The sequence below is a fragment of the Passer domesticus genome, chromosome 28, assembly GCF_036417665.1.
Source record: "Passer domesticus isolate bPasDom1 chromosome 28, bPasDom1.hap1, whole genome shotgun sequence".
NCBI classification, from domain to species: domain Eukaryota; kingdom Metazoa; phylum Chordata; class Aves; order Passeriformes; family Passeridae; genus Passer; species Passer domesticus.
In genome coordinates this window covers 415916-486701 of record NC_087501.1, presented here as the reverse complement: position 1 = coordinate 486701, position 70786 = coordinate 415916, and the positions used below count along the sequence as shown (strand labels likewise).

Here is a 70786-nt window from a genome sequence, read left to right as displayed (position 1 = left end):
TTACAAGGAGAGGTTAAACCATGCACAACGCTGGATTTCAAGACCACGGTGCTCCTTGGCACACAATTTACAAAACTACAAAGTCCTATTTTGCAACAGGAAAGCCCCGCAAAAGGAGGAAAGGAATGGGAAAGGAGGCTGCAGGTATGGAACAACAGGACCCCACTGAAATAATCACAAAGCTGAGATGGTGCCACCCCAACTGCTCCTTCAGGCATGACCAAGGAGGAGTTTATCAGAACACATTTGAAAGAAAACACAGCAAACTTGGTTTATTCTTTTTTTTTTTTTTTTGTAACTCCCTACCCAGCATTTGAAAAATTACAGAGAAGATGAGGAGCCCACAACCTTCACACCAAATTTTGCCTGATGAAAAGAGCAGGTTTTTATCCTCATTAACAACACCCAACTCATTTGTATGTGTGCAGGTGCAGTCCTTGCACACAGATGCAGGACATCCTGTTCATGGCGAAGGCACATCATCAAATTATTTATTCAACTCTTCACAAAATAAAATAAAAATTATCCAACATTGTTTGAATTCCTTGAGTGACAACTTCAGGCCATCCTGTGATGTCATGAACTGACTTCTCCAAGATTTATTAACCCAGCTTTGTCATTAATTAATTGCCAGTGGAAAGTTTGCTCTTGTTGGGGTTTATACTTTTAATATCTCTCTCTCTCATCTCAGCTGTTTATTGGATCCAATTTATGAAGGGTGAGAGGAACACAAGTCATTAAATCACCTGGAGGTGCTTCCTGTTTATGAGGCAATAACCATTTTCCTGTGCTAATAAATCCCAGGCCCGCAGCTGAGCATTTATTAGCCAAGCTACAGTTATTGTTGAGTTAATTGGAAGCACCCTGAAGTTGTTACTATAATGAAAATTCCAATGATTAAAGACTGGGGAGAAATCATCTGTTTTAAATGTGGGGGGGATGGAAATGGGAAATTGAAAATTGAAAATTGAGGGGTTTGGGCAGCACCAGTGGAGGAGTTCCAGCACCAAAGGAAAGTGGGGGAATGTGACTCATTCCAAGACCAATATCTGGTAGTGTTTGACATGGAAGCTCCCTTTTTTTTTTTTTTTTTTTTTTTTCCCTAGCAGACAAAACCACTCATGGGCCAACTCTCCTTCTTTCTTCCTCCCCTGAAGACCACCAAGCCCATCTGATACTGAGAGGTGACTTTGTGGTGAAATGGATGAATCCCTATTTGACCCATCCAACACAGAATCCCAGGATGGCTGGAATTGGAAGGCACCTCTGGAGATCAGGCCCATAAGGTCCTGCAGAGAAGCAGATTGTTTTGAGCTGACTTACTGCAAATATTCACGACGAGTGGGACGATGGGCTCTGACCCAGGTGCTTTTGTGCAGAGGTTTTGGGGAGAAGTCAGTGAAATTCCTGCAGGCCAGCTGGTGGGGCTGCAGCTGGGGGAGCCCCCTCAGCTCTCACAGCTCCTCTGGAGCTCCCCAAGCCAGGCACACGAGGGCTGGGCACTGGACAACACAAGAATTAAGGCTGCATTTGGAAAAATAAATCCCGTAACAACAACAGGATCTGGTTTGTGATGACTTAACACTGCTTGTCAGAGAAGCAGGAAGCTCCATCCACATCTTTAATGCATTTTTTTCTCCTCAAAATATGAAGAAACAGCTTAACCTTGAAAATACCACTTAGCTCATACACACACGTGGTAATTAATTTTCTACAGAGGCTGAAATCACTTTGCCTAAAGCAAAATCCTTCTGACATTATTAAATGCCACAGTGCAGTTAAAGCACAATTATAAACTAATTCACAGAATAAATCTCATTAGTTTCCTGAGGCCTTCTGAATAAACTGAAAGGAAAACGTTGCCACAGTTGACTTTCATCTTTGCCTCCCTGAGCAGATACACAATCAAAAAGCATAACATTTTAATAATTACAGAGGATTAAAATCAGATAGTTTGGGAAAACAGGCATGTAAAGCTGCTGCACACAGAGCAATGGCAAAGTGCTGTCCAGGCAAGAGGGTCCTTGCACTGGCTGTTAAAAGCTTTGCAGAAATCCAGGTATTATTTTAAAAAATCAGAAGATAAGTTATTTGTACAAAGTTCTTTTTCCATGTGAACAATTTAATTATTGTATGCAATTTTATTATTATATGCAAGAGGCACCTGCAGCAGCCACTGGAGCTTTGAGCAGGACCAAGCCCAGAAATCATCAGCCCAGTGCACACACATCAGCACCTATTCCATTTTTCAAGCATGTTTTTGATTAAAAAACACCAGGCTGGCACACAGGCTTCCTCAGCACCTTGAAATGCAGGTCTGCCACCCTTGCCACACACAAATATTATTGTTAACCTGTTTCTCACCAAAGACCTGGCTAGGGGTTGTCCCAGGCAAGCCACAGGCCCTGGCAGCTTTTCCCTGTTGTTGGCAGAAATGGGTCCCCTGTTCTGCACTAACACAATTCCTGCTTGATTGGTGTCTCTGAGATCAGCCCTTGAGCTGCTGAGCATGTCCTTGACTCCCTGAATTTGCTGGGAAACCAGCAGCTACAGAAAGTCAATTATATTTGTGTTTCTCAGGAGGAAAGGTGCTGTCAGTACCAAGGCCTGGGAAGGTGTTAGCTGAAAAGGGTGAATGAATCCAGCATTTCTACATCTTGTTAAATCTGTTCTCATGGAAAACCAAGAACCTGCTGGCTTCAGCACAGCCAATTCAGCACTTTACAAGTGAGGGAAGAAAGAAGCCCAAACAGAAAGTGTTCTGAGCTTTCAAAAAATGATCTTTTGTTCTCCCAGACAGCCTCAGTGGCAGCCAAGGATGTGCATCCCAGCCCAGGCAGCTGTGCATCCCAGCCTGGAGCAGATTGCATGTTTTCGAGCTGCTGCTTTCCATCTGATTGAATATTCAGATTTGTTGGCACACACCAGCAGCTGAAAACGAGGGGCCTTCCAGAAACTCAACATTTCAAGTCATCAGAGGGCTCTTCAAGTGCAGCAAAACAGAAAGAAACATATGGGGGTGGCAGAGCAGAGCTCAGCGACTCCTCTCCCTCTCCTCACAGTCCTGGAGCGCAACTGGAAAACATTTTGAGAGATGGGGTTTGAAAAAGGGAACCACACCAAGGGTTTCTCTGGTTCTGTGTGCTGGGATGGGAGCACATGTCCCACATGTCCCAGGCAAGGGCTGCTCTGAACTTTGTGCAGCTGAGCTGCTTGGAGCAAGGCTGAAACTCCTCATGCTCAAATTCCCCCGATTCCAAAGGCATGACATCAGCCCCAAGCTGGAATTTGGATTTAAAGGTTATCCCAAAAGCAGCCATATGTAAGTCAGAACTCACCATGAGCACGGAGGATGGGATCACTTTGATTCAGGGTGACATTTCTCACCACACTCCAGTAATTAGATTAAGTTTCGGGATACAGCTGTCTCGTGCAATTGGAAATTCTCCCTAAGCTGTCATTTACAGGAGGCACTCTTCCATATTTCCCATGTGGTCCTTCATGCCTGTAATTTGAATAAATAATGCTCCTGAAGTTACTTTCAGCCGTGGAGTGGTTTGGGAATTGTTGCTCTGATCATGTAAAGCCTCTCGTGGTCCTAACGAGCTGTCAAGATTCTGAAGCCAGCAGTGAAAGGAAGGTCAATAGTGGGAGCAAGGAGACACAAAGCTAAGGAACAGCTTTTCATGCTGGCAGAAAGAGGAGAAAAATGAGACATCCTCCCTCCTGTTTTTTTTTGGGTTTTTTTTATCATGCTACAAAATGCTGCTTTGATTGGTTTTGTCAAAACACCAAGGGAAGAGCTAGAAGTGCTTTTGGCCCCAAAAGTGATGATTTTACAATAAAACACTACATCTGTGTTCACAAGGAGAAAAAGGAGTGTCCAGGATGGGAGATGCTCTGTTTGCAAAGTGGAAAGGGCACTGGAAGGAGGCAGGAACTCAGACTTCACCAAATGTTCAGGTAAAGACTTTGCCTGGCAAGCCAAGCTTGGTTGGTTTCACCAAGGTGCCAGAGCCAGGGATAGCACAGAGACCTGAAACCTGAGGGACCACAGTATCTCATTCCTAACACTGCACTTTCGGATGGTGGATATGAGGTGGTGGGCAATCAATCACCAATTCCTTCTGAATTTGTGATTCAATCACAAATTCCTTCTGAATTTAGGCAGAAGTTTTGAGCACCATGAGTTCAGGAATTCTTGAGTGGCTCTAGGGTACATTTTCAAACCACTGACCTTAAAGTCCCAGGTCTGTGACACCAATCCCACCCAGACTCTTGCTGCTGTGGCTGAGGATAACCATTTGGTTTAGGGGATGAAAACCCAAAACTATGAGATAAATCCCACCTCTAATTAAAACACATCTCAAACACAACTAAAACCTTCAAAGACAGCAATGCCTGAGACTGTTACTGCCTTGAATTTGGCTCAGATTCCCCAAATCTTGGCGTTATTTCAGGGCTGGCACTTAATGGGAATTATTTGTCCCTCCAGAGCAATGTGGTCGTGACTCTCCAAGCTTCTGATTTGCATTTAGACTGCAAGGAAAAGAATTTCCTTTGCAGCAGCCATCTCCCAGCCCTTCACCATGTGAATATTTCCACCCTAATTAATGTCACTTAACGTAAAATATTATTCCATGTTCTGCAGAGTGGCTGTAAATAATTTACTTGTAAAACATGTTGACTTTTCATGAGTTGTTTGTACAGTAAGAACTGCACCATCTAAACTGGAGGAGGAGAGAGGAATCAATCATTTGTAATAATACCCAATAGGAGGTTTACCACATGTTATATCAATTTTTATGGCCGACACAAATAGCTGCAGCCATTACTTTGGATTTTTATTTTCTGAAGGGAATTAGAAATTCACTGTTACCTTCTGCTTCTCTCATGCTGCCCTGGAAATCACACAATTTAAAGGTGTTTGGAGTGTTTTTTACCTGCTAATTAAGGAACTGCATTAATAAAACACCAGTTTAGAATATTCATTACACACACAGTCTATACAAGGCAAAAAGCTGATTTGTGTATAAGATAATGAGTCCAGAACCAACCTACCAACACTACAGCAAGTAAATGAAATGGGGTTGGAAAAAAAAAAAATCACATTTAAACTTAGTGCTCATTCACTCTCCTCCATATTCCGTGTTACTTTTTGCATGCAGTGATGTTTTCAGTATTGATTATTTTCAGTGCCTTAACAACTTCCTTTATTTGGTACTACTTAGTTTTGGTATTTAAAGGTGTCTGTGTTAAGCCACCAAAAACCACCCTTGATTCAAAGATATACAAACAGAACCCAGAGGTTTCCTGGCTTGGTGTTTTGCCCTTGGGTGTGTACTTCTGGTCCCCAGATCCCCCTGTGCCTGCTGTAAAGGTTCATCCAAAGCTCTGGTGCCAGGACATCTGGTCCCCTCCTTGGGCACACAGAGATTTGCTGGCATAAGCAAGAATTTCATGCCTGGTGAAGTCAGAGAGCAGGGCAGAGGCGTGGAATGGGCAAGGAGTAAAGCAGAGAGGGACGAGTCTCACCACACTGAGCCCAAAATTTCTGCACAAAAGCACTGTTTGTGAGAGAAGAAGGAATAGAGGAATCAGAATAGCAAAAAGAACGAGGAAACCAGAGAAAGAAACAGTAAAAATACAAAATTTGTGGATTGTCCTCCCCTTGTTCAAGCTTGCCAAAGAAATGAAAGGCTGCCGTTGTGACATGGCTGTCCTCTGAGAGCCACCAGCCACTGAAGGAGAGCTCAGTTTAGCCACTCATCACCCTCCAGAGCTCCTGTTCTCACCCTGCATGTCCTGTTCAAGCCCCAAAATGGGGCAGAGTGAAGTAACTCCGTGAAATCTCTGGCACTTCTAGGGAGAAAGGGCCCTCTGGAGGCTGATCCCGTTGGGGATGTCACAGCTGTGTGTACCAGGCGTGCTTTGATAAATGCAATGCAGAAATGCAAGCCCAGGTTAAAGGACAACCCACTCTGTGTCTTTTCTATTCTGCAGTTAAGGTGGAAACTTCCACAGCAGATTTTCACCTCAATTCCAAGCCTGGAGCAGAACTCACGGGCATCAGGGCATACAAAGCAAGGAGCAATTTGGGCCTCTCGCCCCAAATCCCACTTTCCATCCCATTATTCTGCTGTCCATCAGAGGCCACATTCCTGCAAGTCTAAGGGCAAAGAAAAGAGCAAGTCCAGCAGCAAAGAAACCTTTTCTCTCCCCTCTTTTTGCAGCAAAGGAACAGATAATCAGGGAATTCTGCTGTGCACGGAGTTTATGACATTTAGCATGCAGAGGAGCAAGGTATTTATCAGCCAGCTCATCAGCTCGGTGTCAAAATGTTTGTCATCAAACAAACACAAACCAGAGGCACAAAAGTGCAGCTGGAGATGAATCACCAATACCTTTCTGTGCTCTGATCAATACTTCTGCTGTGGTGAAATACGAGAGCAACAAAGACTGATGTTGAAACTGTAATTGAAACACGAGAACTCCAACAAAACCTTTCCGCTTGGAATAGTTTAGAATGCTCCTCAAATTCTCACTATAGGTAAACCTATTGTAGCCTTGACAATTGGCATAAATTTAAAAGAGATTTTTATCTCTTTCGATGCTTAAGGCATCATTTGATCCAAATTTCCCTGACATTTTCCCCTTTTCCAGCATGATTTTAGAGGCCTTAAAGTGACTGCAGTGTGACCAGCATGGAATCAAGAATGTGCCTGATAAATAATAGCTCTGTTCTCAAAAATTAATGAACAATATCCCTATAAATACACAATCTCTCCAGAATGACACTGGATTGTGATTTTCCCACTCTCACTTCCCTGCATTCTTGCACGAATTTACATAGCATGATAAATTATTTAGAAATCCATTTCAACTACAGAAAATCCAGTTTATCCATTACTTATAAAAAGCCATTACAGCTACTTAAGTTTTCTATTACAGCCAATTTAATTTATTACAAAATAGCAAGTCCATAAGATTTTGATCTATCATAGGTACCAAGAGATAATGGAACACTGGAGGATATTATGACCATGAAACATGAAGAAGAAGGGAAAGAAGTCATTCCATTTATAGTGCAAAGTAAACATCTGAGATAATAAACTGGCCAATGCAACCAGGCTGAGAATTGGAAATGGAACAGAAGGAGAAGAGGGATCCCATTTTTAAAGGCTTATTGGTTATTTATGTAGATGCTACAAGTTATAAAAGGAAGAAAAACGATCTCGTGATAAAAGCTGCTTATTGGAACTAAATCTGAATTCCCATCCTGACTGCTCCAAGATGAGGCTGTGGAAGTTCTGTCAGGTGCCTGTGCTAAAACTCCCTGGCCATAAAATGGGAAGATTATTTCTTTCTCTCTCCAACTTCCCCTCCCCTGCCTATTTCCATTGGCACAAAGGCAACTGATGTCTTCCACAAAGAAAAATAATGGCCCCTGGTCTTTGGAGAAGAATTTTTCATCTTTATTTGCACTTCTATGAATTGCTCTTTAGTTTCTTCTAGAGATTAACACACAGGAGTTTACCTCAGCCTGCCATCACACTTTTTAGAACATTTTCTAAAATTCTTAGATAATTCCAGGAGATTTAGGGATGTGCATTTCTAAACTGGTGCCTGGTGACAGTGTCACCATGGCAAATTGTCCTCCCTTCCAGTGGGATGGGACTTAAATATGGAAAAGGGGTGAGTTTGGGTGAAGGGGTTAAAAAAAGCACAAATCACTGCAGTTTTCTTTCTCCACTGATTTTCCGTGAAGTTTTTCAAGTCCTATATTTGATTTTGCTGCCCTGCTGTATCAGTTTTCTGGGCCTGATGGTGATTTCCTCTTGAGCAGATCCTTGACTCTCCTCAGAAAAAAAAAACAAACCTGAGTTCGTTTGTTTCACCCAACACCAGGCAATTGCCAAGTTAGAGAAATAATGTTATTTTAATCAAACCACCAAACCAGATTGAAGCCAACAGCTGTAACAATGAAAGGAAGCTGAAAACCATTATCCAATTTACCAGGCATCAGTGAGCAGCTACAAATCTGAGCTGCACTCCTGCAGCTTGGCTTTAACTCCTGGTAAAGAATTCCCTGCTTCATTGCTGATGATCCAAAAAGGGCAAATTGCTTCGCTTTGCTTTAAAAATCACATGCTGGAAAAGGAAATGAGGCAAGAAGTCAAAGGCAGCATCTTGCAGTATCACTAAGGAACATCCTGTAACTCTGCTCCTCCTGATGGCTTTTCACTTAAACACAAAGCCCTGCTGATGGTGCCTGATGCTTCGTGTTCCTGATTAGCAGCCGGCTGGAATGAAATAAAACATTTATCTTCATCTTCAGACCTTTATCTTTAGGAGTTAATTCTGTTGCTGTCTAGGTTTTCGGGGGGAACAAAAAATGTTGTTCTTAAATTCAGGCTTTGAATTAGTCGTCCTGGAGGAAAATGGGAATATTCACTCTCTTCAGATTAAAATGTTTACATGACTGGAATATTTCAGTTAATATTTTATGATTTAATAGTGTTGCCTTTCAATTGTTACCTGGACACAGGAGCCTTTTCAGTTGGTGGCTGCATTGCAGCAGGAGCTATAAAAACACAAATAGACCAAAAATACAGACAGAGGAGCAGTTTCTGAAGGCTTTTCCCCCAGGATCATGCAGTTAAAAAATGATGCCAGTGTTTCAACCCCTACTGGTAATCTCAGTCACCTGAGAATCCTTCCTGTACTCCATCAACAGGAACAATATTGTACTCAGTTCCCAGTGAAGGGATGGTGGGATTTCAGTGGATTCCCTTTCACTTCTTCAACCCTCTGCCAGCACCCAAAGCCAAATATCCACTGAACGTGGCACCAACAGCCAGACAAGAACTACCAGAAACAACTCAACCCTAAATACCTGATTTTCAAATACTCCAGAGGAAATATCCACTGGGTGCAAGGACCTTCCTGGAAGGAAAACACACAGCCATGAACCTGGCTCGTGACCCAGTGCAGGTTGTGGTGTGCAAGCTGAAGTATTGATGTGGGTTTCCTCCTCTGATGCCCAGTTTTAATTCAGATAAGGTGATGTGAGCATCTCCTTGACAAGCAATCCACTGGGAATCAATATATTTTTAAAAATTCATTCTTCATACAGTCCAGCTTGGCAGAGGAGATTAATTTTACTTCTCCACCTGCCAAGGAAGTTGCCACCATTCCAGGCTAATGCTGATGCGATTATATGAAATTTGGCCCTTCGGCCCTTTTTCTTATATTATTGAAAATAATTAATCAACATGTTTGCTTACACGTGGCAACTTGCCAGAGCAGGCAGAGAAATTAAAAGCCAAAAGGTCATTCCATAATAGTTTACATACTGTAGAATATCCATTTATTTTATTTGTCTTCGTGGCCCAGCTGATTTTATGATTGCAGTTTACATGGGCAGGTTGAAGGCAAAAATTCAGGATCTGACAAGCTGCAATTTTTCTCTCCAACTGTCCTTAAAATGCCTAACAGGTGTTTTGGTTTTTTAAATTTTTGAAAATATTTTTATTAAAGGCAGCCCAATACAACAGAGCTGTTTTCAATGCTCAGCATGATTTTTGTGATGACACTTTGGGGATGGCCCTTCCCAGAGGGCCCAGCCTTCCCTTGAAGGAATCTGTCCCCCATTTTTCTCCCAGGCAGCCCCAATGACCATTTATCCACCCATTAATTCCCTCCAGAAGAGCTGTGGGACATTAGAAGGGATATTTTTCTGTTGGTTGGTGGTATGGATAGCCCTGGGTCTGCCAGAGTCTCCTGGAGGGCTTAATCCAAATCCCTTTTATGATCCAGGCGAGATGGAACTTCACATGTTGAGTAGTGTCCAGCAGAGCAAGATCTGAAGGACCCAGCCATGAAAATCATGAATATTCCATGAGCAAAGTCTAGGAATTATATATTCTTTATTTAACAATGAGCCTGGGAGTCTGCTGGGAAGCCTCTTAAATTAGTCCTAAACTCTACTGATGCTTCTAGAAAGAATCCTCTTTCCAGATTCCTATTTGTTTAAAGTGAACACAACCATCATCCCCTGACTCTTGGATTTCCAAAGGAGCAGCTTCCCACGTGGAAAACCCCCAACTTCTCCTCTGCAAAAGTCTCAGGACTCACCACAACTCAGAATTCAGAGGTGACATCAAAACCAGGCACCGAACTTTAGGCCTCTGAAACTTATTTTCCATGGCAGTTGCAGGGACAAGGCTCCAGACATCTGAAAAGAAAAGCTGCCAGAGAAAACCCTCTTTTGCAGCTACCCCCTCAGCAGCTGCAAGCAGCAGCTCCATTTCCCACTTCCAGCAGAGGTTGTGTCAGCCACTGATTGTAACTCACACCAGGAAGAACACGTTGGGATGCTGCAACAAAAGCAGCTGATTGTACCTTAGAAAAAACCAAAAACACTTAAAAGGGAGAGAGAAAAGGGTTTGAATGCTCCGAGCCCAGAGTGGGTCTATCATGCATTAACTTAAAAGAGAGAAAAATCAGCTTATTGCAAAGTTGCCCGCTTTAATCTCCCTGAATTGGTTTGAAATATGTCTTTACAGTGAAATACAGGGGGTTTGTGTGCAGTAATTTCTGCACTGGGGGGGATCCTCCTTTCTTTGCCTTTTTTTTTCTTTTTTGTCAGTTGAACTCGCTTTCAGCAATTTGTTCCTGTCTCATGATCACTGGAAAAAGGGCACCCTCTGACCCTTGCTGAGAAACCACAATTCCCTGGAATTAAGTACAAAAGGTTTCTAAATTGGCTAAGCTCTTCTCATCCAGTAGCTTCAATTTCTGGAATTGAAAGCAAGGGCCAATACACAGCAAACTCCTTGAAACACCCAGGGTTCATTCAGGATCATGGAATGGTTTGGATTGGAAAGGATTTTAAATCCCATCCAATCCCACCCCTGCCCTGGGCAGGGACGTCTCCCACTGTCCCAGGCTGCTCCAAGCCCCTCCCCTTCCCTTTTCTTCCTTTCCCTTCCCTTGCTATTTCTGCAAAAATTTTTTTAAAAACCAAAAAATTTCATCTACCACTGCACCAAAGATAACTTCCTTTGCAGAAAATCTTCACACAGACAGGTTGGTTTCATGTTTGCATCACTTTCAACACTATTGGATGCATCCTCACAGGGATTTTTATTTAAGAAATAAAAGCACAGATTAACAATAAAAATCTCTCAGGCAGCGAGAAGTGGTTGAAAAGTCATTTTGCCTAGAGCCTGTATCTTATTGATATTTTAAAATGCCATTCAAAGCTCTCAAAACATGTATGGAAAATACATGGAACTTTTTATTTTTTGGAGAAAGTGAACCCAAATAGAATAAAAGATTTTGATCATTTGCTCAGTTATAATCTCATTCTTAAATAAATTTTTAGAACTGCCTGGCACATAGAATGTTTAAAATTCAGGCTTTCAGTGGCAGTACATTAAAGCTCTGGTTTATCCCAGTGTTTTGGGAGCATTTTGGGAAGCAGGGCTGGGGAGTTTTCCATCCAGAGGCTTTCCCTGCCTATGATTCCTCATCCCGAGCAACCTGAGGGTGGCCCAACAGGTATTTCTCAGTTCCCTCCTACAAGAAAGGGCTTAAATTCCATTGTGCAGCAGCTCTTTCTTCCCCAGCCCATTTCCTAAAGCTTCTCACATCATCTCCATCCTTTCCTCTGTTTTACATGCCCTTTTTATGGCTGGGGAAACTGAGGCAATGAATATTTGGTGACCAGATTGCCTTTAAATTGGCAGCAGGAAGAGTCAGCAGCTCCTATTTTACAGTGCTCATTCCCAAATAAATCCTTTTTCTGTTATGCCCCATATGAATTCCAAACCTGCTTTAAAAACTCTTTATTTACTAGTCTTTAAACTATGAAACCCCCACTTTTTAAGCATTTAATACCAGGTTATTCTCAAAGCAAATGAAGAGAAACCCAGGCCAGGAAAATTTTGGACTCGTTTTTGATATTTAAATGTCAGACTCTCAGATCTTTTCTCCATTTCACTTCTGCAAAACTCCTTTTGCTCAGGCTCTGACGCTGTGTTTGGGAAGGTGCAAGTTGCCATGGCAATCCCCATCTCCAGGCAATGCACCACGGGCACAGCCCACTGCACATTCCCTGGGGAATTCCTGGCCAGCAGGATGGGTTTGGGGGTTGTAAACACATCCAGGTATGAATTGCACTCAGTCTTAAAGGTGGGACAAGATGAAGGAGCAGCCCAAAAAAGCAAGAATAGGAGAAGAGCTGGAAGAAGAAGCAGAGCTGCACTTGGGGTTTGAGACCTCTTGCAAAACAAGACTTGTATTCCTGAGCTAGTTTGAAGTTCAGTTGCATCTCCAACAGTGGATTAGCTCAGCTGTTCATCAACCTCCTCTGTTTCCCTGTGGGGCCCACAGTAAATAACTCCTCAGTGAGTTATGGAGCAGCAGATCCTTCCCAGCTCCTGTTCTGCAAACCTTCCCCTGTTCTTCATTTCTCTTACAAGAAATCTTGGTTTAGGCAGTTTCCCCCTCAAAAGGTGTTGCTTTTTCCTGCTTGGATTTTCCTCCCATCCTGAAGCTTTTCTGTTCCTCCCCTTGTCTTGATCTCCTCCCCACCCCTTGTCCCACTCTTCCCCTGATCCAGCACACCTCCTTCCCCCCTTACACAGGCCAGATGTATTTGAATTCTCTCAATAATTAAATAGTAATAATACCCAAATTGAAAAAAAAAAATCTGACCACACTTGTTTCCTTTGCTAATGCCTCATTTCCATTTCTTTTGGAAATTCGTGCAGATTTGTTTGTTCCTGCTCTTCCAGATCAGCTGTGTGGAGAGGAACTGCTCCTGCTGTCCTTTTCTCTTCCCCGTACATCCTGTCCCTGGGGAAGCTCATTCAGAAGCACCAGCTCAGCTCTGCTGACAGCTTGCAGATCTGCCTCTCCCCCTAATGAAAATTACATCAGCTCTAATGATTAAATCTCTTTGGGGATGGAATTTTCAGAACTGGTTATTTGCTTGGAAACAGATTAACAGATATTTGCCCGCCCATCACAATCCCTGGGTATAAATTACTTGTTTGAAGTCAATGACTGGTGAGTGCTTAACATGCAGCATAACCCCACCTGTGACATGGTTCATGACTTAATCACCAGGACCTAGAAATACAAACTCTTTACAAAGAATATATTGCTCATCTTTGGTGTATTCCAAGTGTACAGATTCCATAAAAGAAAAAAAAAAGCACACAAGAATTCCCTGCATATTGTCCATGAATTTGAACAAATCTAATATCTTTCCAGTGCCATTTCTCTTCCTAAACAAGACTGACATTTATTTGCTTAAATATCCAGGAAGAATTTAAACCTCACTTGGCTGTTCCACCAGCAGAACGAGGGCAAACACGTGTTTAATTGTGCAGGGACATTTGCATGCCTGGAATACCCAACCAGCTTCCATGATTTCAGATCTAACAGCACTGAGCCAAATTCTGTCTCTGTAATATTGCACCACCCTGATGATGCAGCCAGTTCATACATCATCCTACTTATTTTCACTGCTGATAAAGATTTTTATTAACATTGTGTGAATAATCGACCCAGATGCGGAGGAGAATGACTGTGTTGATAAAAGGGAGCTAAGCAGAGTCTCTCTCTAGAGCACCAACAAGTGTTGGGTCAGATTTGTCATCCTTCCAGGTGGAGTCTCCCTGTGGGATTCCTGCCTGCCTTCACACACATTTTCAGATGAAACGAGACTCCAGACATTTGAAATGGGATAAAAACCACACTCACGAGAAACAGTCCTTCTCAACATTATTTATAGCCCCTAGAACAAACAAGCCAGCACAGGGAGTGTAGTTTGATGTTCCACAGCAGCTAGAGGTGAGAGCACCACCTGAGCTGAGAAAACAACGGGAGAAGAAGCATACAACATTAATCCAGAAGAAATCAGCAGAGATTTAATACAGTGCTCTCATTTCCCTGTGGAACCTGTCAGTACAATTGTGGTGAGGACACACACAGGGTGCATTTCTTACTGTTTGGGAGACCTCCAAAAATCAGCAGGAGTTTTGTTGCAGAGCAACCCTTGCACAGCAATAAAATTTGCTTCAGCCTCCACTTTCCCCCTCCCTCGCCAGCTGTTTCATCTCCAGAGCAGCACATCAATATCTGCATTTCAGTCCCTGGCTGCAGGGGTGCGTTTATTGTCTCAACATCAATCAACTTCCTACTCACCAAAATTAAAGCAGCTCCTTCCTTTTGATTTCTATTTCCTCAGCCACTCTATCCAGCTTTTCCCGCTGGAGCCTCCCATGCATCCCTGGGCTCCAGGAGATGATGGCAGTTTTTCTGGGGGGAAGGAGCTGATTAATCACAGCCAGTTCTTGTCCCCTCCTCTAAACACCAACAGGAACCGCATCCACCAGAGCTGAAGAGCCTTTTCTTCAGGCAGGTCATCACCAGATCAATTACTGCTTTCTTTGATCACCAATCACCCTCAGATTGCACAAATCACTGGTTTCACCCAACTTTCATCTCCTGCAATGCAACAAAGTACCTCCCTCTCTTTGGGTTTTTGTCTCTATTTCTATCTTGTTTCTCTATTTCTGTTTTATTTCTCAGGGCCCTGTTTTGTTTCTCACCATTTCACACAGCTCAGTATTTCACAGAAGGCTCAAACCAGGCCATGGATTTTACAACTTTTCCTTCGCTTCCAGGGGACACTTATTCATTGGAAAGCTTTCAGCACCAGTTGCAGTTGTGCCAAAAAACTGGAAAATTATAAATACTGGGAGATTAAATCTACCTTTCACATCTAAGGGAGTCAGTCTTTTGATACTTCCTCAAGCCCTGTGCTTTAAATCGTTAATTTAGAGTTGAAAAACCTACTGCTGAAATATCCCCCTAATAAAACATCCTAAAGCAAATGGGTGGAATTGAAATGGTGCTGTTAAACTTTATCGTGCCCCAGGCGCTTTGTGACTCACATGGATTCTGACCGAGTGTCACAAATTTACAGGACATGTCACACATTTATTCTACTTTGTCACTCAGCTCCTGCCAGGTGCCACTTAGGCCCTTCTGTGTGTCACACTTTTATTGCCACTTGTTTGGCTTCATTTCATAAACCATTCAGGGGCATAATCTATGGCATATGGCAGAGCAACACAAATACAAATTATAAAGGAGTTTTTTTTGTTTCCTACCTGACAAATATTTGAGCTCCAGAAACCTCTCCACACTTTAAATCACTCCATTGAAAAATGTATTACCAAGGATAAGTTCAGGTGACTTTGAGCCTGTAAACAACAGCCCCGTGACTCTTGCAGGGAAGTAGAAAAGGAAACCTGGAAAAATGCGGCTGTAATTTAATATATCAAATAGGCACCATTTTTGTATTTCTGTTCTAAAATGCAAGCCCCATATTTGATGAAATAATGTATAGTAAAATACCTAATAAAAATCTACAAAAGCTAAATGAAGCAATGTATATACATGATAAAAAGACCTGCAAAACCCCCTCACTAGTGCAAGGCATAATGGGCACCCAGGACTCTATCACTTTCTTCATCAAGTGGTTGGCTCTGCAAAGGCAGTGACAGAATCCAGGCCACAAATCAGTTACATTGCTAATCCCTGACAAGTTTCACCTGCATGAGATGGTTCCATACATTTTTATTTATTTATTAAGTGCTTACACGTTTCCTGATTTCAAAATCAATTCTTCATTATTTCCCTGCCTGGGCAATACAAATGAAGAAATGTGTGACTGGTGAATAGTTCCCAAGATTAAAGAGGCGGAATGAAGACCTGGATTAGCAGTCTTAATGAAGTTTTGGGCTCTGGAAATAAATTAAAGCAGCTTTCTGAAATATGTGCTGTGTACAACAACCTGCAGATTTGATGTGGAGGTAGACAAAGAACCTCTGCCAAGGTGAGGGATAACTCCAGCCAGCTCAGGGTTACCAGCAGAGGTGAGGTGAGCCCTAAATCCACAAAATCCTCTCAGACATTCTGGAAAGAACTCCAAGTTCCCCCTGAAGCTGTTCCTGCCTCTCACATTCCAACACTGCCCATAATTTACAGGTCTAGGCAGGTCACCAATCCAGGCTAAGCCTGAGGAGGAAAAACTCCAGGCAGGTTTTGAGGCAGATTCCATGTGGGAACTGTGCTCCAAACACTTGTTAAACCAGAGAGAAGCTGCAGCAGCCCCAGAGCTGGGAAGCAGCAGTTTTTAATTGCCTCCCTCTCAATGTCCTGAGAGCAGCTCCCACTCAATATAAACACTATAAATACTATAAATCCCAAGACACCACCCCTGGCAGACCCTTTTTGGAGCAGGACAGAAATACAGCAGCCAAAGTGCCACCACCCTTTGTTTCCATATCCCACTGCCACAGCTCAAATTCTCCTGAGCTTCAAACAACCTCTGCTGGGCAGAAATCAATAAAATCCATAAAATCAAACGTGAGCAGCCACCAGGGCCGATGAGCACCTGTGTTTCTGCTGTTCCCTGTCTGATTTAGCATTCCCAAGGAAATCCAGAGGCAGGGTATTCCCCAAGGGAGGGGTTGTCTGTTCTCCTGCTTGTGTGATGCTGAACATTGCCTACATTACACACACAGGCATTTGTCAGTGTTACTTTTATTGACACCAATTAGGCCTTTATTATATTTTCTGAGATTCATTATGTGCAGTAATTAATATACCCTGGCTACCATTCACATCAGCATCTGTTTAACATTTGGGGAGGAAGTGAACTAAAAATACAAAGGGAAAGCACCAAGCAAAAAACAAATCCCACACCTAGGGAAAAAAACACAAAGCAGACACAAAGCAGAGAATACTTAACTTGGCATAAAGAAAAGCCATTTTAAAATATTCTTTCACTAAGTTTGGCTCCCATAAAATACGTGCAGAGCTTTTGCACTTTTAGCCATGTAGTTACTGAGCCCCAAATTAGGTAATTATCTGAACTTCTATTAACATGTGCATGTTTTGCTGCTTTTGAGGTAACTCTGGAGAAATTGTTCAATCTCTTCTTCTGGCTCCTATGACTGCAGTTCCTCATCTTCCCTTTGATCCTGGCCTTCTATTCCATGCATACATTTCCAGGGATGATGAAGTGCCTTTTAATATTCCCCATGAATCCAGCATGAAAAGCTTGCTGAAATTAAGACTATTCAAGAAAGCACTGACACTTTAATTGTGAGCAGATCTTTAAAGGTGCTTAATTACCATCGGAACTTGCACAAAACCAGAACCACTCGTCCTGTGCCTTCAAAAGAGTTCATTATGCACAAGTTCTCTCCAGAAGTCAAACACAGACATTAAAGAATGCCAATGTTTTCTTGATGGCAGAAGAAATTATTATGTAACAGTTTGTTTGCCTTTTTTTTTTTTTTTCTTTGAATCTTGAGCCTTTGACTATCTTCTCTCACTGAGATTAAAATTCACATTTCACTGAAACATCCTGCCTAGGTTCAATGCCAGTTTGGGCTGATTTTTAGGAGCTGGCTCAGATTTCCCTGTGATAAAACCTCCTTCCCTTCCGTGCCAAAAAGACATTTATTTTCCCTAACTCTTGGATGCCCCAATCTCACTTTGGGTTCACTGAGCTTCCACGAAGAGGTGGGAAGAACATTTTCCTCATCAGTACCCAGGGACAGCAGTGCGAGGGTGCTGAGCTGCTTCTCTGCAGGAATTTATTCCTTTCCCTCAGAAAGATGCTTTTCAGTTTCAAACAAAAATGGGTTTGTCAACTGGATGGATTTGATAGTTCGATAAATGTGTTTTATCAGTGGAATGGATTGGGGTGTTTGCATTTTTGTCACCACCATCTCAATCTGTCCTGCCCATAAAACACATTCCATCAGTGCTTTGGGCCACCACGCTCACAGTGTGTGTTTTGTCAACAGCCTAAATCCATCCTGTCAACAAAATCCATTCAGAAGGAAAATAACTCAATCTCTTCTGTCAACCTCAAGAGGAAAATCTTGCTGTTTGGAGTATGAGAAACAAAACCAAAGTATTTTCAGGACTAAATAAGAAAATCACAAAATATCCATTAGCTTAACATAGGTAAATGATAACAGTGAGAAAATTAAATTACATATTCATATTTCCTGGTGGGAGTGGGATGTGATCCTGGAAATTTCTGAAGTTTCCACCACCCAGAACTGAACACCTGGTTCCCAGAGATGCCAGATACTGAGTGTTATATTTCTTAAGAAAACTCAAAGGCTTAGTAGGCAAAACATAAAACTTCATAGAAGATGAAGACAGAGGAAGCTGGTTTCTCTTGCTGACAGGAACATCACAGCAGTAGAAACATAAAATCTATTGTGGCCTCCTGGAACTTAAAAATTAAAATGATTGATCAACTGTTCCACTCAGTCAGGGTTATTCCCTCTCTGCCTTGGTTTGCTGCAGCTTCCTGCAGATCCTTTGTACAAGGTGGCCTTTCCTTCCCCCTTTTCCCTCTTCATAATATAAATTCATCTCCAAAACATATTAAAATAGCCTCAAACAAGACTGCAGAGGATCAGACTCAGTCTGATACCTCTGAGTCCTTTATTCACCCCAAAGACCACATCTCCTGGTCACTCTCACAGATGGTGTGCGACTGTTAGCAGAAGTTTTCAAGTCCTAAAACAATAAAGATTGGCTTTTATAATAAATTTTTTATAATAAAAGCCAGGCAGGGTTTGAAAGAAGACTTAGCATCTTCGTATGCCCACCCTGAGATACTACGAGGTTTTCCTGAAGTATCAGCCACATGCTGCTTTGAAAAAGATGGACTTTTTTCCAATAATCTCAGGCTGGGCATACAAAATCAAGCACCTGTTAAAAAGTTATATTCCCATTTTTTTTTTCTCTGAAATTTAGTGTAAACTCCTTGTGCTCCACCTATTTGTGAAGGATGTACAGGAGTGCTTGAGGGATTTCCATACAACATTGAGTTTGGGCAGGATAGTTTGGTTCCAAGCTTTTTCATTTTGCCTAATATGCAAACCATCTCCCAGACTCTTGATTTCTACTCACCTTGATAATTTAAAACATAATCTTAGCAACCTCTTCCCTAGCTCTGTTTCTTCACACTTGGCAAAGGAATAGAAACAGCAGCAGGGATTTATTTTTTCTGTTAACAAAAAATGCCTGGATCTTGCATTGTGACCCTTGGAAATGGGATGCAATACCCTCATCCATAACAGGACTAAGTTATTCAGGACAGGGATCATCTATTAATTACCTGTGCAGAAATTCCTATCTCTGCAGAAATGTTGTCTTCATCTGATCAAAATAAATGGTTTTTCTGCCTGCCAAATTCTCCTTTGGGTCACACAGACACTGGCAATTTTGCAGAGTGATTTCTACTGTCTCTCATTAAATTCTTCTCTATGTAGATTCTCTCCTCCTCCATAACTTGTTACATGGAATTTTGTTCTGATCAAACAGCTCCAGGAATACCAGAGCTGGCCTGGCCAGGAATTCAGAGCTTTACTAGAGGCAGTCAAGTGTGCCAGTCACACTGACAGCATGAAATAAAAGCAAAAATCCAAAACCAAGGGTACTTCAAAGGACGGTGGTGATCCGTCACTGTGAAAATGCAGCATCGGGGACAAAGGAGAAACCCAGAAGGACAAAAGTGCATGCATCTATATTTATATACCTTCATGTGATATACATAATCCAACATACAACATCATTTCTAAAACCAAGTCGTTACAGGGGCACCATGGACAGAGCAATTCTTGTGGCAGAGCAAAACCTTGCCATGCTTTGAGGGGCAGTGAGGGAGGGCAGGGACAGTTAAGCATTGGACACTTTATTAATCAAACCAGGTGCTAATTGAAACCTTGATGAGCTGGATAATTCCAGCAGCCCAACTTATGCTTGTCCTCTGCCAGAACAATGGGATTGTGTCCTTCACCAGTCCCCCACACTGATGGATCTCACCCCACTCACTCCCAAACCAGTCAAACTTCATTTCTATACGCTGATTTTCTAACAGAATTTGTGCCCAAGGGAGTTTGAAATTCTGCTGAATTCTTCATCTTCCTCCTCCTGGAAGGAAACAAACCCATCATCCTTGCCTAGCTAACTTACATTTTTTTCCCCTGGCTGAGGAAAACCCATATGCACTCTCTGCTCCTGGAGCTTTTGCACAACACTTTTTGGGCTTGGTACCACTGAGAGGCTCCAGGAATCCCTGGATTGGGGTGGTCAGCCCTATGCTCATGGCCCCGGCTTTATTTATAAAGATTTGAGTCTCAGCTGAGGAAAGGGGAATTTTTATTGCATGAGTGAGCAATAGGTTGTCACTCAATGTTTGTCCTGCAGTCAAGTCCCGGGTGGGTGTGCTGCCTCTGGAATCATTGCTGAAATTAACCATTAGAGGTGGTTGATTATGGGAAAAGACACCAGACCAAGAGCTAAGAAACCTCAGCCTAGCCACTGCCCTGCTGTTCCTTTGGCGAGTCCTCTCATTCCCCTGTACCCACTGATGTCTCTCCCAAGCTTTATTCCACATTAAATATCTGGACTGTAAATTTTGCAGGTCAGAAAAGGGAGCCTTCATTTCACTTGGTTCCTCTTGGGACTGAACAACCTTCAAAGTCCAACTGCACACAACCATATTTCCAAAATATTTGGGAAAAAAGCCCCCCCAAAATAACATATGCATATTCATCATCATCCCAGCCAGAATAAGTAGATTCTTTTACTTTGAAGAACTAACTTCCAGCATTCCTAGTGCAGGATTTCTGCATTTGCATTTTTATTAAAACCTTATCAGGTCTAATGCTTCGATTTGTCATGGTACAATTACATAAAACTGGAGATTAGGCAGACTCTCACACGTCCTGGGTTTAGGTGTTTTATCATGCCCTTGTAGTGATGGCATTTATCAAGTCAACACAAATGTTCTTCTCTACCATCACATGTACTAATGGTTCCTTTGCTCCACTGCATGTTTCCTTTGGCTTTTCCATGGACGCTTCCTAGACAAAATGCCTCTCATGAGTGTTAGAGGCACCATTAGAAAATCAGCCAAGTGCTTTGGAGAAGATCTGGGTGGAATATACCCCTGGTTGAAGTGAACTAAAATAGAAAACATCCAAAGGAATCCCTGTCAGCCTTTAATCACAGCAATTTCAAATACAGAAGCAGCAGGTCTATAATTCATGGAGGCTCTCACCACAAGGGCAAAGGACATTGTGTGCCCCTGCAAAATCCAGAGCTCTCATTCAGTATCCTGAATAATCTCAGCTTAGTTAAATATCCCTTCTTTTTTTTTTTTTTTTGGGGGGGGGGGGGGGGCGGTGATAATAAAACAAGCTCTTTGTGGAAACAAAAGGCTGTGTCTGTAATGCTCTCTTGGAGGAGGGAGTTGGCAGCTTAAATTCATCCATTAACTAGGATCCTGAGCCAGAGCTTTGAAATTGTCCCTGCTTTCTGTTGAATGCATTTCAGCCTTGCTTGTCAGATCCTAAATTAAAAGCCCTTTAGTTTAAACACAACGCAGGCAGTACTTAAGCTGAGTTCTATCCAAAGCCTCAGTAAACTTGAAGGGTTATTTCAGCTTTCATAGAACCTCCCATCACGTTTTTTCCCCTCTCAAGGCCCTATCAGTGAATAAATGCAGGAAAAGCAGGCTCAACACTGCAGTGTCAAGCTTTTATTTTAAATTCTAATGTATTTTTTAATCCTCTGCTGCCTTTGGGCCAGCACACAGCATGACTGGGAGCTGCATGCTGGTAATACCCCACAGTCTCAACTCCCTGTGAATTCAATGGGAAAGTCTGAACTGAAATTGTTCAGGGCTGAGCTGAGTGGGCCCAATTTTCCTTCCATTAGACTCCATTAAAGTGAGAAGAGTAATTCCCTGGTGGATGAGGAGCTTTCTGTATCCAAAGGCAGCATTGGCTCAGGAGCAGTGTCAGAGGGTGATAAAAGAAGGGATGGCATCATCTGGTCTTGTACTGGAGCTTTCCTGGCTTGCTCCTGGTTCAGAGAGCAAAGATCTGCATTTCCAGCAGATGGAAATTGCTTAAAAGACTAAATAATTCAAAGCGGGCTTGTGCAGGTAGAGGCATCATCTTTTTCCTGAATTCTCTGGGGAAGGAGCCACCTCTCACCTGAGCTATTACCTGAGCTTAATGAAAGGATGAAGTGGAATGGAAAAAAGCAGGAATGTGCCTGTAAATTTTTAAGTATTCTTTTCTTCTTCCAGTCAAGTGCATTACAGGCCTGGAGCAGAGTCACAGAGCAGCAGTAAAATGACAAAGAAGCCATCTCCTCTCCTTCCTCAGTTTCAACTCGGCAAGCACCTATTAATTCCATGCAGAGGATTTTTGGGCTGGAGGAAAGATGCAAATTGGTCCAGGGCTGGCAAAGAGCTGCCAGCTGATGGGGTTTGGAACAATGGCAGGGTGACATCGCTCCTGTCTCCCCATTTCAGCTCCAAGCACACTCCTATTGCACTTTATTAACCCAGGATTAATCCACATTCTCCCGAACTTCACTGGAAACCTTCTTCCCTAATTCCTGCAACTAACCCAGCCCTCCACAAAGTTATTCAAACATCTACAAATGCTGTTGCACCTCAAAAAAAAATCACAAAGAAACCCCAAAACCAATGAGGTAGAGGCAGGCTGGTGGTACTTGGAAATAAATAGTTGGGAAAAACCTCTCTTGGAATAAAAATACGCTAAGCAGAAAAGCCAGTTTCCAGCAGCATGGGACAAAAGAGGCTTAGCAGACCAAGCATTACACTCCAAGCCCCGGAAGAGCTGGTCAAATAATGAAAAAATTTATGCAAGTCTAAAGTCATTTGGTGCTAGATGGGGGAGGATTAAGCCCTGCTGAATAAGTTATGCTCTGCAGAATGGATTTCAGCCTGGCCACACTGCCTGACAAATAATGGGCGGATTAATTGACTAAAGCTTGCACACTGTATTGTTCCCCAGTTTGTCAAACACCCTTGAAGCACACACAGAAAATCTTTTTTGTTGATGTTGTTGAAACAAAGTTTGCTGAAAATTCCTCCCCCCACGCTCAGGAACCTTTGTCTTTACAAATGAACACAATAAAACTAATCTGCATTGGGGCCTAAAATGGATTTATTAAACTCTTTTAAATCTCCAGAAAGACTATTTGTTCAGTGCACTTTAATATCCTTCAGAAATGGAAGGCGACAAGTTGACCTAAGGCTACTCTGAATCTGGATGAGCATTAAAAATGTGCTTCAATTAAAAGTTCCAAAGTAAAGATTTCTGCTTTTCCACATTTCTTTAAAGTCTAGGGAAGATTGTCTGTAATGTCTTAGCCATGAAGCTCAGGGGAGCTGCTCTTAAATTCCTTCTGTGTTTGAGAACATCAACTTTAAGACTAAATTTGTTCTTCATTATCAGGGGACAACCCATTTCCTTGGAAGTTGCTCAGGATTTGTTGCAAAAATGGGGCCATCAAATTTTAGATACAATCTTCTGCTGCCTCTAGAAACTGATGTTGTTACATAGATGCGAACTAATGGATCAAAAATCATTTATATTTCTATGCATCAAGTTGAGAAGCCAAGTGATATGTTTCCTTTCATAAAGATCCACAAGTAAAATCTTTGTTTCAGGCCACACCTACATTTATTTTGTTTATTTAAAAAACACCTTCATGCCTGTAATGTCCTTAAACTTGGTTTTAACAGGGCTGCATTAATGCATTTTTAACTTCAGATGTTTTCACTGTAAGGCAACTTACACAGTTTTATTCCAATTCTTCTTGCACCATGGAATATATTGACATTAAAATCTTGGTTATACCAGGATGTAACTGCCACAATAAATGATCTCACTTGAGTCCTCTGCTGAAAGGGAACTCCAATAGCATCTCTTAAATTTCCAAAAAGGGAGCAAAGCCATTTTTCTTCTCTACCTGTCTGCTTTCTCCTCCCAAATCAAACACATTTGAGATAGCTCAGTGAATTAAAAAGTGATAAATCCTCACCTAAGGAATGTTAGAAGTGCAGAGCAAAGACTGAGCTTAAATAATTTAGAGAAATGTCTTTCAGTGTGTTATGCCCTCTGAAGTTCAGGGATTTATTAGAGTCCTTTCCTTTGGGCTCTGGTTCTTCCATGAATTCCATCAGCAAAGACATCTCATGTTGGGATTAAAGGTTCAATGACTTAATGAAACTTTAAACATCCCTCATGTGCCTTTCTGGTGTGGCACCTTGAAATGGGAATTAGAATTTGATCCACAACTGGCAGGAGGTCTAAAGAAGCACAGAGGCAAAGAGAGGCAACATTCCTGCAGTGCAGAGTTGGGAATCTTCTCCAAATGTTCCCCCAAAGCTCAGCTAAACCCCAGGGTGACACAGCCCCAGCAGAACTCCAGCGGAGACAACTTTCATCCAAAACAAACCATTCCAAGTCTGGGAATCCAGGTGGACTAGTGGACCAGTGTCAACTCTGTGGCTCATTACTAGAAATTTTATTTGTGGGAGGTCCTGAATCCCAACATAGTCCCAGGGTTGCAAAGGGAGGGTGGGATCTACTGAGAGGGTGGTTGGGGGCACCAAGCTGATCCTCACCCAAGGGATGTCATCACCTCCAAAGCCAGGAAAAATCTGAATAAGAGGATATTAAACCGCATTTCAAAGATGGAAAGGTGAAAATGTTGCTGGTTTTTATGAAGAAAAAAAAAATTCTCCCTGAAGCTCTCCCAGATTTCCTAAACGGGTTCTAACAAACCACTTTAGGCCCCAGCCCAGGGTCTAGAAAAAAAGAGTCAATAAAATTTCCTTTTTAACACCCTTGAGTGTTTTGGGAACAATCTGCTTTTTCATCTGCCTCTGGATCCAGAGAAGCAGAGACATCCCTTGTCCCTGCTTCTGCACCTGAATCCCATCAGAAACAAGCAACCAGAGTCTTTCTGAGAACATTCACCCATTTTCCCACACTCTGACCTGGTTTTTGTCACTGTCAACATGTTCAGACTACCCATAAGTGAATTTCCATAGCAGAGGCCTGAGGAGGAAACAATTTGCTTGTGGGGAAAAAAGCAAACTCTGAGCCTAGGAAATGGGAAAAAACTGAAGAAGGATTGGTCCTCTCATCACATGGAGCTGCCATAAGGAGCTGTCAAGATTTTTATATAACTTTCCTTGAAAAGCTTGTATTTAAATGAGCAAGAAGGCAAAAGCAGAGAGAACATAAGGCAAATTCCCTTAATTTTAAAGAAGGGGCCACAGCTGAGATCCTCATCTAACCCTGATCTCTTCCACTTACCCCCCCTTATCTCCTGTCCCAGCCTTTCTTAGCTAGGGAGACACAGCTGCTGGGATGCTTCATTGTGGGCAGAATAAATAAAAAACTTCTTAAAAAACAGCACTAGGTTAATAAAAACCCTTTCTCGTCACAGAATTATTTTTAATCTTCATCAGTTACCTTATTATTCCATCTATCAGCCAAACCAGTTCTTGAACTGCCACTTGATAAAGCAGATTTTCAGCCTTTTCTGATGCTCCTAAACCAGAGATTTCCTACACATTTTAAAAGGACTTCACTGCTTGACAGTGAGCCCTCATTGGAAGGTAATTTAGTCAATAGTCAGGTCTCCAGCAGCCTCTGTAGCAAGTTACAGTTGGCATTTAATAGAAATGCAAAGCAGAAATAGCTTTAACACCAGTTGGTATTTTAAACCACATAATAAATTCACTGCTACTCTGTTCCATATCAATTAATAGCATTAAACTTCTTTAATGTATTAACAAAGATGTCTTTCAGATATTAACATTCACTTCAATTAAAATAGCAATGAGGCTTTAAACATCCAGTATTTTAAAATTCACCTGATCTTTTCAGTCATTTCAAAAGGCCTCTTAACTAACACATAACGGCCTCATAAAATTTAAATTGGAGGTGAAATTAAGCCAGGCACTTAACGAATATTGCTGCAGCATGTTTGACTCCAGGTGAGCACAGAACACAACAGGCAGAACCAGCAGCAGCCCCAGCCCAGCTGAATTAACCCAAGAGCCACTTCAGGAGCTCGATTATTTTTTTGACATGAGCTGCACTCGAAGCAGCTCCCTGCACAAATGGAAATCGAGACAACCACTCAATATGTAACCTCACGAGTGGCTCTGCTCATCTGTGTGCTCACCCAGCAGTTGCTGGGCTGAACAGGATTTTAACAGGCAGGAAAAGCAAGAGGAACACAGAGCCCTCTCTTAAGTGGCACTTGTTGACCTGTGGATAGTAAAGAAAGGCAAGAATAAGGGGCCAGGCTTATCCTGCCTCGAGCTTTCAGCACTGAGTCACCCCAGTGGTCCACTCAGAGTTGCTGTTTTTTTCCCTCTGACTTTCACACTCTTGTCTGTCTGACTAAGACCAAACCAAAATGTTTACAGAGGCACCAGCAGTTCCTTTGCTCCGAGAGCTTCACTTTCATCACATCAAGGGCGATACATTTATCACAGACTTTTTTGCCTTTTCTGTATGGGATTCTTCACAGAAGGTTTCCACACACCTGAAAGTGCATGTAGAAAAGCTTTCTGTGCTCCGGGATTAAGGATTTTACTGGCAAATTCAATACCATTTTCACTTCCCTGACTTGTTAGTGGGGATCCCAAGCCCAACCTCCCCATCCGTCTCAATTGTGATGCACCTGCCCTCACCTGTGTACCTTTGCTGCAGAAGCTGCTGAGGCCCAGAAATATTTGCCCGTGTTGAGAGAAGGTTTCAGCCTCTCTGCTGCCAACATCACACTGCTCAGTGGTGCTGTAATGCAGAAAATCAGAGGAAAGGCTGATTAGAATAAATGATAAGCAGCTAGAACTTCCTTCCCCTCCTTTTGTTATAACATCCTAAAGCCTTGATGTGCCACTGAGCTGCAGAGCTACCACCTCCTGGCTTCCCCGAAGCAAACCAGAGCCACACAGCAGCTCTTGTATAAAACCAGTGGGGATTAAGTGATTTCATGGGGTCACTCTGTCAAATTGGCCTCTGCAGCTGTTCCTAATGCTGTATCTTGCTGTGCCTGCACTCACACCCATAGCTAAAAGGACACTGAATTCCTCTCCAGCCTCTGCTTTATGTTAAATTCAAAGGCTGAGAAGGCTAAATCCCAAAATCTGCAATGATTTACTGTGCTTTTGAACACTCACATTTTGCTTTACCTCACTGCCTCCAGGTGGGCTCCGTGGCTGAGCCCTGTCACTTCAAGCAGAGGGTGTGTGTGAGAAACAACTGCTCACTTCAAAAAATTTTATTAAACTTTAACAAAACTACAACAAAGGACTAGTAATGGAAAAATTACAGCACTGGAAGCTCCCTGTGGCTACCAGCCACATGGCTCATCTACAAAATGAATGCTCTGCTTTTTATATGCTTAGCCTCTGTTAAAATTTTTTTAGTCAAACTCTTTCTCTGCCATCCATTGGTGGAGATTATTTTTCACATCTTGATTGGAGGTCAGGTGTTGTCATCCTGTGCTTCCTGGTAACAACATATATTCCCAGTTATTCCAAACTAAAGCTGGCACAAACTGAATGCCGAGCCTGCTTTCAATCATTTTGCTGTTCATTGCTTTATTTTATTTTTAAAAATTAAATCAGAACATTTTCCGTCGTGGCATTCCAAACATGTTAGACTTGTGAAACTTAGCAGCTTAATTAATTTATTAACTTCTATTTATATTATATATATTATAAATTTATATATATTTATTATAATTTTAGTTTATTATTATAATTATTAATAACACCATTATTGTCCTTTCAGTGGTTCTGCACCACCACATGAATCTTTATGTACCTTTAGCAGTAAAAACAGAGTTTTGACAAACTTGCCCTGCAAGTCATGAAGACATCTCTGACTGAGGCAGCAGCTCCTGCTCCCATAGGGCAACTGCACCTGTGTAAAAAGCATTTCTATTCCGATTTATTTAATTATTAAGCAGAAACTTGCTGTTCAGTTTCCAACACCTACCAAACACCAGCTTTTGAGTGCAGGCAGAATCTCTACCATCATTTCCAGCTCACAGAACACCTTTTTCCTTCCCTCCTTTCTCCATGCCCTTTTCCAAAGTGACCTCTAGCAGAGAAAATATCACCCCTACTTGTGAATTATACCACAAGTGCTCATGACAGAGCAATGACATTTTGCCATCAGCCAGCATATGCATTTTGCTGCTTACCAGCAGCAGAAGAGAGGGGTGGTGATATATAAAAATTCTAATTCTATTCATACTGACATTTACTGTGGAATTCCAGCAATCGAGAACACTCCTCATTTTCAAGCTTTGCTCACAGGCAAACATCCCCAAAACTGGGGTAGTAGTTTTTCAAACCCTCCAAGGATTTGAAAAACCAAGTTCACCCATTATAATGCTGGAATGTGTTCATTATGAAAATTAAATATTTAAGAAGCTGCACAATAATAGGGCTTAGAAGGCAAAGTGATAATTTCCTACTAAAGCTTATTCTGTAGGAATTTTGATGGGACAAGACAGGTGTTTATTATCATTTTTGTTTTAACCAAAACAAAAGAAATTTCTTACAGGACACCTATTCAAGGGGGCATTGAGAATTTCTATCTAAATAAGACTTTTGGGAGCTTTTTAGTGCAATTCTCCATCAAATCGTGGCAGGCAGCAGCGTTTTTAACCCCCAAAATGAAGATGCTGAAGTTTCTACCTGCCTCTTGGCACAGATTTACATGGAGATGGATTATGTGGGGGTTTGATATCTAATTGTTTTGTAATTCAAAACGATCTGTTGTCATGGCAATCCCAGTGTGGAAGATGTATTATTTAGGGAAGTGTCTCCTGAAAGGAGAAGTCAACCCAGACCCTCACTGACAGCTTCAATGGGAGCCCGTGAGCCAACCTGTCCTTCCAAACGTCTGCACACCTGAGGCATCTCAAACCCAGAAATCTGAAAAGAGGGAGGTCAGGGGATAGACCAGAACCAGGAGCCACTTTTGGATTCTCTGTGAAAATGGATGTAATTGCAGCATCATTTTCCAGCAGGGAAGTGTTCTGCAAAAATTACTATTTTGTTAATGTTGTTGGATTTGTGTGTGGGTTTATATTTTGTTTAAATTAATGACTTATGCAGTTACACAAAATTCCTTATCAGTTATCACATTTTAATCCTCAGAGGATGAATTCCCCCCTCAGTTTATCAACAGTAGCCTGGAAATGCCCAGTTTATTCTCTGAGTCACAGATTACCTTCACAACCAACATTTGAAATAACTAACAACCAGTTTTTATGCTCTATGGAATCATTTGCCTGGTGGCTGCAATAATATGAAGAGATGGAGTAATTTGCTTTTGACAGTTAAATAAACAGTACCTAGAAATAAGAACATCTTTGAATGGTTTAGGTTGGGGGGGACATTAAAGATCATCCACTGCCACCCCCTGCTCTGGGCAGGGACACCTTCCACCTTCTGGGAGCTTCCCAGGGTGCTCCAAGCCTCCTCCAACCTGGCCTTAGATGCTTCCAGGGATCCAGGGGCAGCCACAGCTGCTCTGGGAATTCCATCCCAGCCCCTCACCGACCTCACAGTAAGAATTCCTTCCCAATATCCCATATAACCTTGCCCTCTGGCAGTTTGAAGCCATTCCCCTGTCACTCCATGCCCTTGTAAAAACATATTCTCATGAAATTCTGTGGGATTCATTTTCTGAACCTGGTGCTTGTCCCTTTGCTGCAGCCCTTGTCCCTCACCTGCCCCCTTGGCTGATCTCAGCAGATTTCCCAGGAAATTTGGCAAGAACAGCCAGAATGGAACAAAATCCCTGCCTGCAGAGTGTGGCAGCTGGAGGGAGGTATAAAAACGCTTGTACACATTTGCACTGAGATTTCTATGCACAAATGCTCGTTCCAAGTTAATTAAAAATAACACAGAAAAATAGTTAAGAGACCTTACCCTAGGATGTGGGAGCCATTCAGAGCTGACAGCAGTTGTTTTTCTTCCAAATGAAGTGATTGTGCCATTCATTGAAGAAAGTTTCCATAGTTCAGCAGAGATGGTGCCACACTGAACTTCCACTCATTCCCATGGATTTAGCACCATGCTTTTCATGCTAGAGGAGAAAAGGGAAATTCATGGACAGCAATTAATCTCCGGGATTCCAGGAGTCACACAATGCAGTTGTTTTCTTACGCATTCTGTTGTTCAGAATAATTAAGAAATTCAGGACATGACTGGAGCCCTACCACCATATTTTTGCAGGGTCACAAGTGGCATTTCTTATACCAAACAGTTCCAAGGCATGGGGGAGAGTCAATGCCTTAGCAGACAAATTATTTGCAGACCTTCACAGATTTATTTAAACATTTAAAATGAATCTAACATTTACCTTGATCTAAATAGATCACAATAAGCGAGTGAACACTGTGATATTATTACTTGAATGTTTTTCATTTCCTTTCACCTTTAAATTCTCTTCTATACTCTATCTACCTGTAGTAATTTTAATAATTTTTAGTTGAAGCCCTCTAGATTTCCTCTACAGCATTCCTGCACAGCTCCCAACTCCCATTGCACCCCATATATCAACCCACTCTTTCAACTCCTGCACTTCCAAACATTTAAAACACCTTAATGGCTTTTCTCACTGAACCATAAAAATTATTTATAAATTCATTTTAAGACATTCATACAACGAGAAACTCATAACACGTCATGAACTACAAATTATGTTTACTGGAGTATAAAAAATTCTTTGGGCCTATGTATATATAATGAAGGAAAAAGCCAACTGCTTCTCCAAGTGGACTCCTACTATAAGCAATCACCAAATGAAAGGTGAGAGAATAATGAATTATTTGCTCCAAAGTACTTTTTAAAATAAACACCTCAACAGGAAAATGGCCCTTCCAGGCCTTAATTTAAGTACATTTGGTGCAATTTCAAGGAATAATCTCACTATTTTTTCCAGGATTTTTCACAACAAAGCAGCAGCAGCATCTCCTTCCCTGTAAGGTTAAAACCAAATGTAGGGGCTGTTAATCTGAGTTATTTCTGCAGCTCAGCAAGGGAAATCACCCCAAGAGTTCAGTGATACTTCAGGGGAAATGCTATTCATCAAAATTCATACATTATTTGGGCTCCAGGAGGAGAGGCTCCTCCCTAAAAAAACTGATGGAAATAGGAAGAGAGGCGGTCACTTTGGAGTCTTTCAGCCACTGGAGGTGTAACCACACTTAGTGCATCGAACTCAGGATGTGAAACGAAAAAGTTAATTAAATATATCTAAGAATTAAAACTAAAGGCAAACTCTTTGAAACAGCCTACAATTCTGATCTGAAGATCCTGTGCCACACTTGCCCTGTAGGACAATATGAAGATGGACTAAAAATAAAACTGCAAGTCAAAGAAGGTTTTTCTTCAGTTCTCTCTAGTTCCAGCCACTCCTAAAGCCCAGGCTGCCCTTCTCAGGAGGTCTGGTGTGTGCCTCATCCCAGATGCTCAGACTCTCACAAAATTCCAGTTCTCAGCTAAAAACAGTTGGCTGGGCTTTCATGCCCACTTGGTCACCTTCAGGGCATCACCTCAGCCCATTTGGTCATTTCCCATGTCTGGGTGTAGGACACAGAGCCCTGTACCACACATTTTTTTCCCTTCCAGCACATACAGAGTGAAAGTTCATCATTATCCCCATGAAAGCAGGACTGCTCAGAGAGAGGAACCTGTGTTTTGAGCATTGATAGACTGGGGTTTTCCTCTCTGTGGCAAATAGGTCGTAACATCTCTTTTCTACTTTATATCAAAGTATTTCAAAGCAAAGCTTAATCTGCCAGACCCATAATGTAGATTTTTAGTAAGACCCTTTGTGCGAGGAAAAGGCCATAAAGCAGCTGCCTCAGAATTCAGATGGAAAGGCTGATGATCTAAATCATCCAAGCCTGGTATATAAACGAAGAGCAACAACCGGAGTAGGGACTGATCCCAGGAGAACTCACTGGTGATTCACTGTGGAAGATGAAAAGCTGTCTATATAAACAAATTGTTTATGGTCTGTTAAACAAAAGTAAAATCAATGGAGTGCAGCAGATGCAATTCCTGCTGAGGATTCAATCTTAGCAAAGTGCATGGGTCTGACCCTGCAGCCCTCTTCCATAAGAACCAGAAGTGCAATGAGAAGGGACTGCAGAATTTGCCATCTGCACCCTGCCCTGTCCTTATCTGATTAAAGGAGTGAAAGGCTGACAAAGTGCTTTGTGCTGGCATTTCAGTGAACACGGTCTGCAGCACTCGATTTGTGACTTGTGATCATCCAGGCAGACCTCAAGCAGCTCCGTCCTGCTGAGCTCAACCTTGGCAGATGTTGAACAGCTCCATCCTTTTGGTTTCAAACTTGATAGACCTTGAACAGCTCCATCATTTTGGACTCCAACCTTAAGCAGCTCCATCTTTTAGTTCCAGCCTTCCCTCAGGGGAAGGCTTGATGGATATTGGAGTAGCATCACAAGGGATAGTAAAGAAAAGGGGGATTTAGGCTACAGAAGTAACTTTAAATCCCACTTCCCTCCTAGCTCCACCCCACACACCACCTCTATTCCCAGGGAAGGACATGGGATGTGCAAGTTGGATCAAGGGAACACAGGTTTGGTGTCACAGCAGCAGGTGCATTTAAGCACTACCAGAGATCATTCTGCTCTTTTTAATCAGCCCTGCCTAATTTCCACCAGGCTGCTGTTTGGAGTTTATTTTCAGACATCATTACCTTCAACCTTGGATTTCCCTGTTAATCCAAGGAGCCAGCGCTGTTGAGGCTGGAGCGGCAGCTGCGCCTCACTGAGAGAAGGCAGTCAAACATCTGCTCCTGGAGAGTTCATCTGGCCAGATGGGAGTCCTGGGGATTCTAATAACAGTCCCTGATGTGCCTCCACGCTAACCTGGCCACTCCTTCTGGCAGCTTTTACACCCCCAAACACATCTGCACTTGGGTTTTAAAATTAACGAACCTTTGGCACTTCTTGTTTACAGGTTGATGATAATGGTTAGACACCAAGAAAGGATAAATACCCTGCTTGGTACAGCTTTAGGGAAGGAATGTGTGATGGCACAACATAAATTCACAGGAAAAAAATAGATTTTTAAGTCCGTTCAAAGATGCAGCTGAGGTTTACAATTTGTAACCACCCCATGAGTACTAATTAGACTGAGCTCTGCAGACTTGCACCACAAGAAATATCAGTTCTGCTAAGTGGAGAGGCTAAAGGAGGAGTTTAGTCCTGTGCTATAGATGAATAATGTAATAGTTGTCTCTCACAATTAAGAGATAGATATTAGATGGGTGTTAAAGTGTAAAGTGATGTCATTGTAATATGTCTTTCCATAGTCCTCTTTCCCCTCTCCCTTCTAACAGCCTCAGTAGTCAGGGCATTCGGGGAGGGCTGGGTTACTACCAGGAGACGTGGCATAACAACAATCTCCAATCAAGATGTAAGAGAGTAATCTCCACCAATGGATGGCAGAGAAGGAGTTGACTGACAAAACTTTGGGAGGGGCTAAGGGTATAAAAGGCAGAACATCCACTTTTGTAGGTGAGCATGTGGTTGATAGTCCCTGAGACTTGTGGTGCTGTGATTTTTACTTAGTGAGTCTTTTGTTGTATTTTTGATAAAGTTTAATAAACCTTTTAAGATTATGATAGTAACTTCTCGCATTCTGGAAAGTATTCAAACAAAAATCCAATCAAGTGTAAAAAAGAAGACATTGGAAATAGAAACATGTGACTGATGTTGAGTAATAAATAATAAAACCAGGCACTGTTTGAAGGTCTGGCCTCCCTGGTCCCTCACAGGGAGAGTTTGCTTAACCCAGTTAATTGTCTTCAGAAAAAAATGGCAAAGATTATGGAATCTGTAGCATTTTCATACTTATCTGGGATGCACACATCAAACTTGTTGTTCTAGTCATCTTAGATGTCCTAATTACTTCTGAAGGGGATAACATTTATCTCATTAATAAATTTATGCCAACAGCAGATAGGGAAGTCACTCTGACAAACCAGCTCTTAATAATTCTCAAATGCATCTTTATGAGTATTGTGTGAACATCCATATCTCCAGAAGGCAAAAGAAACTCATAATCACAGGACAAATCTAATCCTAATAAGCAGGAAATCATGGGAGCTTCCCACATCTGTTTTCCTCTGATCAGATTAGCAGGGGTGTCATATCCGATGTCATGCTGTTGTACACTGACCTTCAGCAACTTAGCAGAGCTGTAATTTTTGGTTTTAAACACCAAGAAAAGCTTTTTGAAAGCTGCCTTTCTTGGTGAACATCAATATGTTATGTAAGGCAGGATTACTCTAGGAAGTCATACTGCTTCCTTCCTTCTGCTGCTAGGCCCCTGCCCTGCCCGGACACCCCACAGTTTCCAGCTGTCGCTGCAGTTTCTGACACATCTCATCCACCGCCCCAGGATTTCCGCTCATCCCTGCCATTCCAGCCTGCTGCATCCGAGAGTCCTGCTGGGTCACGGGGATCGACTGCCCCAGGGTTTGTGAAGCAAAGCCTCTCCTCCATCCCGTCTGGGCCCAGCCGCCATTGCCGCGGTCCCGCCGAGCCCGTCCCACAGCGCCCCTGCAGCTTTGGGGGTATCACTGCACCTGCCCGGCCCGTGGGAGCCAGCAGCGCCCCCGCTGGCCGTGCCCGGAACTGCACCAAACGGAAAGGCCGGGGCTGGGTTCCTGTTCTGTTTGTTGTTGTATGTTTGTTTCATTATACATGCTTATACATGCTAGTAAAGAACTGTTATTTCTATTCCCATATCTTTGCCTGAGAGCCCCTTAATTTCACAATTACAGTAATTCCGAGGGAGGGGGTTCACATTCTCCATTGCAAGGAGGGCTCTTGCCTTCCCCAGGAGGTGCCTGTCTTTCAAACCAAGACAACGTGAACGAGTTAGTATTAAACACCTATTTATGCCTTTGCTGGAGCTCCTAGAGGAGTTCTGGAGGCCCGATCATAGCATTAGGCCCTGCAGTGAAATACCTGCAAACGGCAAAATATTTGTTGCAATCAGACAGGAACACCGAGGCACAGATGGGCTTCTCCCCTTTGGGATCCTCACCAGGAGGTTCCCCTGAAGCTGTGGCTCACCCCAGAGGAATGAGGCTCTATTCAGTGCCACATCCCTTATCCCAGCATCTGGGAGCTCTGATCTGGCAGAGGCGACACTCCTGTCTCCTGAGACTCCCGCATTTCACGGTTTAGAACAAAAATTCATCACAACCAGCAAATTATCTTCATTCACAGCAGCCTGAACCAAAGAGAACAGAGTTGGCAGAGCAGGGAACAGGCAGGGGAAACCAAATCAGACTCCCATTTCCAGGCAAAACTCCTTTTCCAATAAACCCCTTTTAATTCACCCTGTAACAGAAGAGGTGCAGGAGGAGCCTGCTCCACTTGTTTTTAGCGTGGCTTTTGAACAGGAGTCTTTGACACAGTTTTGAAACTCATCAATCCTCTCTCTGTTTATCTATGCTGATAAGCATTATGTTCTGCTTTAGAAATATCTATTTCTGCACTTGGGTTATTTTATTTCCCTATTGTTAAAATGAAAGATTGGCTAAACAATTTCAGTAGTGCCTGTCAAGCACTTCCTTTCTTCTGCAAATCCTCAAGCTCTGATTCTCATCATTAAGTCACTGACAATATAAAGACAGACTTCTTCAAATAATCCATCATCAACAAAGATAAATGCACAGAAATTATACAGGAATTGGCCTGAAGCATCATTGCAGTATAAATAGAATTTTCTGAAGAGTAAATACATCCCTATTCAATACCCAGAGCTCAATACAGACAATAATGACCTGCATGTTAAAAGCCCTCTTGTACCAAATGCTGTGCAAGGATTTAAAAGGTTTTCAAACTTCGAAGACCATCTGAAAAAAACTCTCCATTCCATGATGGCAGATTGAGCCATCAGCTCCACCAGACAACAGGAACAATACAGTTATCAAGCAGTTCTCCCTACAAAAGTACAAAGCCAGATGGAGGTCACCTAACCCTGTCTATCTGGTGTTGGATGCTCAAAGAGCAGTGTAATCAAGGGCAAGTGTGCAGTGATTTGTCACTAGTCTCCAAACAGCCAGAGGGTTGTATTTTGTCAGAGCTGAAAATGGCAAGAGGAACACTGGAATATGTCCTCTAGGAAATCCCTTAACCTTGTCTGGAATTAATCTGTGCCTTAAATTGCTGCAGCATCAACTGCAAAGGCCCCACAGTTTAATCTCTGGTTTTTTTAAACATTCCCATTTCATTTTGAAGCCCATTTGCCTTCTGATTCCTGGTGCTCCTTGTAGAGTGAAGAACAGCATCCCGTGGCAGTCATTCTCTTGTTATCTTCTCCTTATCCATCTTGATTTTAATTTCTGTCATTTAATCCAAACTGAAAGCTGTGCCTCCAGTCACCCCTCTTATCCCGCTCTTGCTTTCCTGCTTTTCTGGGCTCAGGAATACTCAATCCATGCAGAGCATGGCATGAGTGGTTGGACCACAGCTCCAGGAACCCACTTTTGCACTTCCCCAGGCATGGGACGTAGAGTTTGGACTTGTCCAAGCCACATCCTGGACTAAACCTTGGAAGTCAACTGGGAGATTACAATTGCTGCAATTAACCAAGTGTAAAAAGATTAACAATATTTTATCCAGCTTTTGTAGTCCTGTGGATGAATTTCTCCTGCACCTTCTCCATTCTTTCCTCTGTCTGGAGTGGAGCTTGGGTGCCACAGAGCTGCCAGGATATTATAATCAGAAAAAAGTCAGGAATAGAAGCACAGTGTTAGACAGATGGTTTAGGTCCTTCCTTCATTTGCTTTTCAAATTAACTAAATGTGTCCAAATGAGACACTTGATAACTGAATATCAGCTCTCCCTTTCCCACGCAGTCCCAACAGCCACACTCTGGAAGAACCTGGGATTTTGCCTTCCCATGGATGAATGTGAACCACAAATGCTAAGTTTATGTTTAGGAAAGGAAAGGTAAAGGATACCTGACTTCATGGGGCCACATTTTATGGCACCTCAAGGCTTTTGAAAGCGTTTCCATGCAATAAATGCCTCTTCTTTGGAATTGTGTCTGAAATCACAGCAGGCAGATGATGCCGGGGGGTGTGTGTTCCACAACAGCAGTCAGCTTTTCAAACAGCACAGGTAGACCTGGAAAAGTGCAGATAATCACACCTGGAGAGTGGATTCAGGTATTAAAAAGACTATCTAAAGAGCTGGGGAGCCAAGTGTAATGTGGTGGCACATCAGGGTGACATAAACAGCTGTGACAGGACTAAAAATACAACGCAGACCCTGTGAGAATCAGAGCTGATCTTCCCTTCTCCTCCAAACAACTCCCTAGGTAAGAAAACAACACACCAAGGGAGTGACGTGAAGGGGAAAAACCATCCTCTCTCATTTGGTGGGGTCACTCAGCTTATCTGTGGAATGTCTCCTCTGTCCTTTCCCTGGATATGCATGCAGAACAAAATTCTTGGAGCACTGCGTGCTTGGTAAAAACAAACAGCACCAACCCAGCAGTCAGGGCTGCAGACATTTGGCACAGTGCAGGTACATCATGACAGCGTGTTAAATGCATTGTTCAACACACTGCAACATGCAACATGTTAAAGTGACAATTTATACTGCATTTACCTTCCCGTCAGCAAAGGTATTAGAACAGAACGGGGTGTCCTGGAGGAACAGAAATAAGGCACTGGAAGAGAGATCCAAGCTGGAGTGGCAGAGGGAACAGTTTGCCAAACTCAGATGCTTTGATCCCAAAGGGGAATTTAAAGTGGTGCTCGCAGCCAGAACATTTTAGTGAGCAAACCCTTTGTGTTCAGTATGCAGACATTGTTTCCAATGAAAAAAAATTTGCAGTCACATTTCTTAAATCCCCAGAGCTTCCTATAGAAGTGGGTTCCCAAATTATATAATCTACCACTTCCCTTGTATTCTTAACGATCCGAAGAACCCAAGGGGATTGTCTGCATTTAAGTCTGCTCAGATACAAATGCAAAAGATCCTGAGTTCCTTTTGCTGTGAAAGCAGAAGATGAATAAACTGAGCATAAATTGACCTGGGGTATCTGCCCAGCTTTGCCTGTAGGCTGTCCTGGAAGAGACCAGGTCCATCTCCCCCCCACATCAACCACTCCATTTGGGAATTGAAGATGATGCTGATAACCCACCACAGAACTCTTTGAAACAAGTGAAAATGAAACGTAAATGAGGAATGAGATGGAATTCCCAGAGAAGCTGTGTCTGCCCTGTTCCCTGGAAGGGTCCAGGCCAGGCTGGATGGGACTTGGAGCACCCTGGGACAGTGTGAGGTGTCCCTGCCCAGGGCAGGGGTGGCACTGGGTGGTCTTTAGGTTCCCTTCCAACCCAAACCGTCCTGGGATGTTCTACTAAAACTGGCACCACTCTCTAAGTGCTGTAATTAAGCACAAGACCTTTTCATTTCACCTTTGAAGTAAAATTCTCTCAGCCACAAGCAAGTACAATGTTATGAGAAACTTCTTAGAGCTTTCAGGGCTAAATTGATAAACAAGAAATTTCAGTTGCTTGATTCAGGCACGGGAGCATGGAGGTGGTGAGGACGTTGAGAGCTCAGGTAACTCACCCATCTGTTGCCACCCAGCCCAGGGGCAGGAGCACAGAGCTCGTGTTTTGTGTGAGTCATTCACTACAATGGATGTCACACACATTAAAAATGTGTTGGGTGTTCGGGTGCAATAAAAAAATTAATTTACCATTCACCGAGCTTCTCATTTAGTGAAATCAGCTGTTTCAGCTCCATTATCTGTATGTTTCTAACGCATTTATTCCATATATTATCAAAGCCAGCTCGAACCAAGCTTTATTTTGTATATTATTGGCTTCATGTAATTTGTGTGTATTCCTGAGAGAAACCTACAGCGTGACAATGACACTGCCACATCGCCATCTCCAGGTAAGACAAAGAAACTAACAAAGCCCTCTTCCGGAAGTGCATAATCATGGATGGATCTTTTTAGAATACGAATTTAGAAAAATGCCGGTTCTTTTGGGATACTCTTCTGTGGGACTCACATTCTCTGAACCTGAGAGAAGCAGTGAGAGAAGCACAGAAAAGAATGATCAAAACAATTCTCGTCCCATTTGCTGCTCCTGTGTTATGCTAAAGCAGAATGCAATATGGAGATTGTTTACCCAAAGTGATGGGGCTTTGTTTCCTTGGCCTGTCAGGGCCAAGCAGGTGTCCGACCAGACAGTCACAAGAGTCTGTGCAGTTGACTTGAGTGCTTGTGCAGTTCAGTTTAGATGTAATATAGCATAAAAAAGTAATTAATTAGCCTTCTGGTATCAATGGAGTCCTCCTCGTTATTTCTCCCCTTCGTTGGGGTTCGCCTGGAGCCAGCCTGGAAACAGGAAAAGGGCACAGAGAGTTTGTTCACGCCCCAAATCCATGCAAATTGCTACTTATGCCACAGACACACTGAAGAGCCTCAGGTGTCACCCCCATGCAGGTTGGACCCTGAGTAAATTCTGCTCCTCAGGATCCGCACAACAGCAGCTGCTGTGCTCAGGGCCAGGAGAATAGGCAAAATAATCCTTTTACCTGTAAATGTGTCTGAATTCCAGCTCAAATGTGCTGGTGTGGGTGACGCAGAATCTCATTGCACCACTTCACTGGAGTTCTGAAGAAAGTTGACTTAGAAATCGTATGTTTTGGGGCAATTCTCTGTAGTAACTGCTCCTTTCTAATTTTCAACTGTTTTTTCCATCCAGAGCACTGCTCCTTCCTGGGCTGCCTGGAATGTAGAATTGCTGCAGAAGCAAAACACCCTTAAGAGAGGTTTTGCAAACGCTCTCTCTGCAAGTTAGAATTTAAAAGAGCAAGTAAGGAAATTGAGAAAATTTGGAAAATTTGAAATTGGAAAATTCGTTGTAATATGAATTGGAAAATTAAGAGAGGCTTTTCAGACATGTTGTAGAGTCTGAAAAGGATTTTCTGACCCTCTCTTAGACCCAAGTGCCCCAGTTTACAGGCTCTTCAGACAAAATTTAGAGCACACAAAAGTCTTCAAAACTATCTCAACAAACATTTTGTTCTCAGGAATTTCAGGAGTTTGGAGGTGACTGGACACAGTCAGATTTTAGGGGCTGAGTGGGGAGAGACTTGGAGATGGCTCTGGTTTTTAACGAGGAATGGAGTCTGATGGTTTACTGTTAGTTCAGTTGTCTTCCTAACTAAGATAAAGCAGCCTGGTTCACAAAGAGAGGCCAAAATTGTCCATTGTTATTCTGCTGTAGCTGAGCTCAGAAAAGGAACAGAATTAGCAACGTTTTTTGTTGTTTTTTTTTTTTTTTTCATGAATGGCAGAGACTGTGGATCCACAGAGGGAGAGGGGAAAAGCTGTCTCCAAATGATCATGCAAATTTCTTCAGTGGCCTCGGGGGAAGGAGAGACATGACATTAAGGTCATTTTGTAAGACCTTGAATATTTTTAATTCAAAATATGTATCACATTTTAATCAAACTGGCTCTGTGCTATTTCTGTCCAAGTAATTTGCATTCTGGGTCTGTCATGGGGGCAGTTATGAGTCAGCTAAGCTCTCTAATATAATAACTATCAGAAAATTGTCTTGCATTAGTCACGTTAATTATGCTGAACCAAACACTGAAGACAGCAAAATGTTTTTTCCATTGCAATATTTTTTTGCCTTGTAGAGATTTTAGGAATTTATTGGAGCAAGTTTCTTTCTCAAAATTAAACCTGCAGACAAAAAGGATGTCAAACATGCCTGTGCCTTGGCAAACAACAGGAGCTCTGTCTCTGATTTTTTTGTTACCTTGCTATCTACAGAAAGTAGATTTTGTTTCTCTATGAACAGGCAAAATAAAAACAAAAGCCAGTGCCCCAAGTGAGCAGCACACTCATCATTTATGGATGCTTGAATCATTCAAAGAAAGCATTTGCTAAGAGGGCTGGTAATTTTCCTGGACTGCCTCTGCTCCAGGCAGCCTAGTACTTTGATTTTTTATGTAAAATGTTAAAAAAGCAACTTGCTTTCTCCTGAGTACCCTTGTTAAAGATCCCATCTCAGGCTGTAACACAAATACAGTGTCTGTTGCTCTCTCTGCCTCTGCAATTCAAATAAACACAAACCTGGCATGAGGCAAGTATTGGGTACCTGCACCAATAATGATTTTACTGGGAAACTCTGTCTGGAAAAGATCCTTGTGAAAGAATCACTGAGCATTTGGGTTTGGAAAGGACCCCAAAGATCTTTTTCCACCCCCTGCCATGGGTAGGGTCACCTTCCACTATCCCAGGGTGCTCCAAACCCCATCCAACCTGGCCAATACCAAACCCAAAACTTCCTAAAATGTTACAAACCACCCCAGTGTAGTCTGTGTTAAAAACATTCAGCTCATGAAACACAGTTAGGTGTGTGCCATCAACCAAACTCATTAATTCTTCTGTTCAGATTTTGGTTTTGGCTTTCCACTTAAAGAAACTCTGCATTTTATTGTTTTTGTTGTATTTAAAAGATTAGTTATCTAAACTCCCTTGTTTTCCTGCACTTCCGGAAATTCTCCTTCAAATTGCTGAAGAAAGGATTTATAAAATGTCTGGTGACACGTGTAGTTTTGTTAAGAAAGTATCTTTGGTATGGAAAGGAAGTCAATAGGCCAGGGAAAATGTGGGAGGAGAGGGGGGAAAATGAAACTGAGGGATTTAAACCCTCCTTTTATTTGCCCCAACTGTGACAAACCTCATGGAGGGAGTTCCCTACAAATATTTACGTGCAGGGGCCAGGCTGGGGGAAGCTGATTTAATCCCAGCCAGGCTGAGGAGGTTCTGTACCTTCCCTACTCCAATCCATCAATAGGCAGCAAGGGAATGGAAAAGAATTTATCACCATAACAGCAGCCAGTTCACATCCATCGTGCTCCATGCTATTCAAGGGCTCTCTGGAACCCCATTAGTGCCAGATCCTTGAGGATGTGTGACATGGAAGACCAATAAGTCCCCATGTAGGTGGGGACCTGGCCAGAACCAGTGGCAGATTTATTGTGCTGCAAAACAGCAGCGGGTCTGAGATCACTAAATCAGATTGATGGGCTGAACACACGTAACCCTAAAGGGCAGGGGGACAGTGCTCAGGCTTCATGACAGTAATTCCAAAGGTGTGGGAATGATAATTGGAGGTTTTACCTAATTATGATTCAGGTTTCTGGTAGCTTGGGCAGATGTCTCTGGATCCAGCGAGGCAATGGATAGGCACCCTACAAAGTTTGTACAGAACGTGGGCTAATTGTGGAATTTGGATTGAAAGGAACCCTGAAGACCATAGTACCTTCCCAGAATTCCACGTTTTTCTGAAAAGGACAAAGCAATGAAACACTCCCACTGTTTGTTGCCCAATGTAAAGGAGAACATATAAGAAATAGAAGAGATTTGTGGTTTAGACCTTGACTAAAGGGTCCTTTTAAACCCCCTCCAAGGCTTTCTCCAAGGAAACTTGCAAAAACACCAGTTCCGAGTATGAACTTCTCTGAATCAAGTTTTATTGAATGCCTGTTATTCTCATTTTTTAGAACAGACTCTACCAGGCTTGGGGGATTGATAGCAATTCCAAGTGCAGCAAACACCAGGATTTGTTTTATTGTCTGCAGTTTGCACCTCTTAAAAAGAACAAAGTTGGCCTGTAAGGATGAATACACCTGATTAAACTTACACAGGTACAGAGACACCATTGCCTGCCACTATCTCAGCTCACTTCAGCAAGGGCTGTTGGTTTTATCTCTACAACTGTCCACAATGTGACGCCCATCTTCAAGCACTCAGGCTTGCTGGTGTTTTTCATTAATCACTGCAATTTCCTGGCCAGGCATCATCAGGAGGAACCCCAAATATTCATCTTAGTTGTGTTTAGAAGAAAAACACTAACATTTGCTGGGAAAGCTTCAAGGGAAGAGCTGATCTCCCTGATGAGCACCCACCAGCTATTACGTGGTTTGCCAGTGCTTTTACCATTTCCTTACTCTGTGCCTTGACCTTTGCTGAAGAACAACACTAATTCATGCCCACATACCTGGGCCACATGTACACAGCCTTCCCCAGCCTGAACATAAGCCTAATTAGCCCTCACAAAAATACACCAATTACCAGGTCGACTGTAGTTGTAGTAATTCTTCTTAAGGACTTAAATAACCTTTTTACCAGCTAAATAAAAAAGGTCAGTCAGTGCTAATTAAATATAAGGCTGCTTTGCAAAGCAAAGGGAGAAGATGAAGGAAACCCATTAATGAGCTAACAAAATCAAAATGAATGGATTTAACACCAGGTCCTACCAATTATTTTGCAGTGAGCATGTCAGGAGCACACAGCAAGTGGCACGGGGTGGGGTTTGCCATGCTGGTGTCACTTGTACCCAAGGGGGGCAGAAAGTGGGGGATATAACAAGGAAAAAAGTCCCACATGTGATGCTGACTGGGGGATTCAGAGGAAAAGAGAATCTGTGGCTGCTGGGTCACTCTCACCTCCAGTTTCTTACTTCACAGCACCATCCACAGCTTCTGCTGTGTGACTGATAGGAAGGACAGGTGGTGTATTAGATTTTAAGCCTCTGGAAGTTTAGTCCAACACTTGTAAAACAAATGTAAAATCCTCTGTGTCCTTTGCAGAACAGTGAAGGTGTCAACGAGTGGCTTCATCAAGGTAGAGCCAGGAGGGAAACTTGGGATGGGACAGTTCTGTCCAAACCCCACGGAAATCATATTGCAGTTGGGTCTGTTATACTTCCCAAAACTCAGCCACTATCACTGATGTAAAACAGCCAAATAAACTGCTCTGAAAAACTTCCCGGGGGAGCTCAAGACACAAATCAGAAAATGCCACAGCATGGAGAGGACATGGGAAAGGATAAAGCAGTGATTATTGCTGTGGGAGAACAAAGGGAAGAAGGGATTTGGAGATGGAAGGAAGGCCCAAACTGCATTAGAAACCTTATTAATTCGTTTAGGACAATGTGGAACAGCATTAAATCAACATCACTGCCACAATCAGGTGGCGGCAGGTCCTGGCCTTTAAGCCCTGGAAAATCTCTTTTGGCCAAGGAAAAAGTGATGTTTCCCTCACCCAAACTCCACAGAGAAAAGGAAGGAGTCTTTTCACTGGAGGCTCTTCTCACACTACCTCCAGTTCACTCCTTTCGTGACACTCACAGATAATTGATGCATTTTAAACAACAACAAGAACCCCAGAACTTTTTACCAGGCTGAAAGTGGGGCTGTTTGAAGCACTCCTAACCTGCTCTAGGAGGGGGTTGTATCAACTTTCAAATATCAGGCTTGGTTTCCTTTCCATTTGAAATCCAGAGATTACCTTTCCTTTTATATCTCTCTATAACTCCTTTGTGTAAAAGCCAAACAGCACTCAGCACTGAAGATTTCTCTGTCCACTCACTCAGACCTTGGATGGCTGTTAACAGAATAATTTTCCTAGTATTTTTATGCAAAAAAAGAAGGCCATGTTCATCTATTTAATAACTAGAGAAGAAAGCACTTGCATTTCCCAGCAAAATTAATAAAACAAGTGCAGCCTCTGATGCTGAGCCAAGTGGTCAACCACTGTCTTAAAAGAACACCCCTATCCTTGGGCTGTGTTAGAACCCAGAATTGGACAAATCTTAGCTTTTTAAAGAGAACTGAAATTTTAAAAGCTTTGAATTGAGTCTTACCTGCAGCACACACGTAGGCTGTGTGTTGGCCAAGTTGAGACACGACTTATTCCAGCTGTGGGTATGCAAATGCCATGCTGAGAGATGCTTTTTGTGCTCTGGAAAACACAGTGGGACACCTGACAGTGGCTGCCCAGTGGGTCACCACAGCCTTGCCATGAGCCTCTCATTCTCCTGATGTTTATTATTAAAAACTGTAGCAACAACTCAATTTCTTTTCCCTGTTCTCTCCTCCACACATGCTGAGAACTTCTCCAAAGTTACTCACGCAATATATTTGTGGAGGTTAATCCAGGACAAAAATCCCAGGAAGCAAATAGCACAGAAACTACCAATGTATTCTCTTTTTTATTGTTTCTGACAATCAGTAGTAAAACGTGTTGCTGCTACCAAGGGAGCCAGTTGTAGCATTACTCATTTCACATTAGGGCCCTGAAGAATAAATCTTTCCAGAGCTCTTGCTGGCATTAGGCTAAAACATAAGTCTAGGTTTGTAAAGGAAATGTATTAAACAGATGAGACAGCAATGGAACACAGATTTAAGGGAGAGGAAAGTCATTGCAGATTCTTTCTCTATTAAAGAACAAACTTAAGGCAATGACATGGAAACAGCTGAGCTGCAAATAATTAATCAGCTAATACAGAGATGGACAATTCTAAAACAGAAATAACCCACTGTGTTCTAGTCACACTGGAGGTTTCTGCAAGAGCAGGTAGAACCTGTAAGAGTGACCACACAGTTGGGTGGAAACTGCTGAAATTGAGTTTCTCACAGAAAAGTAGAGCTCACACTGCATATGAGAGAATATTTCTCTATCAGTCATAAAACCAATGTAAAATCAGGATGTTTGTCCTCCTGGACAGAGAAGAGGAGCTGAGAGTGAAGGAACAGAGAGAAAATGAAGGCCAATACTTGGAGGTTCATGTGAACAGGTTTAATGCAGCTTCTGAGCCAGGGAAAAAATAACTGCAGAGAGAATGGGCCACAATTGTCCTTTTTTGCTAAATTCTTAGATGCACTCCACATTTAGCAGTGGGAAGTGACTGCAGAGGGGAAAGTGTGAGTTAGGTTTCCATCTATGTTCTTCTAAAGGCCACCTGGATGCACAGTGATGGAAAAGTCTCCTCTACTAGAGCACAAGTAAGAAGCAAGTAACAATGAAAAAACCTGCAGATCACACAGACATTCTAATCTGTGCCTTTATGTGTGACAATATCCTTTAGGCCTGTCAAGTAAGGCTGCCCACTGCTGAAAATTGATCTGCAAACTTTCAGTGTATCAAATTAATTGTTCTTTCCAAGGCCTTTATCCAATCTCTTTAATATTTTATTATTTTCTGCTGTTAGAGGAGACAACATTGTCTTCAGAGGAAGAGCTGGCTCCTCTTGGATGGCTGCCCAGAGAGCTCTTCCCAAAGCCAAGTGAGCATATGGAAAGCAGTGGCTGGAGCAGAGTTCTAGGAGCTCAGGACCAACAAACCAACCACAAAAAGAAGCTTACAGAGCAAGAGCATCTTATTTTCAAAGGCGTGTGAAGAAGGTTACCCCTGATGTGGCCACAAAGCTGCTCGAATAATTGACATAAATCATCAGCTGGGGATCCATGCAAACAACTTCATCCCTTCCCTCCCCCTGGCAACCCAAACCACTTCACCAGCACTGGGAAGTGGCTGAGCTGCCTGTCCAGCCCATAGCACTCAGAGGCAGCTCCTCTCTGCTGGGAACAAGAGGACAAGGTGCCTGTGACACCTCAGATGCTGGGGGGGGATGCACCAGCTGGGATGCGCAGGCAGCCCCCACCACCCACATGAAGGGTGAGCACCCAGTCCCACTGACCTCATTCCCAGAGCAATACCAGGAACTCAGCAAAAGGAGAGATGCTTTTCACGCGTGCTCTGAAATCCTTACACCTTCATCAGGAAAGACAAAGCTTGGTTAAAGCAGTTGGTGTCAGTGGGGGTGAGAAAGCCACTGTCACTGCCACCACCTGATCCTGCAGGTCTGAGTGGAGGTGAATCCCAAATATCTCAAGAACTTCAATGTAATTTTTAGCAAATCTCACCATCTTGTCCCTCAGCTGTGTCACACAGGTAATGCTGAGCTCACCTCTGTGCCATGCAGAAAGGCACAACACTTCCCCAGAGAGTAGTTTTAAAAACACAAACCTTCTTCAACAATGAATTAAATTTCAGGTCTCATTCAATCTGGAGGAAATTGTCTGTACAACAGAATTTTACGCTCTATACCTGAGCAGGAGGTTATATTCATCAGCTGCTCCAACAGTTGCTTTCACCAGCTGCATTCTCTTTATGTTACTCTCTTTCATGAAAGAGCTGCATTTTAAATTTCACAATATTTGAGCCTGTATTATAAAAGCCAACACAGGCACATTAACACAGAAAGGAGAAATGTTCTATTGAATTTTATTAAAATTGCATGAGTTGAATAGGGGACACTTTGAATATACTGGAGAAGGTAGGCAAACAAAAAAAGACTAATAAAACCTAAACACAACTACTTAAGTGTTTCAGAAAAAAATAAAGACTGCTCAAGAGGGAAATTATAAGCCCAAGCATTACAGTGTTATCAGAAACAACCGTATTTTATTCAAAACTTAAGTTTGTTTCCAGCTACTGAACTATGTCATGTGTAATTACCAGGCAGGGATTCAAATAAAGTGTATTTGCTTCACCTAGTACTATATAACATTAATTTAGCCCGAGACACAAAACAGTGTCTTTGGGAGAAAAGGGATCAGGAGTCCCCTGCTACAGCTTTATTCCAAACAACAGTGGGGCTTTGCCATAATTCTACATGGATGGCAGCTCCTGAAGGAGATTTCCATGGAGGAATGGGCAGTCACTCCACCTGCACCCAGAAGGGCAGGGCTGAGTGCTGAAGGCATCAAGCTGTAGATAAAAATCAGTTTTTATTTGTCGTACTCAGAATAATCATTTGCAGCCTACTGGAAAGTTTTATTCATGACAAAATCGTTGGAGGAGGTTTAATTTTTTGTTTAAGCAAAGCTTTAAGATAATTCATTTTGATTTAAATACTTATAAAAGCTGTTAACATTGGCAGAACTGAAGCTGAGCTCTCCCAGGCTGTGCCCTGGAGCTCACACAAGGCAAGGTTTTACCCAAACCCTGTTGATGGACAGCAGTGAGACCAGACAACCTGCCAGGAGAGCACAGAAGGGCACATCAGCCCTTTGGAACCCCAAAATCTCAAGCTGCCTTCCTTCCCTGCTCTCAATAAAAGCTTCAGGGTCCAAGCCTGCTGGGTTTGTCCAGTACACAACACCACGAGCCTGGGGGCTGCCACAGAACAGAGAAATAATCTCAGCAGCAAAAGACAGTGTGTGACTAAGCCCTGAGGAAGGAAGAGTCACTGATGCAACTCTAAATACAAAACCACATTACCAAAATCACTCATTAAATACATTGAAATGAATACTACTTCTGCACCACCCTGATATCAGCATTTACACCTCAACTGCTTTTTTAATCAAGCCTTCTTCCAAGTCTTGACACAGCAGATTATCCTTTGATAAGGCAAATTAAGGTCTGCAGACTTCAGAAGCATTCCAGTAAATGGCTGGGCTTGCTTTTTGAGGCACACTTGTAAATTGGTACCTTTTAGAATTGATACAGTCACACAGCTGGAGGACTCAGAAATATTCTCCTTAATAGCGCAGCAGCATTTCTTTGAACCTGCCTGGCTATGGGTATTTATGCCTTTGACTCACCAACTGTGGCCCCCTCACAGTCTTTTAACACGAATTGCTGCTCTGGATGAGGAGGGCACAGCTGTGGCTACAGCCCCAACACACCAGGAGCTTGTTTTGCCTTCAACTTCATTTATTTGTGATTGAAGGCACTGCCATCCTGTTTGTGACAGACACCTGTGTGCAGTGTGGCCTTGCTCCCAGAGCTCCAGCAGACCTTGGAAACAGCTTTTGCTGAGGCTTCAGAGAGCTGCCTGTGCCCTCTACTCTGTGAGCAGCATCATCCAAATCACTGATGGGGAGCCAGCCATCCCCTTATACTGGCTTTTATCTGCAGCTATCATTGTTTGCGTTAAAATATCCACAATTTAGGCGTCTGTACAAAGCTTTACAATGAGGAGAATAAACATTGTGCAGGTGCTTTCCCTCCTGTTCTCTCTCCAGCCAGCTGACAGAATTGCCAGGGATAAAAGAATCAATGCACGACCACGTCTGACAAAGAGATGGGGGGGAAAAAAACCAGACCCTCTCCTTGCAGTGAACAACACCCAGCTGGAGCCAGCTGAAGGCATCAAACCTTTTCTCCTGAGCTCAGAGGGTTTCTACCAAGTCCCTGGACAAGATAAAAATCAAGATATTGACAGCTGAATGAGGCCTCAAACCATCCTCACACCTGATCAATGCACACACTACCACCCCAGTAAGGCACCCAATTACAGCCCCCTGATTTTTCCTCCTGATCTCCTGAACTTTCTCCCAAGTATCTGGAAAAGGTAAAAATCAAGCCATTAGCAGCTGGACAAGGTATTAAACTGTCTCCATGCCCTCATAACTACACACACACACCTTCCCCAGCAGGGCAGCCAGATCCAACCCCTCTGGATTTGATGGAGAGGGGCGAATTCCAACTCCAGGTTTTTATGGATGTGCCCAAGACAAGCTGCAGTGCAAAAATCCTAGGACAAGTGGATCTTTATCTGTGCAGTACCATAAGAGCTGGTGGAGGATTTCCAGCTTCCTAATAGATTCTCGAAACAGGCAGAGCTTAGCAGAGGTTTCTTCCTTGACTTGCTCTGCTAAGAATTACTAAAATTTAATGAAGCCAGTGATGTGTTGTAGCAGACGGTTCGATGTATTTAAAGTTCAGCTCTCTGCAGCCTGTGGATCAGCCTTGTCCATGAGAACATGGCAAACACAAAGCAGACTAAGAGGGCAGCAAGTTCCTGCTGTGCTTTCCTAATTCACCTTGATGAAAAAAAGCCCTGAATACATCCCAAGCCTTGACAAGATGTGATAAATGTTAATGGAAGGAGCTGTGCTTCCTACAATGGTTTCATTATTAGCATCAAACAATGCATTAACATTTGTTTTATTAATGGAAAAATATAGTTTAATAGTCTAATCCATTGCTAGCAGTGCAAGGCAGAGCTTAATCGAAATTGTGTTCTTTGGGATTTTTTAACCTGCAAAGCAGACCATGCAATGTTTGGGCTGAACAATTGTATCTGTAATCACCAAAATTTACTGTATCTCCTTCATTACTTGTTTCTTCTCCAAAGCAATTTCCCTGCGATGTTTAATTAAGCAATCCATTACAGATTCATCAACTTTACAGCAGAAACAAATATATATGGCAAAAACTCTCTATTGCGAGTGAGAATATTTTTTATTGCTTACAACCTAAATAATGGAAGGTGTCATTTGTGTTAGTTACCCAGCAAGGCTTAGATTTCAAGACTCATTTCTTTTGGGAAGTCTCTGTCTTTTAAAACTTGCATTAAAGATACACAAACAGATATACCCTGCTTTGACAGCCACACTTCCATCTGCTCCCATACCCACAACAGGAACTGATACTGGGAACAAACAATCCTAATGACATCCAGGTGGCTGGACCAGTCCATTATCAAGAGATGTTTGGGGTTTCTTTTTTGTTTTCAGAGGAAAAACAGGCAGGTCTAGTGGCAGGGGGGTTGGAACTACGTGGTCTTGAGGATCCCTCTCAACCCAAACCATTCCATGATTCTATGAAAAATATTCTCATTTATTGGAAGTCCTTCTCTAGCAGTATTTAGTTCCCTCTTTGACTCAGAATTTTGTCACCTTGGGCAATTCACCTCACCTCTAAGTCCACAGTTCAATCTTAAAACAAACAAACAAAAAAAATCACAAATTTAGGAGAAATATTCAAATTTAAAACAGAATGTAAGAATCCCTTAATAGGGGATTGTAAAAGGACACACTCAAAATACTTCTTTCAATCACTCTTGGATTAAGGGTGATACTGGCAGAGTCAATAAACTGATGGCATTTCAATCCTACCGCAGAGTTTGACTTCAACTGTGAAATGTTTTATAAGGCTTAGGAAAAGAAAAGAGAAGTAAGTTAAAAGGGATTGCTAGACTATTTTCAACTTTCCAGACTCCATTTCCAAGCTGATGTCACTTCCCACATCATCTCTTGACATCCTGTGGGCTCATGCAGTGACTTGATTCCGTCTTTTCTCTCAGAGCTTGTTCCAACATCTTAAATGGTCCTTATGGGTCTCTTCCAACTCAGGATATTTTGTTCTTCCATGATGAAGCTGCAGGTTTAAAAAAGGACTCTGGATTTCTTTGGTGCTGCCCTTCAAAAATGCCCACCCCTCACCCCTGTGCTATTCCTTGGCACTGAAGTATTTATGCAATAAAACACTGAACAACAAATAGGAACCCCCACTGTGAGAAGATTGTAAGGAAAGATGGAAGCAGAGCAGATAATCTGTACCCAGGTACATTAGGCATTTAATTTAAATTGTTTGGGTTTGTTTTCTCATGTTTACATCCTCAAGCAATTTAAGATTGGCCCCGGTCTGACAGAAGGGAAGTATTGTTTATGTCATACAAATCACTAAACCATAAGCAATTTCATTAAATGTTTCTACACCCGTGAAGCAAATGAGAAAACAGCTGGTTATTGAGTTTTACTGAAATCTTTGTTTGAACACACAGAAATACTTGGCTTAATATGGGCAAAATCTGGTGTAGCAGCAAGTCCTTGCCATGGGATTGATAAGGATAGCTTACAGTAGGATTGATAACAATAGTTTGCAATAGGATTGATAAGTACAATTTGCAGTAGGATGGATAAGGGAAGTTAAAATTCTTAACTGTAACAATCCAGGGATATTGTGCTTGAAAATGAAGTGTTATTTCCTTGTTTTACCTGATTACCAACAGGTTTTTTTACCTGGATGGGACAGGAGGGGAAATTCCAGTGAGTAACAATCTAAATAGGAGGTTTCTTGTGTACTTTGAATACAGAAATGATAAATAAAAAGTCACCTAGTAAACCACTAAATCCAGTCATGCAAAAATGAGCTCATAAACACAACAATTGTGTTTTTCCCCTGCAGTGGTGTCTCTTGGGATTATTCCTGGATGGTGCAGGTTGAAAGCTGAGGAGCTGCTGGTTTTTGAAGGCCCTTTATAACATGCAGGGAAAGGCTCTGCGAAAAGATTTGTCTGAAACCAGGATCCACCTGCTGAGGGCTGCTGTCTAAAGTATCCTACTCATGGTTTAGCCCTCACCCCACCCCACAACATCTCACTGACCCCTCACAAATGCTGAAACCCAACACCTGCAGAGTCATGGTCACAAAGCTGAGCTGGTGAAAGGGCTCCAACAACATTCTTTGCCCCCACTGGCTTTTCCCTCCTCATTTCCCGGGGATTTTCACTGGCTCAGCCAGTGGTTTATTTCCTTCTTCTTTAGTCTTTTAGCCCCATCTAGTGCTGAAGCCAAATAAAAATCTCTATTCTTTAAGTAAACTGAAGAAAAAGCTTTTTCCCCCATCCCTGGAAGTGTCCAAGGGCAGGCTGGACGGAGTTTGGAGCACCCTGGGATAGTGGAAGCTGTCCTGGCCCATGGCAGGGGGTGGCACTGGGTGGGCTTTAAGGTCACTTCTAATCCACATCAGTCTGGGATTCTTTCACCAGCCCAAACTGGTCTTCAAAGCAATTGGTCTTCAGAGCACAACTCCTTTGCTTTTTAGGGAATCCTGGAACTCCTGGGTCACTGCAGCGGGGATTTTGTGACAGAGATGTCCTGGACAAAAGGGCTTTGCAGCCTGTGAGAAGAGAAAAGCATCAGGTAAAACCAGCATCAGCTGGTTTAGTAAACACTGTTTGGCAACCCTGCACAAATCTGTTCTACATTCTTCCTTCTTCAAAATTCATGACATATAAAATGTTATTACACCCCTGAATACAAATTGCTTGGAAATACTGCGTTTTTTAGTGCTCTGGTGCTAATTATGATGTAGGAAAATCTTTTCTTTCCCCCAGGATAAGTGTCTTTTGGTAGAAACATTTTAGAAATGGGAGATTTGAAAACCAATACATTTTACAAGTCAGAGCTTCTGTTCTCCTTCCCATCACTTTTCCCTAGATGCAAACAAAGATGAAGGGGGTGGATACATTACACTGATATTGTATTAAACTGGGATCAAAACCTACATTTATTTTCTAACATTTGCTAAAACATTACAGGGCAGTGACAAGCACAAGAGTAGAAAGGCTGCCTGTCGATGTTATAAGAGTCCTAATTTTTATTTTCTTGCCATGAACACGAGATTAGATCATCCATTATCAACCTCTGAGGCTGCACAGATTTGTCAAGTCTCCCAGAGCAAATACCCACTGCAGCTAAGCAGGTAATTTGGGAAGAAACCTTCTGTGGTTTGCGTTTCCAGCACATGAATTTGGGCATTTCATTTGAGAGAGTTAGGGTAGTCCTTACCTGGCATTTTCACTATAAATAAATTTCAAGTCTTGCAGACTTCTGGGCTATGAGTTATTCTGTTATTATCTCAGACTTTCTATATCCACACTGACACGCAGCTGCTCACTGTGGAAACAAATGTAGTGTGCTCTGGGTAATTCCGAGCATAATTTAAGCACTAATTAAACAATGGATTTTTATTGTGATTCTTAAATATTTACCCAGTGCAAGGAGCATCCCTGAAGAACAGACACCTCAACAAACATTCAGGAACATGGCAGTCATGCAATATTGTGCATTGACTTATTTAACACAAGAGAAGGGACAGCAACAGCCCAGGGAGCAAGAACATGCAAACCAATTTTATTAAAGTAATTAAATCTTTTTCTAACTTTTTCTTTCTTCCAAACTGACCAAAGGTAGATTAATGTGGGAAGGAAGGGTGGATCTTTGGTAGCATGCTGCCCACACTGTCCTCAACACAACCCTGAGCTCAGAGGGAAAGGTTCAGAGAGGGGGATTGAGGGCAGCACTGCTGGAAAGTCAGATTGGACCAAATATAAATTGCCTAATGAGTATTTTTCCCTCATTATTAAACCCCTACCTTTCTACTGCAGTCACAGCATAACCTGTGACTCTTACCAGGCTCAGCTGCCAACAGATGAATCCTCCTCTCGACCATGGAGAAAATTCTCCAGTAGTTCAGAGGACCAGCTGACATTTCTAACTCTGCTCACAGAAAATCAGTTCTGGGCTTCCCTTTGGGAACTGCCCTGCAGGAAAACCATGGTTACAGCACAAGCTGAAGCTCCAGTTTTTTGCTCCCTCCCATCTTATATTTGTCACATGTTTCGGGGTGTGATCAAGCCTCATGCCCAGATCTGGTTCACTCCAAAACAGGACTTGAGGTTCAGTGCTGCATGCACACAGATTTGAGGATTAATACCAAACCAGACAATTCTACATTGTTTTGTTTGCTAAAACCTTCCCCACAGCAGCATCCACACAGAATTAGGTACCTACATAGGTTTGTTTTGTTTGGTTTGCGAGACTAGCTGCAGCTTAAATCTGTGTTTGTGGTATGTGTTTTGAGGGGGGAAAAAGGGATAAAAGTTGTTTTGTGGTGGGTCTAGGGGGGTTTGGTGACTCCAGAGGGGTTGTAGGTTATATAGTGATGCTGAAGGAGAATCTGGTGTTGGGAAGCACTTGGGTTTGGACATCCACAAGCCAAATTTTGGCTCCTAAACTGCAACTTCGCTGCTTTCCTGTATCCTGAGGATCAGCTGTGTTAAGTATCTCCCATCTCCTTCCCTAGTGGAAGGTGTCCCTGCCTGTGGCAGAGGGTTGGAAGTAGATGGTTCTTATGGTACCTTCCAACCCAAACCATTCTGGGGTTCTATGATTCTAACCCTCAACAGAAGCGCTGTCCCAAAAATCAGTCTGGTCTCCATTTTTCCATCAAACAGCTAAAAATCATGAGTTTGGAGTGCCTCCTTTTGCTCTGGGGTTTGCTCTGGAGGCAGATGAAGTCCCAGGTAACCCATGCAGAGCTTCCTAGAGCAGAGGGCCTCAGGTGGGCTGGGATAGGGCCATGCCCACACTGTCCAAGGCACCTGCAGGACATGTGGAGCTCCCCTGGAGACAGTGGAATGTTGGTGGTAGAAGCCTCTCCTGAGGTCACACAGCCTTCTGAGGGTTGATGCAGCCCCCTGAGGGGTCACACAGCCGGGCTGTGGTGTGCAGTGCAGGCGGGTGAGGCTTCAGCAGCACCTGCAGCCTCATCATGATGTGGACACGGTGGTCCATGGCCACCATCGTGCTCCTGGCTTTCCAGAGAGCCCTGACAGTCCTGGTGTCCCTGGTGATCCTGTTATCCCTGATTGCCCTGCTAGTCCCCAGGGCCCAGCTGCCCACTGGTGAGTCAGGACCATCGGGAGCAGGTAGGTGGGCAGGGAGGGGCAGTGGGGCAGGTCCCACAGATCCCTTCAAGGAACATTTAGGTTTCAATATCCTGTTGATAGGAAACATAATACTTTTTTTTGGCTGATGCTCAGCTGTGCAGCAGAGCAGGGAGGCTCAGGGATGGGCCCAGAACACACAGCTATGCAGAACATTCCCTCCTAGGTTCCAAGGCCCTGGGCTGCTTCCAAGAGCAATGCCAGCAGGATTGTTGGGGTTGGGTTTAGTTTCTACAGAGTTTGTTTTGGATCATCATGGGTCAGACACCTGGCACCTGCCTCCATGGTGCTCTCGAGGGGAAGGGACAGTCAGGTCCACAGAGCCATTCCATGTTCCAATCACGGTTCCTGCCACGGAAAGTTCATGGAAATATTTCATTTGAGCTTCTCTGTTCTGTTCACAGCTGTGGATGGAGGCAATGGAGATCCAGGTGCTGGATCTGACTCTTCTGGACCCTACTTGGCTTTTGATTTGTTTTGGGAACTGCCAGCTCAAGGCCCAAATGCGAGTGAGGCATCTCCTCCAGGTATGAGAATCCATCCTTGCCTGGATGTGCTGGGTCATTCCATGATCCTCTCCCTGTGCTCCTGGTCAGTACGGACAGGGAATACCACAGAGTGTGACAGAAGCTCCTCATGGGGGTCAGGTGTCCCTGAGCTTTTCCATCTCCTCAGCTGGACCAAGCACCATGAGGGTCACTGGTCAGTCCTGACCAATAACACAGCCCAAGAGACTGATTGCACAGCCAGGGATTTCTGTGGTGGAAATTTTTCATTCTTTCCCTTAAGGTCTGAAGAATGAAACTGGATTGGGAAACATTTCCTGGCCATTAATGGAACAGTCTGAATTAATTACTTTACTGAAGGAAACACTTCCAGGTACGAGTGACTCTTAATCACAGGAGTTGGGGAGCTGAGCTTTTAGATTCCCATGAGGAAGGGAGACTTGGAATTAAACTTGCACACTTTCGCTCTAAAGTGCTGGAGCCCGAGCCTGTGGATAAGGAGGCACCTCAGGAAGGTCATGAGGCAGTGCCAGTGCCTGGGAGAAACAGTGAGGCCCTTGAGCCAACAAGTGAGTCAGGAACCTCTGTCTCTTGGCCATCCCTCACCACCTCAGGGTAGAGGTTGTGGCCATTCCTGTGTCAGGGACACACACCCATACCCTCTGTGAGTGCAGTGAGATACCCACCACCACTCTCACCCCATTCCTAGGGATGTCAGAGATGTGGGAATATCCTCCAGGTGTGGAAAAGAGATTCAGCACTGCTGAGGACACCAAGAGAGACCCAAACACTGTGGAGGGCATGGCAGACACAGGCACAGTTGATGCTCAAATCACCTGGAGTGTCTTTGTAAGAGCCTTCCTTATGTCTGTGGTCTGCAGCCTGATTGTTCTGCTGCTGCTCAAGGTGGCCCCTGCATGGGCAAAAGACATAAAAGAGTGAGTGACTTGTGGGGTGTGGGGGGTTGCCAAATGTGGGTGCTGGCGGGCTGAACCTGCCATGAGGCATTTCCAGGGTTGCCAAATTTTGGTACAGGGTAGTTGGACCCGCCAGAAACGGAGCTCTGGATGCCCAGTTGGTCACTGGCCAAACTCAGCAGAGATTTGTGCTGGGAGCTGGTGCCCCATGCTCTGTCCAGAGCTCTCTGTGCCCGCAGCTGCTGGGTGTCCACCTCCCATGGGATGTCCAGCACTGCTCCACATCCTCATACCCACCACATACCCAGCCACAGCAGGGCTTCAGCAGCTTCCTCTCTCTCCACAGGCGCCTCACAGCTTTGAGAGCCAGTTCTGAGCTCCTAGACAGTGAGACTGGAGACAAGGAATTTGTGGTAGAAGTCTAAATAAAGATAAGCAGCACAATGGTCTGTGTGAGTTTTGGATTGAAAGGAATTCTTGCTCTTTGCTCCATTCTCTGGAGAGTCCATGTGCAGCTCCCCCCGTCACAAACAAGACTCAGCCATGTTAGAGCGGGTCCAGAGGAGGCCTTTAAAATTATCCCAGGGTTGCAACAGCTTCCTGGAACAGAAACCCTGTGAGATTTGGAGGTTTTCTCTTCCTCATCCTGGAGGAGAAAAGGTCCCAGGAGACCTTGTTGTGACCATTCAGTGGATAAAGGAGGTAATGGGAAAGTCACAGAGATATTTCTTTACCAGGGTCTGCAGTTCCAGGTCCAGGGATGAGGTTTTTACATTGCCAGGGGACAAGGTTAGATGGGATATTGGGAAGGGACTGTTCCCTGTGAGAGTGGTGGGGTCCCAGAATCGAATTCCCAGAGCAGCTGTGGCTGCCCCATCCCTGGAAGCGTCCAAGGGCAGGCCGGGCAGGGGTTGGAGCAGCCTGGGTTAGTGGGAGGTGTCCCTGCCCATGACAGGGGGTGGCACTGGATAGGCTTTAAGGTCCCTTCCAACCCAAACCATTCCATGACCTTATGTGATTCCAGGTAAGCAATGCAGGAGCTTTGCACTACAGCAAATTTTTAAAGTATGGAGCAGCTTTGTTCGTTCTTACCAACATTTAATAAGTGCATTTGTATATTCTTGTTTCTGGCACATTAACATCTTAAATATACGTGGCCATATCCCATATTTCAACTGAGATTAAAATGTGAAATAAAACAAAACCAGTCATGAATAAAAGAACAGGGTGAACATTTTACCCAGAAATACACAATACTGTAAAAGCCAAATGGAAACTCACTAGAATTCCCTTAAAACATAGCGCCATTTTGAATACTGCATACAAGCATTTACAGGTATCTCTTTCTGGAAGAATACCCTGTATTTACAGAGACTCTTAAAGTGAACAGAACTCAGTGTTGTGCTGGAGTTTTGGGGGTTTTTTGGTTTTTTTTTAATAGAGGTCATAAAATACAGTGGAAAAGATATATCATTTACTTTGGGGACATTTATTGAAACTATCAGTGCTTAAACCTAAGGAACTAAAGGACAAGAAATGGATATTGCAGGTATGCAAGGAATGGGTTGTGCAATACAACAGTGAATTCTGTTTAATTTGCTATTCTGGAAATTTTTCTTTTAATAAAAATCTCTCAGGGTGGTAGTGGTAGCACCTACTGCCTTCTGGGAGAAGGATGCATGGATCTCATCCCAACAACAGTCAGGAGCAGCACCTGGAATGGGGTTTGGTCTCTGTCAGGGAGGCTCCCTGGGAACAGATCTGGGAGTGTCTCCTAGCCTCTCCTGGATGGCTTCAGGTCAGGACACTGACAGGAGGACAACTCTTTCTCTCCCTCTCTTTTCCCTTTGCTGCAGCCTCTCCAGCAGCAGCAGTTTGTTCCTGAGCTTTGCCAAATCCTCCCAGAGAGGCTTTGTCTTTCCAATGGGGATCTAAAAAGAAGCCTTGTTCTGAATTAGGCTTACTGTAACCCCAGGATGTGTCCTGAGGTTCCTTCTTGTTGGAAAAGGAGTCCCTCAACCCTGGAGATGGATGACCCCACAGTGGCACCTTGGCCATGACGTCCAGCAGAGCTGAAGGATCTTTGAAGATCCCTTCACTAACTCTGCATTCCTAGGAGGAAACAGCCTCCCAGAATGGCAGTTCCTGTTCCAGTCCTGTCCCTGTTTTGCCACCTCAGGTGCTGCTCACCCTCATCCCTGCTCACTCCACCCAGGGCCACGGGCCCCTGGCGACCATTTCTCTCTTCTTCAGCATGGGCAACTGTGAAGCCACAGCATCCTGTGGGGGCAGAGGGGGCAGCAGACGGGAGGACTCAAACCTGTAGCCTGCCAAAATGCTCTTCTGAGGCTCTTTGAGCACTGACCAGAAGATCTCGGGCCTGGCTCTCAGGCCCTGTGCTGCCTCAGCCCCCGGCTGCTGCAGGATGAACACCTTGGAGACCTGAGGCTTCCTGGCCTGGGCACTCCATGGCAGTGATGTGCTCCCAAGAGGGACTTTCCTTTCTCCTCCTCTCCCAGGAAGAAGTTTCTTTTCTCTTTCTCTCCCAAGGAGATATTTCACTTCTTCTCCTTTGAGACAAAACTTCTTTTCTTCTTCTCTTCCAAGAGGAACTTTCTTTTCTCCTCTTCCATGAAGAACTATTTTTTCTTCTTTTCTTCTGGGAGAAACTTTATTTTCTCCTCTTTTGGGGTGAACTTTCTTTTCTCCTTCACTTTCAAGAGCATTTTTTGCTTCTTTTTCTCTTTTTTGTCCAACTTTCTTTTCTCCTCGTCTTCTGAGAGAATCCATTCTTTCTTCTTGTCTTCTAAAAGAATCCATTCTTTCTCCTTCTCTAAAAGAACCCCTTCTTTTTCCTTCTCTTCTGAGATGAGCCTTTTTTCCTTCTCTTTCAAGAGATTCCCTTCTTTCTCCTTCTTTTCCAAGCTGAACTTTCTTTTCTCCATCTCTCCTGAGATGAGTTTTCTTTTCTCCTTCTCCCCCAAGAGATTCCCTTCTCTCTCCTTCTTTTCCAAGTTGAACTTTCTTTTCTCCATCTCTCCTGAGATGAGTTTTCTTTTCTCCTTCTCCCCCAAGAGATTCCCTTCTCTCTCCTTCTTTTCCAAGTTGAACTTTCTTTTCTCCATCTCTCCTGAGATGAGTTTTCTTTTCTCCTTCTCCCCCAAGAGATTCCCTTCTCTCTCCTTCTTTTCCAAGTTGAACTTTCTTTTCTCCATCTCTCCTGAGATGAGTTTTCTTTTCTCCTTCTCCCCCAAGAGATTCCCTTCTCTCTCCTTCTTTTCGAAGTTGAACTTTCTTTTCTCCCTCTCTCCCAAGAGAATCTTTTCTTTCTCCTCTTCCTCCTCTTTCCCTCTGAGTTGCTGCTGCCTCTTTGTTGCTCTGCATCAACGCTTGGCCCTTGGGCACAGGCTTGCCCATGCTTTGGTCAGCCACAGGCTGCTTTCTTCTGGCAGCAGCCCCTGGGATCACTGGCAGCTTCCTGGAGGACACAGAGGGAGAGGTCTGGGGCCACATTCTGCCCACAGGAGCTATGTGCCCCTGAGCTGATGGCTGTGCCCAGCTCAGGAGATGAACCCCCTGAGCTGGAACCCTTGGCTGACACTTGTCTGTCCCCATGCATGGCTCCAGCTGTCATGAGGGACTCTTCTGGAGGGATGGAGAGGAACCAGCCCTGTGACATGGGGCGCTCCCAGCAGCCCCAGTCTGTCTGGTGGATGTGCTGGGGAACAAGCTCTGGCTGGATGAGGAAAAGGCCCCATGTCCTGAGCGTCCAGGCTCACCTGACCCGAGGGCTGTGCCTTATCTCCATCTCCTCATCATCCTGGGGCTGCTCTCCTGCCTTGGCAGTGGAACCCTGGTGAGCAGGCACGGGCAGGCCAGGAAGTCTCCCTGGAATCAGGAAGGACAGGGCTTGTCAGAACAGCATAGCTGTGATGCTACTGGCCACAAGTGACAGATGGAGATGCTCAGGCCTCTTCCTAACACATCCAACAGGGAATTCCCACTGCCCTCCTGCCACTGTCTCCAGAGGCCTGGCACCTTCCCATCCATAGTGCCAGGTTTGGGACAGAGTCTCTTCTGAATGCAGAGGTAATTTCTGGGAGCAAGTATGGGCCCTCAGATCCCCACCCGCTTGCTGAATCAGGGATGAGCATCTTGGGCACCTTCCAGCCCAGGGCTCAGCTCTTGTGGAGCCAGTCTTAGGAGAAAAGGCCATGACAAGCTGGCACCATGGTTTGGCACAATCAGATTCTTGTGACAATCATGGCTGGGGATTCTCTCGTCAAATCACAGCCACCAGTTGCCTGTGCTATGGAGACAAGTGGGGAGCTGCTTTACCTTCCATGCCTTGTCTTATGGGTGGCAAACTTATTTTGTTCCTCTTGTCCTCTCCAGGAACAAATCCAAAGTCCTTGAGATGATCCCTGGGCAGCAATGTGGGCTGAAGTGTCTGTTCAAAGCTGGAGACAAAGAGACAACACAATCCTGAGCCACATCCCCACCGGCTCTGGCCCCTTGCCACCATCACCTGCTCACAGGTGAGTTTGGCAGTAGGGTAAAGGCCACTGTTCTCCCAAGTGAATTGTGTCCCAACCCCAAGGACTGTCCTGGGAAATAGGCTCACTCAGGAAAGGATTCCTGGCCATGATGGGGAAACAAGGGTTGCCTAAAATACTCTCTCTGTCCCCTCGGGTCTGTTCACAGGGATGATGAGCAGGCAGGCACAAATGAGAGTCAGTGCTCTGCAGGACTGTTGTGGTCATGAGGAGAAACTGCTTCCAGATCTCTCCAGAGGCCAAAGCTGCCCGGGTGTTTGACTCACTTGGGAAAGACGATGACATGGCCACTAAAGCTCAGGGAAGCAACAGGCACCACCCGGGAAACCACAATGTCCAGCTGCTGGAGAGCCTGCAGCACAGAAATGTGAAGGTGCCAGCACATCCTCAATGTGGCCAAGGCACTCAGGAGAGGAGGAGTTCAGGGCAGGTAGAGCAGGTGGAATCATGCTCCTGCCTGGTCAGAGCCCCTGGCCAGATCCTGGTGTCCATATGCCAGTATTGCTGGGGAACTGCTATGGGTCTGCCCAAGCAGGGGGGAAACGAAAGGCTCACCTTGAGTGTAGCCCTGTCCTGGATTCTCTCCCCAGTCACTTTTTCCAGGAAGTCCAGGTAGAATCTCATTAGCACCATGCTGCCTTCAATGAGGAGCACACCCACATCCCTCAGAACAAAGGCGACACTCATGCCCTTCTCCAGGCAGTGGTACAGCAGGGACATGGTGCCAAGGATGCAGCACTCCACTTTCTTCCGGGACACAGAGGCCTGTGTGGCCACCTTGGCATATTTCAGAGGCTCCAGCTGCTTACCCCCTGGAAAACCATGAGAGGGGATTGGAGGAAGTTCCCCAGGGCTTGGCCAAAGGCATTTCCCAGGAGGTGCTTTTAGAAATGTGGTGTGATAGTCTACTTCATCCTGGGCCTGCAGGGTTAAATCCTCTGTCTTACCAGCCAGATCATCCTTATTTTCCAGGTTTTGGACTCCTCCAAGATTCCTCGCCAGGTGGAACACTGGCCTCTGCAGGATCACAGTCTTGTTCCCCACCAGGGTCTCTGTGTGGACCACATCAAAAGACCCAAGGGTGGGAATTCGGATCCCCTGGAGAAGAAGGGAAAGGCCCAAAGGGTGAGAATTGGTCAGAGGGAAGAGCTGAGGATGATTCCATCAAGGAACGGTGCCTTTGACCAAACTCTGACAGTTCCCACTCTTCAGACGTCAGGACAGTGGGGAGAGCCCTGGGGAGGAGATGCTGGGGGCCCTTTTTTCCCTTCACCCACCAAAAAATCCATGCTGGAGTCAGACAGAGGCAGCTCAAGGACACCCTGACTCTCCAGTGACCGGCCTCAGCCCTGTGGTACAATGCCACCTCCCAGAGGCGATACCACTCTTGCCCAAGCTCCATTTGTCCCTCAGCAGGAGATTTTGGGGTGAGCATCCTGCATTCTGAGGAGGGCAAGAGGGACTGCAGACCATGATCCATGAGGAGGGCCATGGGATCTCCTCACTGCTCTTCTGGGTGGGCAAAGAAGGACGTTGGTATTGTCTCAGGGTGTTGTCCCAGGGTGTTGCCCCACCTTGTGCAGCAACAGCTGTTGTTGGATGTTGCTGGCCACTGCATCCCAGACAGCCTTTCGCTCTGGAAAACAAGAAAATACCAGGTTATGCTGTGTTTCTGCTGGCTCTCAGCCTTCCAGCATCCCTAGCATGTGTCACAGCTGTCCCCAACTCCACAGGGGTCAGTGCTGATTCTTTTCCCCACATCCCTGAGAGGACAGCTACAGCAATGCTCCTGCCTGTACCTGTGGGGGTTATGCTGGGCATCGTGAACACGAACTCCATCCCACCCCAGAAATCCATCTGGGTTGGGCTCACACCACTGACAACAGCCATGCCCTCAGTGATGAGGATGTTCACTCTCGGGGCTCTCTCCAGAGAGCAGAACCTACCTCCCTGAGGCCCCTCGTGTCCTGCTGTGTCACAGGCTCCGTGTGACATCACAGTCCCACTGCTATTCCAGATCAGACTTTTGAAAAATGATGCTGAGGGCCCTTTAAATAGGCTTTGAGCTTTAAAATCATAAGCCTTGGAGCTTATGAGTGTGGTTTTGTAGTCCCAGAGAGTGGGTTTGGACCTCAGATCAATTCTTTGGTCTGCCAAATGTGGGCTTTGGGAATTTAAAAGTAATGCTCTTCTCCCTAGTTTTGAGGCTTGTATTATAAATAAGGTTTTGGGCTTGGAAAACTCAGTGTTGAGTCTGAGAAATAATCAACAATAATCTTCTGGACCTTGAAACTGTGTTTTGAAACCTCTACATTCTTTTTTTCCCTTTTTGTTTAAAATAGTGTTTCAATTGAGGGGTTTCATTACCCAAGGATTTCTTTCCTCAGGATCCCATTGTGAGGCACCAGCTCTTAAAGCAAGCAGAACTCAGTGTTGTACTAGAGGTTTGTAAGTCAGGGAAAACAGAGACATTAAAATACAGTGAAAAAGATAAATGGCTTGACTTTAGAGACATTTAATGAATCACTCAGTGCTTAAACCCCAGTGAATTGATGAATGCTGTAGACTCCTCCAAAACAACTGGAATACAAAATACCAGATGACAGGATAAAATTGGCTTATAAAGTGAGCAATATTGTGATTTGGAGTGACCTCCAGGCTCCCTAATCTTTAACAGCAAAACCGTTCTGACACCAAGGAAAGCATGATGGATCTTGTATGGCATTCATCTGCCTCTTCAAAGATGTCAAAAGCTGCTTGGGAGAGTTTATCTGACTCCAGTCTTCAGTGATCAGAGATGCCAAGGGGATTAAGGAGGGAATTTGATGCAGTCAGAGGTGTTACATTTTAGGAAGACAAACTAGACATCAAACCCAGTGATTTAAAGTCATTAGAGAGAATGAGGGCAACCTTAAAGCAATTTGAGAGGGAAGCAAAAGCAAAGGCTTGTTCCAGGGTCAGAGCACACAGAAAAGTCTGGGGTAGATAAAGAAAAATCTCTATGGCTGAGGTGACAGCTGAGGACTCCTGAACCTCCACCAGAGACATTGTTTGTCCTTGCATGATCAGCATTCGACAATGGAACCTCAGTCCTGTTTGTAAAATATAATTTATCAAAACGTCTTATTGTATATGATTCCAAATGTGCCTCTCAAACAGGAAAGGTTCCCACTTAAAGCCATAAAGTTTTGTCTGTCCAGGCTCTGCCCTGTTTGCCCCTCATTAACCCTCTCATGTGCTCCTCAATTGCACCTTCAGTTCCTCAAATATGATGTACAAATCTGATGCCTTTCAATAATGTCTGGTTTAATCGCAACACACCTCGACTCCAAAAGAAACAGTGATTCCCTCCAACATCAAACCAAGGGGATTCAAAAAATGCCAGAGAAAACCAAGTGTGCTGGTTTGATTTGGATTTTTACCATAAAAATAAACATTCAAAAAAGTCTTCAACTGTAATTTCCTTATAGGTAGGGGACGCAATACAACCAGCACGCAACCTGTGGTTATTTCCACATTTGAATATATGCAACTCCAGTATTTCCTGGGCATGGACTTGTCAGCATGAATTGGGGAATAATATTGAATTTTGGGGTATAATATTGATTTGGGAACAGAAATTCCCTGAAGCTGCAAAGCCACACATCATCCAACTCAGGCACCAGAGAGCAGGAAGGGAAAACAAACAGAAGCCAGGAGGAGGAATTAATGATGCATCTCATGAAGAGAAGTCAAAATTAATTTGTTGTTTTGGAGAAGGCAGCTTTGAGAACCACGGCAATAGAAACTGAGCAATCAAATTGATGTCTTGCCTGTCAGAGCAAGAGCAATAAATTATTATTTTCCATTATTTAATTTTCCCTTTTAAAGCAAATACTTAATTCTGCTCAGCTTTAAAGGGTAAACAACATCATCTAAAACAACTTAAAAACATCAGCTTAATGAGCAATAACACAGACATTTACAGAATGTACATGGGGTTGTGATTCAGCTTCTTTTAAGTAGCAAGGAGCAACATGTGTTACTAGGAGGTGTTTTCCCGTGCAATTAATCACAGGAGCCTAATTAAAATTAACTCAGAGCTCAAATAAGCGTAAGAGAATATCATCTGTAGTCTACAGACACACAGGAACATCTGGAATGTTGCTTCCTTTACACCTTCCTTGAAGAATGGTGGGAGTTTCAGGAGCACATCCCAGAGACTTCATTTCCAAGGTCACCTTTGGAAAGTCTAAATATTTAAAAAAGATTGGTTGAATGTTAATTGCTGTTACAGGTGGAATTTTTTCAGATTTAATAATAATGGGTGATTATCCAAGTTTCATTTTGATGACCATATAACTAAAATCGTTATCAAAACTGTAATTACACAATTAATTAAAGCTACGGGGTGTATATTTTTCAACATGACACTGATATTTATGACATTTCTGGCAAGTTAATTGTGAGTTAATTAACACATACTAAATTACTAAAAGTGTTGTATTTCCTTTCAGTATAATTCATGTGAATTTGACAAACCCTCACAAAGTACTCAAAAAGGCCATAAATTATGTGATGTATGGACAAAGAAGTCAATAATTCTTTGATTTTACATAGATGGTTTTGACACTAAAAGAAGTCTTGGGCTAAGGCTGGTTTCAAAGAAAGAGCTGTGGCGGAAGCAATGTTGTGACAATATTGTGTTCCCCGCAGTTTGGTTTTGCAGCTACAGTGTGCCTGGAGCTCTGGGCTTTGAGGATTTGAAACTCTAAACCTAAGTGTAATGCTAACCCAAACACCAAGCAGTAAAAGCAGCCATGGGCTAATACTGCTTCAAAGGAATAAGAAGTATAGGAAGCCATGTTGTAGCAATTTTATACTCCCATCGGGATGCCCTTTACACCAGAAGTGTGTCTAGACATCTGGGCAGTGAGGTTTTTGGAAGGAGAGCACAAAACCGGCCAATGAAAAACACAAGTCAATGAAAAAAAAACGGCGGCGCCTGTCGCTGGAAACAAAACACAGCATCACAGGTTCATGATGTCACTTTCCAGAAGGCACCTGGCACTGTCAAACCAGCCACAGTTGTTTCAGGGGGCAGATAATGTCTGAGAGGCATCCTGATCCATGTGGAATTTCAGCAGGCAGCCGGCCACTCCGGACCACCGGGCCCTGGACACAAACGATGCCCTTTCCCCTGAGAAACAAAACTCACCAGGCCAGGTTCCTGATGTCAGTTTGCAGGAGGCACTTGGCACTGTCAAACCAGACACAGTTGCCTGTGGGTGCTCCTTGCATCTGGGAGATATCCTGATCCGTGCGGAATGTCAGCAGGCAGCCGGCCACTCCGGGCCACCGGGCCCTGGACACGAACCATGGCCTTTCCCCTGAGAAACAAAACTCACCAGGCCAGGTTCCTGATGTCAGTTTGCAGGAGGCACTTGGCACTGTCAAACCAGACACAGCTGTCTGTCGGGGTGCCTTGCATCTGGGAGGTATCCTGATCCATGCGGAATTTCAGCAGGCAGCCGGCCACTCTGGGCCACCGGGCCCTGGACACGAACGATGGCCTTTCCCCTGAGAAACAAAACTCACCAGGCCAGGTTCCTGATGTCAGTTTGCAGGAGGCACTTGGCACTGTCAAACCAGACACAGTTGCCTGTGGGGGCACCTTGCATCTGGGAGATATCCTGAAGCATGCGGAATTTCAGCAGGCAGCCGGCCACTCCGGGCCACCGGGCCCTGGACACGAACGATGCCATTTCCCCTGAGAAACAAAACTCACCAGGCCAGGTTCCTGATGTCAGTTTGCAGGAGGCACTTGGCACTGTCAAACCAGACACAGTTGCCTGTGGGGGCACCTTGCATCTGGGAGATATCCTGAAGCATGTGGAATTTCAGCAGGCAGCCGGCCACTCTGGGCCACCGGGCCCTGGACACGAACGATGCCCTTTCCCCTGAGAAACAAAACTCACCAGGCCAGATTCCTGATGTCAGTTTGCAGGAGGCACTTGGCACTGTCAAACCAGACACAGTTGCCTGTGGGGGCACCTTGCATCTGGGAGATATCCTGAAGCATGCGGAATTTCAGCAGGCAGGCGGCCACTCCGGGCCACCGGGCCCTGGACACGAACGATGCCCTTTCCCCTGAGAAACAAAACTCACCAGGCCAGGATCCTGATGTCAGTTTGCAGGAGGCACTTGGCACTCTCAAACCAGACACAGTTGCCTGTGGGGGCACCTTGCATCTGGGAGATATCCTGAAGCATGCGGAATTTCAGCAGGCAGCCGGCCACTCCGGGCACCGGGCCCTGGACACGAACCATGCCCTTTCCCCTGAGAAACAAAACTCACCAGGCCAGGTTCCTGATGTCAGTTTGCAGGAGGCACTTGGCACTGTCAAACCAGACACAGTTGCCTGTGGGGGCACCTTGCATCTGGGAGATATCCTGAAGCATGCGGAATTTCAGCAGGCAGCCGGCCACTCCGGGCCACCGGGCCCTGGACACAAACCATGCCCTTTCCCCTGAGAAACAAAACTCACCAGGCCAGGTTCCTGATGTCAGTTTGCAGGAGGCACTTGGCACTCTCAAACCAGACACAGTTGCCTGTGGGGGCACCTTGCATCTGGGAGATATCCTGAAGCATGCGGAATTTCAGCAGGCAGCCGGCCACTCCCGGCCACCGGGCCCTGGACACGAACGATGCCCTTTCCCCTGAGAAACAAAACTCACCAGGCCAGGTTCCTGATGTCAGTTTGCAGGAGGCACTTGGCACTGTCAAACCAGACACAGTTGCCTGTGGGGGCACCTTGCATCTGGGAGATATCCTGAAGCATGCGGAATTTCAGCAGGCAGCCGGCCACTCCGGGCCACCCGGCCCTGGACAAGAACCATGCCCTTTCCCCTGAGAAACAAAACTCACCAGGCCAGGTTCCTGATGTCAGTTTGCAGGAGGCACTTGGCACTGTCAAACCAGACACAGTTGCCTGTGGGGGCACCTTGCATCTGGGAGATATCCTGAAGCATGCGGAATTTCAGCAGGCAGCCGGCCACTCCGGGCCACCGGGCCCTGGACACGAACGATGCCCTTTACCCTGAGAAACAAAACTCACCAGGCCAGGTTCCTGATGTCAGTTTGCAGGAGGCACTTGGCACTCTCAAACCAGACACAGTTGCCTGTGTGGGCACCTTGCATCTGGGAGATATCCTGAAGCATGCGGAATTTCAGCAGGCAGCCGGCCACTCCGGGCCACCGGGCACTGGACACGAACGATGCCCTTTTCCCTGAGAAACAAAACTCACCAGGCCAGGTTCCTGATGTCAGTTTGCAGGAGGCACTTGGCACTCTCAAACCAGACACAGTTGCCTGTGGGGGCACCTTGCATCTGGGAGATATCCTGAAGCATGCGGAATTTCAGCAGGCAGCCGGCCACTCCGGGCCACCGGGCCCTGGACACGAACGATGGCCTTTCCCCTGAGAAACAAAACTCACCAGGCCAGGTTCCTGATGTCAGTTTGCAGGAGGCACTTGGCACTGTCAAACCAGACACAGTTGCCTGTGGGGGCACCTTGCATCTGGGAGATATCCTGAACCATGCGGAATTTCAGCAGGCAGCCGGCCACTCCGGGCCACCGGGCCCTGGACACAAACGATGCCCTTTCCCCTGAGAAACAAAACTCACCAGGCCAGGTTCCTGATGTCAGTTTGCAGGAGGCACTTGGCACTCTCAAACCAGACACAGTTGCCTGTGGGGGCACCTTGCATCTGGGAGATATCCTGAAGCATGCGGAATTTCAGCAGGCAGCCGGCCACTCCGGGCCACCGGGCCCTGGACACGAACGATGCCCTTTCCCCTGAGAAACAAAACTCACCAGGCCAGGTTCCTGATGTCAGTTTGCAGGAGGCACTTGGCACTGTCAAACCAGACACAGTTGCCTGTGGGGGCACCTTGCATCTGGGAGATATCCTGAACCATGCGGAATTTCAGCAGGCAGCCGGCCACTCCAGGCCACCCGGCCCTGGACACGAACCATGCCCTTTCCCCTGAGAAACAAAACTCACCAGGCCAGCTTCCTGATGTCAGTTTGCAGGAGGCACTTGGCACTCTCAAACCAGACACAGTTGCCTGTGGGGGCACCTTGCATCTAGGAGATATCCTGAAGCATGCGGAATTTCAGCAGGCAGCCGGCCACTCCGGGCCACCGGGCCCTGGACATGAACCATGCCCTTTCCCCTGAGAAACAAAACTCACCAGGCCAGGTTCCTGATGTCAGTTTGCAGGAGGCACTTCGCACTGTCAAACCAGACACAGTTGCCTGTGGGGGCACCTTGCATCTGGGAGATATCCTGAAGCATGCGGAATTTCAGCAGGCAGCCGGCCACTCCGGGCCACCGGGCCCTGGACACGAACCATGGCCTTTCCCCTGAGAAACAAAACTCACCAGGCCAGGTTCCTGATGTCAGTTTGCAGGAGGCACTTGGCACTGTCAAACCAGACACAGTTGCCTGTGGGGGCACCTTGCATCTGGGAGATATCCTGAAGCATGCGGAATTTCAGCAGGCAGCCGGCCACTCCGGGCCACCGGGCCCTGGACACGAACGATGCCCTTTCCCCTGAGAAACAAAACTCACCAGGCCAGGTTCCTGATGTCAGTTTGCAGGAGGCACTTGGCACACTCAAACCAGACACAGTTGCCTGTGGGGGCACCTTGCATCTGGGAGATATCCTGAAGCATGCGGAATTTCAGCAGGCAGCCGGCCGCTCCGGGCCACCGGGCCCTGGACACGAGCGATGCCCTTTCCCCTGAGAAACAAAACTCACCAGGCCAGGTTCCTGATGTCAGTTTGCAGGAGGCACTTGGCACTCTCAAACCAGACACAGTTGCCTGTGGGGGCACCTTGCATCTGGGAGATATCCTGAACCGTGTGGAATTTCAGCAGGCAGCCGGCCGCTCCGGGCCACCGGGCCCTGGACACGAACGATGCCCTTTCCCCTGAGAAACAAAACTCACCAGGCCAGGTTCCTGATGTCAGTTTGCAGGAGGCACTTGGCACTGTCAAACCAGACACAGTTGCCTGTGGGGGCACCTTGCATCTGGGAGATATCCTGAAGCATGCGGAATTTCAGCAGGCAGCCGGCCACTCCGGGCCACCGGGCCCTGGACACGAACGATGCCCTTTCCCCTGAGAAACAAAACTCACCAGGCCAGGTTCCTGATGTCAGTTTGCAGGAGGCACTTGGCACTCTCAAACCAGACACAGTTGCCTGTGGGGGCACCTTGCATCTGGGAGATATCCTGAAGCATGCGGAATTTCAGCAGGCAGCCGGCCACTCCGGGCCACCGGGCGCTGGACACGAACGATGCCCTTTCCCCTGAGAAACAAAACTCACCAGGCCAGGTTCCTGATGTCAGTTTGCAGGAGGCACTTGGCACTGTCAAACCAGACACAGTTGCCTGTGGGGGCACCTTGCATCTGGGAGATATCCTGAAGCATGCGGAATTTCTGCAGGCAGCCGGCCACTCCGGGCCACCGGGCCCTGGACACGAACGATGCCCTTTCCCCTGAGAAACAAAACTCGCCAGGCCAGGTTCCTGATGTCAGTTTGCAGGAGGCACTTGGCACTCTCA

General features: G+C 44.4%; 2 protein-coding genes and 2 long non-coding RNA genes across 8 annotated transcripts; 2 read left to right on the top strand and 2 right to left on the bottom strand.

Moving 5' to 3' along the window:
• Positions 1-50497: 50497 nt before the first annotated feature.
• LOC135287159 (uncharacterized) lies at positions 50498-54842 on the bottom strand. 4 transcript variants are annotated; one of them, XR_010350999.1, is made up of 4 exons: positions 53457-54842; positions 53254-53361; positions 51624-52582; positions 50498-51058 (listed from the first exon to the last, which is right to left on the bottom strand). It is a non-coding gene; the product is annotated as an uncharacterized LOC135287159 (long non-coding RNA). The 4 variants fall into 4 exon arrangements; XR_010351000.1 differs by having other exon boundaries at positions 50498-51702; positions 51798-52582; XR_010350998.1 differs by having other exon boundaries at positions 50804-52582; positions 53457-54008; positions 54645-54842.
• An 84-nt stretch (positions 54843-54926) lies between these two features.
• On the top strand, positions 54927-57060 carry LOC135287157 (uncharacterized). Of its 2 annotated transcripts, none has more exons than XM_064400506.1 (6): positions 54927-55151; positions 55598-55720; positions 55983-56072; positions 56173-56268; positions 56409-56637; positions 56963-57060. In XM_064400506.1, exons 1-6 carry the CDS (start codon positions 55019-55021, stop codon positions 57039-57041), a joined length of 750 nt encoding a protein of 249 aa, XP_064256576.1. In that variant the 5' UTR covers positions 54927-55018; the 3' UTR covers positions 57042-57060. The 2 variants fall into 2 exon arrangements, with proteins under 2 accessions (XP_064256576.1, XP_064256575.1); XM_064400505.1 differs by having other exon boundaries at positions 54929-55175.
• A 581-nt stretch (positions 57061-57641) lies between these two features.
• On the bottom strand, positions 57642-63108 carry LOC135287156 (uncharacterized). The gene is made up of 8 exons (XM_064400504.1): positions 62972-63108; positions 62747-62808; positions 62120-62270; positions 61728-61984; positions 61439-61524; positions 60955-61076; positions 60396-60504; positions 57642-60094 (listed from the first exon to the last, which is right to left on the bottom strand). Exons 1-8 carry the CDS (start codon positions 63060-63062, stop codon positions 58819-58821), a joined length of 2154 nt encoding a protein of 717 aa, XP_064256574.1. The 5' UTR covers positions 63063-63108; the 3' UTR covers positions 57642-58818.
• Positions 61008-64963, top strand: LOC135287160 (uncharacterized). Its single transcript, XR_010351001.1, has 3 exons — positions 61008-61154; positions 61321-61545; positions 62145-64963. It is a non-coding gene; the product is annotated as an uncharacterized LOC135287160 (long non-coding RNA).
• The last annotated feature ends 5823 nt before the right edge of the window (positions 64964-70786 follow it).

What these genes read in the sequence shown, in the direction of transcription:
- LOC135287156 (XM_064400504.1), bottom strand. Translation starts at nt 63,062, where the DNA reads ATGGCTGTTGTCAGTGGTGTGAGCCCAACCCAGATGGATTTCTGGGGT. An exon ending in AAATAAGGATGATCTGGCTG is followed by an intron (nt 61,985 to 62,119) that starts GTAAGACAGAGG and finishes ATGGTTTTCCAG; the next exon opens with GGGGTAAGCAGCTGGAGCCT. An exon ending in CATGTCATCGTCTTTCCCAA is followed by an intron (nt 61,077 to 61,438) that starts GTGAGTCAAACA and finishes CTTTGTCTCCAG; the next exon opens with CTTTGAACAGACACTTCAGC.
- LOC135287157 (XM_064400505.1), top strand. Translation starts at nt 55,019, where the DNA reads ATGATGTGGACACGGTGGTCCATGGCCACCATCGTGCTCCTGGCTTTC. An exon ending in GTCAGGACCATCGGGAGCAG is followed by an intron (nt 55,176 to 55,597) that starts GTAGGTGGGCAG and finishes TTCTGTTCACAG; the next exon opens with CTGTGGATGGAGGCAATGGA. An exon ending in ACTGAAGGAAACACTTCCAG is followed by an intron (nt 56,073 to 56,172) that starts GTACGAGTGACT and finishes TTCGCTCTAAAG; the next exon opens with TGCTGGAGCCCGAGCCTGTG.